Below are 71,211 nucleotides of genomic sequence, written 5' to 3'. Positions count from 1 at the left end.
AAGAGTAGCTTTTCAAACAACGGTGCTGGAGCAAATAGTCATCCTCTTAGAAAAATTAACTTCAAGTGGAAAATGAACTTAGATGTAAAAAGTAAAACTATGAAACTTTTAGAGAAAACGTGAGAGAAAATCTTCAGGATACAGGGCTAGACAAAGTTCTTAGACTTGATACCAAGAGCATGTTCAATAAAAAGAAAAACTGATAAACTTGACTTCAAAATTTAAAATTTTGCCCGTGAAGGACCCCTGCTATTAAGAGGATGAAAAAGCCAGCTACAAAGTGGGAGAAAATATTTACAAACCATATCTCTTATAAAAGATTACGATCTAGAATATATAAAGAACCCCTAAAACTCAACAGTAAAAAAAAAGCAAACAATCTCATTAAAATATGAGCAAAAGACATTGCACTGAAGAAGACATACAGATGTCAAATAAAAAAGATGCTCAACATCATTAGCCATTAGGGAAATGCAAATTAAAATCACAGTGAGATCCCACTCTGCATTTACCAGAGTGGTAAAAATAAAAAGCAGAGCCAACACCAAATGCTGATGAAGTTGCAGAGAAACTGGGACAGTCATACGTTGCTGGTGGGAACACAGAATAGTACCACCACTCTGCAAACAGTCTGGCAGTTTCTTTAAAAAACTAAACACGTAACTAACATATGACCCAGCACTGGCACTCCTGGAAATGTATCCCCGTGCAATAAAGACTTAGGTTCACACAAAAACCTGTATGCAAATGTTTATTTGTAATAGCCTCAAACTGCAGCTAACTTGGATGTCCTTCAATTAGAGAAGAGTCAAACCAGCCATGGTATGTCCACACCACGGAATCTACTCAGCAATAAGAAGGAACAAGCTACCGATACACACAACTTGGACGGATCTCCAGAGATTCATCTTTTTTGCTAAGTGACGTATCTCGCCTCTTTGCCATTTTCCTGGGCTCACGGGATTTCTGTGGTTCTTCATTCCTTATACATCATGTGTCTCTGATCAAAGGCTAATTTAAGGCCCTGGCCTTAGTGGGCTCTAAGAGCAGTCTGAGTAAAATTCCTACTGTTTAGTCCTCAGTCAAAAATGGAGATTTAGAGCAATGAGCAATGTTTACAATGAAACGTTCTCATGTCTTTCCAGTGCAGCAGTTCTGACACTTTTTGGTCTCAGGACCCTTTTAGATTCCTAAAAGTTACGGAGGACCCCAAAGACCTCTTGTTTATGTGGGTTCTATCTACCCATATTTACCACATTGAAACAAAAACCAAGGAATTTTAAAAATATTTTACTAATTCATTTAAAAATAGCAGTAATAAATCCTTTACGTGTTAACATAAATATTTTTATCAGAAAGAGTTCCATTTTCTGAAACAACATAACATTTAGTGAAAAGAGTAGCATAGCTTTCCACTTTGCGAATCTCCTTCAGCACCTTGCTTTCTAGTTGGCAGATCTTGTCAACAGCTGATTCTCACGTCTGCTTCGATCTGTTCTCATCTGTTGGTTGGGTTGAAATCTATAAGGAAGCCCAACCTCCCACAGCTCTGCAGTTGGAAAAGGGAGAACCAGGAGGACCCCCTGAAAGCGAGGGCTCCCCCAGGGATCTGTGGACCACGCTTTGAGAACCACCGATCTAGTGGATTTCCTCAGATCTCATTTAAGTGCTTCTTTCCTCGAAGTTGCAGAACATGTGAAAAGCCTGACTTTTTGTCCAAGTCTTTAGAGGACTTTGTCCTTTTAGACAACCTCGGGAATAGTAAACGGAAAATAGGGTATGAAGGAAAACGGCACCTCCAGAAGGCTTTTTGTGGGGAGAGGGTGTGATGTCTGTTTTTTTCTTAAAAAGAATACTCTGGAGACGAGGTCTGAGTGAGCCCACGAGGCCCCAGCATTTGGCCGAACTGAACAATGCGAGGAAACCAGCCTGAGCCCCCGAGGATGCACAGGTGACCCAGTCCTGGGAAAATGGGGCGTTTTAAGCAGCTATGTAAAAGCAGCGTCCATCTTCGCTTTCCTTGTAACGAGATTAGTCTTGCTTTTCCCCTCCTCTTTATTTCACTGTCTGCAGGCCACCTCTTGGCTCTCATGGTAATGTGATTAGCTGGCCTGTGGCCCACACCGAGGCCACTGTCACAAAGATCTCTGCTTACTTGAGTGCACCTCTCTCCTGAATGCAACATCTTGTGTTTATAGTCACAGGGGTATTGTTAACTCTGGGATTCCAATAGAATGGGATATTTACGACCTCCTCTTACCTCCCCCACCCCCATAAAAGTTGATTCAGGGAGACATTTAGGGAAGAAATAGACAGAAGACAGATGTGTTTCCTTCCCCAGATGCTGAGGAGCTTCAATTGTTCTGCATATGTAATGACCTTTTATGGCTCCTTGCAAATGCCTCTTTTGACTTTTAAAAAGGTGCCAAAGTCAAATATAGGTACTTACTGAAAACATTTTAGTAATCTCACCGGACGCTCCAGCTGGCTAGAAACCCTCTATCAGAGGATATATAACAAGCATACATGCCTTTCCCATTTTAAGAATATAACCGTGATTTCTTTGCGTTTGTATTTAAGACTGGTAACATACATATAAAAGGCTATAGTGTCTTATTTGGGCACCAAATATCTTTCATAAACATTTAATGGTTCAATAAATCCTTTAAAAGCAGTTTATATAATTACAACAAGAAGGAGATGAAATTAATGGAGAATGTGGACCCTCACTTTTTTTTTTTTTACAAATATGTTATTATCATGTTTCTGATTTTGTATGGTGTTTTACAATTTACAAAACCTTTTGATGTACAATCAGCTCATGCGATCTTTACAACAACACTGTTTTGAAGAAACTTCTTTTCTTTTCATGTAAATCATTAAATCCGATCATCCCTGAAGGGGAAGTGTGGTTTTAGTGATTCTGATAATTTAGGTTAAACTGAGCGGAAAATGTCCAGGATTGGGAGAATTTCTGTCCTCGGTGCTGCATTTTTATCAGCTTTTTGCTGTGCTCCTCTCACTTGAAAGATGGTCTGCTCATAGTTGAAGGCACTTGGTTTGGTCCCAGCAAACAGGGTGTCAATGTGCACTTCTGACTTGGTTTCAGAGGGATGTGTATCAGAGTATTGGGTGCTCCACAGACCTGCTCCTCCTGTCATTTCTCCCTCAGAGCCTGGAGCTGAGATACAAATCCATGATTGATTTAAAAAAGTGGCAAGAGAGAGCAGAGTCCATGGATTTCCCAAAGCACAGAAATCATTCTGTCTAGAAGACGCGGTTCAAATATCTTATCATCAAAGTCCTCGATATCCCCCAGTCCAAAAATGCTCTTTTTTGGGTTCTTCTTTCAGTTTTGTGTGCTCAGTGGTAGGCTGGTCAATGTGCAACAACCAGCTCTTTGGGGGGGAAATGAGCCCTGATTTGTAGAGTTTGTGATTCCTGTGGTAGAAACACTCCCACCCTGGCTGACTTCGAAGCACCACCAAGATGCACCCCATGGGCTCTTGCCCAGGTACCCCAGCTCTAGCACACCTCTGTGCACCCTTCTGCGTTTCTGCCCAAATGACGAGTCAGATGCCTACATGTTTGTCCCTCCAGCGAGATTTATAACCACGGTGAAGGCAAAGAGAGTGTCCTACGGGTTTTTACGTCATCTACAGTGCCTGGCACAGTGTCCCACAATAAAAACTCCCTATAAATTGTCCCTGAATTGCATCATTACTGTTTTTATTGTTGCTCTTCTTATTGTTGGTTAATATTTATTGAATTTAAATGTACTCTTCTAAGAGCTTCATTTGTCTTACCTCATTTGCTGCTAATGAAAACAAGAATGTGTTAGAGACTATGGAAAACAGTATGTTGGTTCCTCAAAAAATTAGAAATAGATGAACACTTCTTAACTGTACACTTGGAAATTGTTAAGTGATAAATTTTATGTTATGTGGGGTTTCTCTTTTACCACGATTAAAAATTTTAAAAATAGAATTACTCTATGACCCAGCAATTCTACTTCTGGGTATATCCCCCAGACGAATGAAAAACAGAGACTTGAACAGATATTTGTACACCCGTGTTCATAACAGCACTAGTCATAATAGCTAAAAACTGGAAGTAATTCAATTGTCCATTGACAGATGAACAAATAAACAAAATGTGGTGCATATACAATGGAATATTTATTATTCAGCCTTAAAAAGAGAATTCGGACATGTGGTACCTCATGGATGGACCGTGAGGACATGATGCTGAGTGAAATAAGCCAGTCGCAAAAGAACAAATTCTGTATGATTCCACCTAGATAGGTGTCTGAATGAGTCAGAAATAGAATGGTGGCTGCCAGGGGCTGGAAGGAGGAGGGAATGGGGACTTAGTGTTCACTAGATAAGGGGTTTCAGTTTTGCGAGATGAGAAGAGTTCTGGAGCTGGATGGTGGTGATGATTGCACAATAGTGAGAATGTACGTAATGTCACTGAACTGTACAGCTGAAAATGATTAGGATTTAGGATGGTAAATTTTATGTTATTTGTATTTTCCCACAATTTTTAAACATAAAAAATGTTTTAAAAATGTATTAGAATAAATATATTTGTTGAAAGCGCTGTTACCAGAAATATACTTGTTCAGGGCACCTGGGTGGCTCAGTCGGTTAAGCGTCTGCCTTCGGCTCAGGTCAGGATCCCAGGGTCCTGGGATGGAGCCCCGAGGGTCTGGCTCCCCGCTAAGCATGGAATCTGCTTCTCCCTCTCCCTCTGCCCCCCCACCACTTGTGCTTTCTCTCTCTAGCTCACTCTCTTTCAAATAAATAAATAAAATCTTAAAAAACAGAGAAAACTCTCCATATCTGAACTTATTTATCCATAAACTGGGAATCATTCATTTTCTTATAGTTTTTTTGTAAGGTTCAAATGTATGAGGCTGTGTTTTAAAAGTACAAAGCATGATATATGCCCACGTGTGTAGAGTGTTAGAACCCAATAGTATATATTGCAGACACATTGATATGAAGTATTAGATTCCTTTGGACCTTAGATCAGTGATCTCATGATAGGCATCTTACCATACTGATCCAAATATAAAAACACTTATGATTATCATTAGCATGAAAAATGTTTATTAAATATTTATTAAATTTCCATTTTTGTTGTGTGTTGGTCCTTGTAGCCTGGGTGATATTTGTCTTCGAAAATAGCAAAGAGTTACGTGACCAGGAATCCTACTCTGACTTAGGTACACCTATTGCTAATGTCTTAGGAAATGCTCTCTCAATTCCAGGTTCTGTAGGTGATAGCTCACTTCACATCCCAAATTTCTGAATTCTGAAAAGCCACAGAAATCTCCAGTTTCCATTAAAGTTTTGTCCTGTGCTTTTATTAATCAAGGCTGTTGTTAGTATAGTGCATAATTTTATCCTCAAAGGTGAAATCTGGCCAAAATATAGATGGGAATAATTCAGTAAGAGTTTTATTCCAACTACTTTAGCCCTTTGTCTATAATTATCTGGGCCATATATTCAGAGGATGGTTTTCTACTTTGGGTTACATATTATTGAGTCAGGGACTTCTTGTTAAATGAACGGTGTTTTGGGGTTCATAGCAAGTCCTCCCAAGGCGCTGCTAGTAGACCGTTCCACTCAGTTCCACAGCTCAGAAAGGAGTTCCAGCTTCATCCCTTCCTCCTCCTTCCCCCCCAGCCCCAGAAGGGAACTTGGACTTCTGGTGTTTAAAGACAAACATACCAACTGCGCTCCAGTAATAGACACCTGCATAAAGACATAAAAGAGTCCTTGGTTCAAATAGTTAGTTTTACATTCTTGGCCAGTTGTAGAACCGCACCCCACCCCCCGCCCCCCGGGCTGGGGCTGGGGCTGGGGCTGGGGGAAATGGAGAAAGACTTGAGGTGATAGCACGGTTCAGATGAAGCATGCGCACACAGCCTGTCTTACTGGGCTTACAACCTCTCCAGCAACAGGAGGGAAGTGACTGCTATGTTAGCATACCCCTAAAACAGATGTGGAGATGGAGGTACAGAGGGGGCAGACCCCAGATGGGTCGATACAGAGAGCCCCTGGGAGACGGGGGCACCCTGCAAAACCAGGCACTCCCTATCCCCTGCTTCCTGCATCCTGGTCATTAACAATATGACGCGAGTGGAGAGCTAGATTTACTAGAAAAAAGGGGGACATTGAAACCTCATCAATTAAGCCCAACAAGGAATGCTTCCTCCTCCAAAAACTAAAATGCTTTTGTCGTCAAAAGACCTTTTCATTAAAGCAGTTATGTCAATACGCCATCTGGGCACAAAGAAAAGAGTTCATTTGAATGTACGTAAATGCTATTGGTGTTACAGCTATTCGAACTGTAGGTGACAGTTGTGTTTCAGCCAATGCTGCCTGCATTCCTACTTCTCCAGGTGCCTCTTGGAAACCGGATCATTGTAGCTCAACGTGGCCATTTCCCTAATGAAAAAGGAATTTATGAGGCTGCCTACTTTTGTCAGGCTTCTTACTCAAGAAGAGTTGATCTTACTTTTGTCCTGTTCAACCTATTACTAAATATCGGTTCTGAATAGAAGGTGCTTCTAGAACAGAATTACTTATAGTATGAGTTTTTAAATTTATTTTTCCTGTAGTGCCTTTCAAAGAGCAGATTTTAGCATTCAAAACTCTAGGATGGCTTCCAAATTAGTAATTTGTGTATTTGAACTCTTTCTCCCGAGAAGTTCACAGGTGAGCGTTCTTCCGAGAAGAGAACAGTTTCAAAGTCTAGGATACTTCCTTACTGGAATGACAGTAGCAAGGGAGGCTGGGAGCGGGTCTAGAACAGTCCGGGATGGGAGGAGGGCAAGGACACAGCCTCCCCTGGGATCTGCAGGATCCCGGTTCATTTCAATAAAAATGTGGGAGTGGAAGACTGAGAAATGTTTTTGTCTTGCTATCTTTTTAAACGAATGGACCCTTTTCGAAAGACAAGGAGACCTGTCATCATTGACAATTAGATATTGTGAAAAGTAAAACAAAAAAATTCCACACTTGACCAACAATCGCACGAATGCAGTTATTCACGCAGGGTAAAAAAAAGCATTTTTAGTCATCTGATAAAGCATTATAAATGTATGTCATCCATACATATCCTTGGACATGTCCTCTGACACTGGAATTTGAGTTTTATGATCTGCCTGTGTAATTGAAGAGTTTGGTTAAGTTTCTAAGGGAGAGAAAATTAAACACCTTAACAGCCAACACCTTGTTTCTCAAGACATAACCCGAGGCAGATTTTTATGGCTGCACTAGGCTTTTAGTCCCTGGCTGGCACTCTCTTCCTAATTCTCAAACTGCTCCTAGCACTTCCTCTTTATGGCGGGGGGGTGGGGGCTGGGCTTCCGGCCACAAGTGCAGACCTGCCGGGCCCAGCTCCCCGCACACTGGCAGCCAGGGCCAGCCCCGGAGGGGGCACAGGGCCTCCAGGTGGCGGGCTGGTGCTGAAGGGGATGAGCCCAGGCCTAGCTGCTGGCCAAATTATAAACTGAAGGAAGTGAGAATTGGAAATACAATCACCATGTCTGAAAAAATAACTAGTCTTTCTTGGTGCCTGACACTCAATGGTGGGCCCGGACGGCTGCTACCAGCTCGCAAGAATCTCCCACACCAGTGATTAAACATAACCATTATTGGTAATTAAATTATGTAAAGACAAAGGTAAGAATACTCAAAGATGATCACGTCCTAATTTGCTTTTACTACATTTTACTATTATCTCTGTCCTGTAGGTATTTTTTGTTTGTTTTGTTTTTGTTTTTTTTTAAGGATTTTATTTATTTACTTAAGAGAGAGTGAGAAAGAGCATAGAGGGAGAGAGCGAGAGGGAGAAGCTCTCTGCTGAGCAGAGAGCCTGACATGGGGCTCGATCCCAGGATCCCCGGATCATGACCTGAGCTGAAAGCAGACGCCAAATGACTGAGCCACCCAGGCGCCCCAAGATGCTGTATATTTTCTTATGTGTTCGTTGTGTGTCACACATCTTCTACATCAGTAACATTTCTAATAAAGCTATATATATATATATATGTATATATTTATATGAAACATATCTCACACACACACACACACACACACACACACACTACCCCTAAGAGCTGGTTACTAAATATCTACTTAGCACACCAGTGCAAACCTTGGTGCAGTGTAACTCCAGACTTCTAGGACAGTGAGTGGCTTGAGAAACTTTTCTGACGTCAGCCCACTTTGACAAGCTAAAAACCATGGCCTACCTACTTCAAACAGTTTCCATAGGGCATAAAAACAGACCTCCTCCAGTCCATTCGGCAGAATTATGCGCATTTTTTATTTAGCAATAGGGGCGCGGATGGATTACATTTGAACACAAGTGCGTTTACATGTTTACACGTAATTACTGGGGAAGTAGAGGCAGATGCTTATATACACCACTGCACACAGCAGGGCTAATCAAACAACCCACAACAAACGAAATTGACAATAAAGAAGCGAAAACAACGGTGAGTTCTAATTTAAAAGCCAGAGAAGCCAGCAATTGTAAAGAATGACCAACTCAAGCCGGCGCTGATAACAAAGTGCTCCTCCCCCAAACTGCAGGAATCCCAACCATGCGGCCTAGGCCACAGAGCTTAGCCCTGGCTCGGGCAGCCAGAGCTCTGGGAAGGAACCAAAGTGGAACTGTCAGGTTATTCCACTCCTGGGCTAATTTTGGTTCAAGAATAATAAACTGTACTGACTCCTAATGACTCACTGCTTAGGTCACAAACCATTAGGCATTAGTCATCTATAAAAATGTAAGTGTCTGGGGGCACCTGGGTGGCTCCGTCGGTTGGGCGTCTGCCTTCGGCTCACGTCATGATCCCAGGGTCCTGGGATCGAGCCCCGCATGGGGCTCCCTGCTCGGCGGGGAGCCCGCTTCTTCCTCTGCTTGTGCTCTCTCTGACAAATAAATAAAGAAAATCTTTAAAAAAAAAAAATAAGTGTCTGGAAGTGCCTGTCATTTGCACGTGAGAAAGTTCTCCTCTGTTCCTGGCTCAGCACGTGGGCTGTGCATCAAGGGAAGCCCAGGCATCCCACGTCCTAGGGAGCTCTATGGCATCCCAGACGTTTCACACACGGATGCTCTGTCCCCCAGACGTGACTCAGACTTTGGAGTCTTTGTGCTAAATAAGATCCTTGCTGGTAGTTACTGGCAGTGAGGGAGGCATCTTCGTGCAAGCATCATCTCCTTCAGGTCATCAGAGAGTCAGTCGGGGCTGGGGCCGAGTCAGTCACAGATCGCCTGCGGTCGGCCCAGGGCTTCCCTCCTCTGTAGGTGGATGGAAGGGCTTCCCTCGCTCTGGTCACTCCAAAGGCCCAGGTCGGTGCCAGGCAGTCAGGCAGACAGGCCCCTATCATCCAAATGAGGGCGGAGCGGCCGGTTATCGCTGCTGGGGAAATCCTGGGTCTGCTTCATGGTGTGCTTTAAAGAGCTTATCTTTCTGTTTATTTGTTCTCCTGATGGAAACAGCGTTGGCCCAGTGACAGACGGCACCCGGAACTGACCCGGCAGCCCGACCTCCTCCGCCTCGGTCCAGGCTTGATTTGGGGGTTAAAGGTGATACTTTTTGAGAAAGGTAGTAAAACATTAATGGTGGGTAAAGTTCCTTCTCTTTTGCCCCTTAAGTTCACTGGGCGATCCTGTTTGCTCTATAAAGTGAACTGTATTTGCCAAGGGTAATTGGAACTCTGCGGCTCGAATGACCTTGATTTCCTCCTGCTGCTGGGCTGTTGTGCGGGGTGAGCGCTACAAGGTGTTATCACTCTCAATCAAGTCCCCCTGGCAGGACAGATGCTGCAGGTTTTGTGAGAACCACTGGCCTCGAGGCCGGAGTACCCAAAATGTTAGCAAGGCACGGACTTCCCTGGGCCTACCCCTCACCTGCAAACTCGCTGACGGTGTGCATCACGCACAGAGGCGCCCAGTGACATTGAAAGCTGGGGAGTCTGACTCACTTTCATCCTTGAAGGCTCTGATTTTGTTCCCATCTCTTGCCCCCAGACTCTTGGGTGACCTTGGACCGTGCTTTGGATTCGACATCTAGAAATGTGATGTATTTCTTTGTTCGTTGTCTTCCCACTGGAATCAAAGCTCTATGAGAGCAGGACCTTGGCCTGTTTGTTCATTGCTGCCTTTCCAGGGCTTGGAGCAGAGCAGGTACTCAGTGCCTGTTTGTCAAATGACCAGATGGATCTCATCACCTGTCCTACACTTGTTGCCCATTGCCTTTGAGGCACTTGCCATCTCCCCGGGCAGACGTGGGTGTTACGCAGCAGTCGTGAAATAATGAGACAACAGCGTAAGACCAACAGAGCCAGGAGCTAACACATGGGCAAGGTGGGCACGCCTCGGCAGGAAGTCATCAGGCTCGGACACCCTCCTGGGCCAAGGGCTGAGGTCAGGCCGGCGCCTCTGTGTCTGCTGGGCAAAGATCAGGTTGGTGCGGGGTAGGGGCTGGGTGAACATGAACGAGCAGAAAATACATTCTGGGTTGCCCTAAGGACATGGAGAAAACTGCTAGTTTTAAAAATTGAACTCAATTCTGTCTTAGTTGACTTCAAGAGCATGGTCAAAGTCATTTCTAGCAGATCATACCCTATCTGGTTTGGGGCTGTTCCTTAGTGCCTGGAAACATCTATACCATGCTGGGGCTCTTACAGTTCCATTGTTTGTGGTCCTGAGACTTCGCTTTCCTAAACACAGCCCAGAAGTTCTCCTCTTCCCAACGCTGGGCAGGCTGCTGAGAAGTTGCCCATCCGCGGAAGCACATAGACAAGGTGAGACAAACTTATCAGTCATCACATTTAAAAAAAAAAAAAAAAATGTCTCTCAGGACTCCTGCGTGGCTGTCGGTGAAGCGTCCAACTCTTGGTTTCAGTTCAGGCCATGATCTCAGGGTGGTGAGATCGAGCCCTGCGTGCGGCTCTGCACTCAGCACGGAGTCTGCTTGGGATTCGCTCTCTCCCTCTCCCTCCGCCCCTCCCCCTGCTCTCTCTCTCTCTGAAATAAACAAATAAAATATTTAAAAATAAATAAACAAAATTTTAAAATGTCTCTCACAGTGAGTATCCAAGATGGGAGCGTCTCCTGAGCCCAGGCAGGAGGCCGTTTGCTTACACGGGGCCTGAGGTTCGAATGCAGAAAAGCACGCGCACATCAGCAGTCACAGCTGACGCCTGGGCCAAACTCCCCGTCACCGCGCAGGCTGTTCACCGAGCCCCGGAGGCGCGGGGAGACCTGCAGCAGCCAGCGGCCGGGCTCAGACAGCAGCTGTTCCGCAGCCGGCCCTCCGGAAGCCTGTCCCCGACGCCCCGTGTCAGGCTCCGCGCGGTCTCAGACGGCCGGGTGTGCAGCCGCTGTTTGCGGTGTGATAAAAGGCCCCCCGCGAAATGACCGAGGCTCCCAGGAGAGGCCACAGGAATCCATGAAGCAGACAAACTGATATTCCACGCCTTGCACCATCTCTGATGAGTTAGGTTTATCCTCGGCCCAGAGAGGTGGCTGCACAGCATTTGGCAGCAATCGGGCCAAGTTCTTATTTTCCAAAATATAAAAATCAAAACCACATCCTTGAGGCAAATAACAAATCTCTCAGGATCATGATTACCCAATTTGGCTGTTTACTTTAATCAAATCACAAACTAATGATCGAATTTGGATTGGATTATGTGCCTATAAAGATAACCAAGGATCCAGTAAGTGACTGTCAGTCAAAGCCTTTTCAGACAATAGCTAGCATTACAACATGCCAATTACATTTTTATCAGGTAGTTAAGATAATTACCTGTGGTAAATGTGTTAGCGGGACAAGTATAGATTGCTGTAAACATTTGCTGACCACTTTAAAATGCTGCCCGACCGTACGGGAGGAATCAAGAGTACAATAGTATGCAGATGTATTTACACCAGCTGATGTCATATAAAATCCAATAAAGTTTTTCCGCCCGAAGCCTGTGTGTCCTTTTGCCACCACAAGATGGCTCTGTACCGTTTCTTCTCGGAAGCAACATGGGCTCCAGAGCCAATTCCCGTTTGTGAAGCATCGCAAGCCCTTGGGTGGGCTATCATCAAAACTGGACAGGCATCTTGAACCAGTGACTTCAGCCCCCTTCCTGGGCCAGGGAAGCCTCCTCATCCCTCCCTCTCTCTCAAGTCTCTGATGCCCTGGGCTTTCTTCCAAATGCTGGATCCATGTCATCAGCCTCCCAATGAGGGTGCACTGCCTGACATTCTCCCCCACATGCAATGCTGGTAAGCTGTATACAATTTTTAATATGCGACTTATTCCTTTGGCTCTTTGTGTTAAGATGATTCTTTTCCCAACCTCCCAAACTTAATGTGATTCAATTCTTGCTTTGTCAGGAATGTTAGCCGCATCCCCATTCCTTCATCTCCTATTCCTAGATGGTGCCAACCTCTGCTGGTCCTTTTTTAAGGAAGTCTGGGCATTTATTTCATTATCTCCAAAGCATCTTCTTTTTCTCTCAGCCTATGAGCCTCCAAAATGGTTTTACCGCATTTGATTGTTCTGAGTGTTTACCACGTATGAACTCATTAGGCTTCTTGACTCTGCTGAATCAGTTACCAGCCAAATTTCTGCTTTGCAGCATCCAAAATTTTCTTGCTACAATCTTGTCTCTTCTTCTTTTGTCCTTCTGGGATAATATGCTTTTTGGGAAAATGTCCATTCAGTGTTTTTATTAGGGTGTCAGAAGCAAGCCATCAATGCTCATACTTCATCCACCATCTTTATTAAGAAGCCCAAAGTGAGCCCTCTGCATGTAGGTGCTCATGTTCTTATGTACTTATCACAATAACTTTGTACTGTCAATGTCCCCATTTTTCAGATGAGGAGACTGAGGCACAGAAGAGTCGAATAACTTGCTCAAGTCCACACAGCTAGGAAGTGGAGAGGGAGCTAGAACTAATTCCAGGCAGCCTGACTTCAGCATTATGTCTGGAAGAAATAGAAGAACCAACTGACAGGGTGTTTAAGAATTGGTCAGAGCCCAGGTACACTGTGGGCGTGCTCCTGCGTGTACAGGCATGCGTGCTCGTGCACACACACTGTACCCCACTGGGTGCACCGCACTGGTGAGAGAAGGATCCGGCCAGTATGTGATAGCTGAACACATGACACTTGACACTGGACACGTGGGGTGATGGCAGTTGGCTTGTCACCTATAGTCACTGCGTGGGGGAGGAAGACACAGCATGCCATGAAGGGCCGCAGAGCGGTGCCCCCTGGTTCCCATGGCAGGATATGATTGGTTTGTTTAATTCATGGGCTGGCAAGTAGGTGAAGTTAGGTTGAGGGCTGGGTGGAGTGCAGCGGGGCCGGCTGACAAGGGATCTAGTCGGGTGGGGTGTCCTTCTTGCTGGAGAACATACCTGGTCAGAGTAGGGGAACTTACAGTTAGGTCTTTGGGGACCTGTGAGGCTCGGAGATGTCAAAGCAGCACATGAAATTTTAGGTATTACAACACACACACACACACACACACACACACACACACACAATCCTTGCTGTGCACAGTTTCCCCTTGCCTCTTCCCATCAGAAGCTGAGAGTTATTCCCAGTGAAGAGGGTAAAACAGGAGGTCTCTGGATTGGTGGGGATCTAGCACAGTGGAGTTGGGGAGACGGAGAGAAAATGTATCTAACAAACAGGGAGATTCCCAGTCTCGTCCTCCGCAAAGCTTCTGGGATTCTAGCAGCCAGAAGCATACCATCCGCAGAAATCTGGCACGCGTAACCAGCTTGAGAGAAAAGCCCTCACAACACCGGGGTTCCCAGTGACATGGTGCAGCTCTCAGTCAGCACCCATGGGCATAGGGAAGCAACTGGTCTTGAATGAAATTTGAGGGGGCAGCCAAGGGTCGCCACGCAGCTGAAGAAACTCTGTAATGTAAGACAAGGCTCAACAGAAAGGGAAGAAAGCAGAGTAGAGACACCGGAATCCAGGCAGGGAGGTGAAGATTTCAAAACCACCATCATTAATATCCTCAAATAGAGAAGAGAAGATACCAGATGCATGAAACAGGAACAGGATGCCGTTTTTTTGTTTTTGTTTTGTTTTGTTTTGTTTTTAACAAACCCAGAGAACAAATTTAAAAAATTTTAAAACTTGATAGCAGAAGATATAAAAACATACAGATAGTGTAGAATATTAAGAAAACTCAATAGATAGTTTAGAAAATAAAGGTAGGGAAATATTCCAGAAAATAGAGCAAAAAGCAGAAGAAATGAAAAATAGGAATGAAAAGGTGAGCAATGAGGGCATTGGAGGGCATCATTTAAGAAGCAGTTAGGGAGAGGGACGCCTGGGTGGCTCAGCTGGTTAAGTGTCTGCCTTCAGCTCAGGTCATGATCTCAGGGTCCTGGGATCTAGTCCCACATCATGCTCCCTGCTCAGCGGAGAGCCTGCTTCTCCCTGTCCCACTCCCCCGCTTGTGCTCTCTCTCTGTCTCTCTGTCAAATAAATAAAGTAAAAAAAAAAAAAAACCTTAAAAAAAAAAGCAGTTAAGGAGAATCTTCCGACTACAGGACACAGGTTTCCAGAACATCTGAGCCCACTCTGCCTGGTCCAGCGGTCAAGTAGACCACAACAAGATGCAGTACTGCATCTTGGGAAATCTCAGGACAGCAAGGAGGAGAGGATGCTGAAAGCTTCCGGAGGCCTCGAGGAAAAAGCAAAATCAATTCATAGAGGAGATCTCTATATAGATCTAGATGACATATAATATATAAAGGATCAGGAATCAAAATGTCTTCAGACTTTCTAGCACAACGCTAGAGGTGAGAAGGAAATGAAGCCATGTCTTCAAAATCCTGAGGAAAAAACATTTCAAACTTGGAATTCTATACTCAGCCAAACAATATAGTGGGAGGGTAGACAAAATATCTTTTTTTAAAGATTTTATTCATTTATTTGACAGAGAGAGGGAACACAAGCAGGGGGAGTGGGAGAGGGAGAAGCAGGCTTCTCGTGGAGCAGGGAGCCCGATGCGGGGCTCAATCCCAGGACCCGGGAATCATGACCTGAGCCAAAGGCAGATGCTTAACGACTGAGCCACCCAGGTACCCCAGACAAAAGATCTTTTTAAATACTTCCCGAGTACTCTTTCCCAGGAAGCCACAGAGTGATCCACCAGGATGACAAGTAAACCAAGAAGGAAGAAAACTTGGCTCCGGGGGACAAAGAGGGGTGAAGGGAGCCCCATGGATGATGAAGAGAAGGGACCCAGGATGATGGCCCTGTAGCAGGTCCTGGGAGCAGCCAGTGTAGACAGGAGCAGGTTGCAAGTAGTCTGGGAGAAATTTCTCCAAGGAGGTAAACCTGACCGAATACCCGAGGTGCTTGAGCACATTGAGAGGACATTTTGATAACTGGGGAGGGGGGAGTTTAAGTTGAATTAGATGTAAGTACGTAAGACACAAAAGACGAGGTACACCAAAAAAACCAGACAGTCTTTAAATTCTGGATAAAATTAAAAGATCTGCAAGAAGGAAAGAGAAATCACAGTTTACCACCTGGGTCCGCCGTTAATCACACTGATACAGTCATGTTAGGATAAATCCCGAAGACTGGTCTAACTAAAGCTCCCACTCAAGCCCAGCAGTATGACGCGGTGGCTGAGCTGAGAGCCAGACTGCCTACACCTAATCCGTAACCGCCGCTTATTAGCCGTGTGGTTGGGCCACTTGCTTAACCACTCTGACTCAGTTTCCTTACGGGTAAAAAGGATCATAGCAGAACCTAGGGTTTGGGGGAGTATTAAATGAATTATACATGTGAAATGGGTAGAATGATGCCTGGCATGTAATAAGTTCTATATAAGAATAACCTAGTGTTTTATAACCGTTTAGGAGTGTGGAAGAAGTACGTGTGCACGTGTGCGTGTATGTATTCATCTCCATATTGTTTGGGAAGATCAATAGAAAAGGATACAACACTGTAAAAATGTGATTAGGGGATGGAAGTGAACATACCAAAAAAAAAAAAAAAAAAAAAAAGCTAAGATGAACAAAGAATGGTTGCTTCTGAAGAAGAAGAAATTGGACGGGCCCTGGGGCGAAGGTGGGAAAGGCAGAGGTATGTTGTTTTTCGTAATAAGTCTTGTCAAATGATTTGACTCTCAGTTCCCCAGAAGCAGACCCCGAGACAAGGATTTGTGGGCAGGATTTAGCAAGGAAGCACTCCCGGGGGAGATAGGAGCAGAGGGCCGGACTCAGGCTGACCCTGCTGCAGGCAAGGTTGCTGGGCGGCCTCTCCCACACCCGTGGCTGGGGGCCAGGCGCTCCCACAGGCCCGCAGGTGCAGGAGGCTCCCGCAGCCCCCCCCCCGGGCATGCCGCCTCTGGAGAGGGTCGTGGGTGCTGGCCCCCAGAAGGCTGGTGTCAGGCCTCAGAAATGTAAAAGGACCTGGGTGGTGGCCTTTAGATAGCTAAAGGTCCTAAAAATAGAGTTCAAAACTCTCCAGTTTGTATCTCCAGCCAGACTCTTCCAGACCTCACTGGGTTGGTCAATAAACCCAACTTGTTCAACTACAGGGACTCTTAGAGGTCTGTGGCTGGAGGGTGCTGAGATAGCCTTCCAGGGGATTTTTTTTTTCCAGGTACCTAAGTACCTCAGTGTGTACATTTAAGCATGGGGTAGAGTTCTTCCTTGAACCCCTGAAATCCCTCCACGTACACCCCACACCTGCCTTGTCAGTCTCAATGCTATGCTGCTCAAGAAATATAACATTATTTACTGTCATCCCCCACAAAGCAATTTATTTTATTTATTTTTTTATTCAAATTCAATTACTTAACATATAATGTATTATTTGTTTGTATTATTTGTTATAGGTCTGTGATTCATCAGTCTTATATAATACCCAGTGCTCATTACATCACATACCCTCTCCAATGCCCATCACCACGTTACCCCATCCCCCATCCCCCTCCCCTCCAGCAACCCTCAGTTTGTTTCCTATGATTAAGGATCTCTTATGGTTTGTCTCCCTCTCTGGTTTCGTCTTGTTTCATTTTTTCTTCTCTTCCCCTATGATCCTCTGTCTTGTTTTTTAAATTCCACCTATCAGTGAGATCATATATGAAAACTGTCTTTCTCTGGTGGACTTATTTTGCTTAGCATAACACTCTCTAGTTCCATCCATGTCATTGCAAATGGCAAGATTTCATTCTTTTTGATGGCTGAGTAATATTCCATTATATATATATATACACACCACATCTTCTTTATCCATTCATCTGTCGATGGACATCTGGGCTCTTTCCATAGTTTGGCTATTGTGGACATTGCTGCTATAAACATCGGGGTGCAGGTGCCCCTTCAGATCCCTACATTTGTATCTTCCCCCCAAAGCAATTTAGATAGAAACAATAGTGTTTAAGTAAATTTTAGTACAATTATAATATTCAAACAACATTTTTTGGCAAATACAACCAGCAACAAAAGATCACCAAAGATTCTTAATTGCTCAAAATAACTTTGAAAGAAAAAAACCAGTCCTTCAGTTTTCTCCAGAGGACACTGCCCTACCTTTCTTCCAGATTTACATACTTTCATTGATTGCTAAATGGAAGCTTAATAAAAAGTTTGTATGTGATGACATGATTGAAATTCACAGAAAGTCTTTTTTTTTTTTTAAAGATTTTATTTATTTATTTGACAGAGAGAGAGGGAACAGAAGCAGGGGGAGTGGGAGAGGGAGAAGCAGGCTTCCCGCCGAGCAGGGAGCCCGATGCGGGGCTCGATCCCAGGACCCTGGGATCCTGACCTGAGCCAAAGGCAGACGCTTAACGACTGAGCCACCCAGGCGCCCCAGTCTTTTTTTTTTTTTCAGCAATCCTGCTGTAAACAAGGGGGCATTTCACACTCATGCTTTTATATTTTTTTACCACCAAAATGGCACTGGCCCAGGCATCCTGGTGGTCAGTGGGAAGGCTCTGTGGAACACACCCCAGCATCATGTGGGGCTGGCACAGCATCTCACACAGAGACCCCCAATAAATATCTGAAGGAACCAACCTGAAGCCATTACGTGCAGGTTCCCTCCCTTTATCACAGGTACCATAAACACATGTCGCTCTGTGGTAATCACACCATAATAAATGGTAAATCGCTGTGGGAGGTGAATAAGCAAGCCACTGGTTTATGGACAAGATTTATTGTCACAAATGATCACACAGGAGAACACGCTCCCTTCGAAATTGACAGTACTTCCCCTCCTGGGCTGTCCACCCTTTGGGATGTTGGAGGACACCACTGAGCTGGAGACAACCCATTCAAAATCATTACTAACTCTAGGATTTAAAATGATGACAACAACCACAACAAATCAACCGAAAGATCTAAAATTCCAAACCAAGTTGCTGGCTCCCTTTCGTTTTAGCTGCCCTAAGCATTACTTATGAAAAATCTTTTTCTACTCACCTACTGGAGCAGGAATTCTTTTTTTTTTTTTTTTCTTAGAGAGTGTGTGCACACAGGGGGAAGGTGGAGCAGAGAGAGTGGGAGGGAGAGAATCTTAAGCAGGCTTTACGCCCAGCACAGAGACCATCACTGGGGCTTGATCTCACAACGCTGAGATCATGCCATGAGCCAAAACCAAGAGTCCGATGCTTAACCGACTGAACCACCCAGGCGGCCCTGGAGCAGGAATTCTTAACATGGGGTCCAAATCCATGAGATTGTTGGACAGTTTTTTTGCTTAGATGTGTATTTTCTGGGGAGAGGACCCTGGAGATGACCTCCCAGTTGTAGCGGTAGGCAGAAGGGTGACAAAGGGAGAGCTTTTGGTGTGCAGTGGAATATTTTTTTTGTACATTTGGTAGAGGAAATACCTCCATTGGGGAAGGAATGACAAAAGGCTGGGAAAACAGAAAAGTCAAACAGAAAAAAAAAAAAGAAAAGTCAAACAGAACCATTTCACTGGCTCTAGCTGCAAACAGATGAAGGCATTTCTCCTTTTATACAGGGGCAGGGGCCTAGATAAGAGGGGCAGCAGCTGCTCTTACACCTGCTCAAATCCCTGGTTTGGGAAGATTAACATTTAAGACCAGCAATTTTCTCTTCTCCCTAGGTAAGTGAACATTAATAGAGATCCATTTGAGATTCTGGGCCAAGTTTGTACCATCACAGACACTGGAATATTGGTTTTCCAGGATGCATCCTGCACATTCTCAAACACAGCCCCAAATGTTCCAAGGAGTACAGAGACCCTCCCCTTCCCACCCCAATGTGCACAACCTTCCACCTGAAGAGAGATGGCTCCCATCTCCAAAGCTGGCCCAGAGACCAGGGAGAAGGGATGGAGTGAGATCAACCCCATGCTTTTATCATTGACTTTTGTCTTGCACTGCTGGTCAGATCAACATAGCAGCTGGGAATCCCTTGAACATGAACTTTGGAATAAGACAAGCCCAATAGTTTGAAAGGTCCAAGAGAGAAAGAACCTGCCTCCACTTTAAAACCCTACTCTTCAGAGGCTGGAGGCCATGAGGCCCCCAGTAATCTGGGCTGGAGAACCCAGGCTTCCTCATCCTCTGTAGGAGGGCTGCTTTGGAGAAGACACCTTGTCGTATCATTGTTCTGGTGATGTCTTGTGTCTGCAGAATTTGGGGCTTTATGATTGAGGGCACTTCTAGGTAAAGCATCTGCATCCAGTTGGCCAACTTCATTTACCCATCTGTCTTCCATTTCTCTTCTTTCTTTAATTAATCCAATCACGCAGCAGCTATTCAGAAAGGGCTGTATAACAGGCCCCTCCTTGGCATTTTTAGCAACTGGATTATAGAACTTCCCTTTGCCAAGGTCTGACCAGGAAGAAGGACTTAGTGATGTAAAGAGAAAATAGGCCAACAGAGCTGCATGTGACTCATATGGCCAGGGTGAAGAGGCAGTGGCGTTTGTGGAAGGTCGGATAGGCTGGACGTCACCGTTCACATACCCCAGTGAATCTAAGGAAAGTGACAGTCATGACCCCACAGTGGAGGAAATAAAAACACAGGATCTTGAGTTCAGAAACAAGAGAGAGCCTGGAGCGCTGGCCTCAGACAGAGCACCGTACCCACAGCTGTGCCCAACTATCTCGGCTGTTCCCCATCTCCGTAATGGGGCTGCTCTAGCCCCTGGAGCCTCGCTTTCCGGGGAGATTTAATCGATCTTTTTTGAGTAAATGAATGTCACAAAGAATATTTTAAAAGTTGCCACCTGCTCTGTGCCGAGGTAAGAAGTACAAATGATTCTCCAGCCTCAAGAAGGGTGCAGGTGTCACTCTTAAATGTAGGTGATAAATAAACATCTCCACTATTAGTAAAAGGGCTATTTGACAGGACCGTATGGAATCCACAGGTGTGGGGACAAGAAGAGGTCACATAGTGTGGGGACCGCAGGGATGAATGGGCAGGCATGTGGCCATTAGGCTGCCCGCTGATGAAGAACCCCGGGGACATGGAGCTTCCACATTGGTGAGTTCGAATAACAATGTCTGCCCCACCAACGTAGCGGAAGGATGAAAGAGATGGTGTATTTAGAGTTTTGTAGAGTTTTTGACCATTTCTATGGGTCAAAAATTGACCTCAGTGATTGAGAAGGAAAGGTGGGAATGGTATTTCAAAGTCAATTCATAGGATACAGGGACCCCATGAAGCATGTGAGAGAAAGAAAGGTAGAAAGTAAAAACATCATCAGCATGCTAGAAAGTGATAGTTACATCTTTTGTTCAAGGCAAAAATTCATGTTTTATATAAAATGCTATCTGGACCAATAAATGTTTGACAAAGTGAAATGTCATAAAAACGTCCACTGTTATTTCCACTACTTCTTGGTGGTAGTAGGAAATGTACTGATCTAACCAAGAAATAGTTATTGGCACCTACCATGTGCCAGGCCTTGTGCTAGATGCTGGGGTTACAATGGTGAACAGGATCCATGGAGCCTGCCCTACAGAGCTGGCATGCTGCCAGGGAAGGTGAATTGAAGAATTTCAGTGAGGCGCATCCAGTGCCATGAGTGGGGACATGCCAAGTACTGTGGGGTCTGGAGCAAGGCCACTTGGCCAGCTGGAGCAGGTCTGGCAAACTCTTGGGAGGAATTGACCCTAAGCTGCCACCCGATGGATGAGTTGACATTTGCTAGTTTTGAAGGACAGGAGGGAGCAAGAAGGAGTGATACAAACCAAGGGAAGAGTATCCAGGGAGGTCTGAAGGGAAGTGAGAGCTGGGCAAGTGTGAGGAATGAAGGAAGCATGGCGTGGACAGAGCGGAACTGGTGAGGAACAAGGCCGGAGATAATACCAGCTTCTCTGAGGCCTTGCAAGGGTATTACTAAGGAGTTGGGACTTTGTCCTAAAGGCTATGGGGCACTGCTGCGATCCCTGGCATTTGGGAAGGACCCCTTGGCGGTCATGTGGAGAAAGGATTGGAGAGAGTGAGCCTGGATGCAGGATGCACCTGGAGAGCAGGTGATGTGATGGGCTGGACCGTGATGCTGGCGGTGGGGGTGAAGGGAAAGGGATGGATTCTGCCCCTCATGGAAACCAAAAATCCATTCAGAAATGGGGCAAGAACTCCCTAAAGGTGCCTGCTCACCTCTGCCAGTGGCGGTGTCTGGTGGCTCAGTGAAAAAAGCTAGCAGAGGAAATTATCAAACACAAAAATCTTGTACGGGCTATGGATGGAAACTGCGCATTCAAGCACCTGCCCCTGTGGGTAATCAGAGGGTAATTAGGCCTTGCTCGCTAGATGGAATCTGGCCACTCCAGACTAAAATGGATTTGAAGTGGGAGGGAATGACGATGTCCAGGCCTGTGGCGGTACCCTGGTGGGGCAGTAACAGCTGCAGGAGATGTGATGGACAGACCGAAGCTAGAGAAGGGCTAATTTGAGAAGCCAGGATGGAACTGCACGGTGAGTAGACAACCAAGAAGGAGAATGGTACTGGGTCTAAGCACGGTGTGCACTGGATGATTCCAGGGGAAGTCATGGGGGACATTCAAAGAACAGGTGCTGAGAGAGGGCAAGAAATCTGCTGACACAGCACAGCTGGGAGCAAGAACAAAGATACAGGTGACAGCCTGGGGGACGTCCTTTAACTGGGCAATTAGACAATCAGTGACTCCTCAAGGCTCCTTGAGAGATGGGCAGTATAGTGAGAATGTGGCCGAGGGGTGGAATCTCTCTTGCTCAATCTGAAGGCAAAGTGGAGGGAACTTTGCCTAACCATTGTCTTCCAGCTCACTTTGGGCTGACCTTGGCCAATGTAATTGTGCTCAGCCATTCATTCATTTTTTTTGGTTTGAGCCAATATTTGAGAACCTAGTGTCAGTAACAGTTTACAGATGTATAGCACTTCATGATGTTCACGCAGATCACAGTAATGATGGCGACAAGAGCTAACATTCACCGAGCAGTCCTTTGAGCCATGCGCATTGCTACATGCTTTACATGTGTCTTCTCATTGAGTCCTCACAACCTATGAGGTAGGTACTATTGTCCTAAACTGACTGATAAAGAAACTGAGGTCAGAGAGGTTAACGAGCTTACCAAATTCTTACATGATGCCCACAACAACTCTGTGAGGGAGGTAGGGCAGGGTGTCCTCTGTTTTATAGATGAGGCAAAGCAGGTTGGGAAGAGTTGCCCAAAGTCATCCTCAAGCAGTGGTGATTGGGGCCCAATCCCAAGCTCTTTCTATCACATGCCTATAAAAGAGGAAAGAGCATGTGGTTCTGCTTCTTTAAGTTAAAGGTGTGTTGTGGGGATGATGTGCTGGTTCCTTGCCTGATTCCCAAGGGCAAAGGCTCTAGCTAACCACCTTGTTTGTGCTGGACCAACCCAAGAGAAGTAAACATTGGAGATAAGAGTAAAATCAGGATGAAAGGAACCACATGTTGAAGGTCTTCCAGAGCTGTATGCATTGGAGCTATTTTGTCCACTTATCACCATAACTGCACTGATTCTTGTCACACTGTGCATCTGACTCGGTTAGGAAGAGACTTGTATAATGGCTGGATGCTGTGTCAGGGTCCCCTCTCTTGTCAGAACCCTCCTTGTTCAGATGCTCTCCCCTTAGTGTGAGTTCAGGATCACCAGGTCTAGGGTTACTTTGTGTAATGAAAGATACTGACTCTATGTATTGCTTATACTGCATAACAAATTACCCCCAGACTTAATGGATTAAACCAACATATGTTTATTATCTTACAATTTCTGTGGGTCAGGAATCTAGGCATAGCTTTACTAGGTTGGCTGCTTCAGGGTCTCTACCTGGCTGTGATAAAGGAGTCAGTCAGGGTTAGGATCTCATCTGAAGGTTCAACTGGAGAAGGATCCACTTCTAAGCCCATACGGTTGTTGGTAGGATTCAGTTCCTATTCAGTCCTGCTGGAGTGAGGGCCTCAGCTTCTAGTTGGCTGTTGGCCAGAGGCCACCCTCAACTGTTTGCTGTGGGCTTCTCCAATACGGCAGCTTGTTTCATCAAAGTGTACAAGCCAAGAAGAGGAAGGGAGTCTGCTAGGAAGATGGGGAAATCCCAATATTTTGTAACCTTATCATAGCCCATCATCTCTGTCTTATTCTGTGAGTTAGAAGCAACTCACAAGGTCCAGTCCACACCCAAGGAGAGAGGTTATTACACAAGGACATGAATACCAGGAAGTAGTGATTACTGGGGGTTATCACAGAAGCCTGCCAACCACAACTCTAGCTTGAGAGTGAAAGACATAAGGCAGCAGCAAATGGAGAAAAAAATAAAGGCTACTAATTTTTGATTACTTATGTCCTGAGCCTTGTGCTGAGCACCACACAAGAATTAATTGTCTCGTGTAATGCTCACAACAACCCTGTGGCATATATACTATTATTCCCATTGTACAGATAACACAAAGTTCAGAGGGATTAAGTAACTATCTCAAGGTCAAATAGTAAATGGTAGAGCCAAGATTCAAAGATAGATCTGCCAAACTACAAAGCCCATCCAACACCTGTGCATTCAAATGTCTCCTACTTGCCTCCTTCTCTCTGGTCCCATGGTCACCCCCTTGAGCCTGGACCTCCCACTCTGTTGACAATAATGTACCTTACTGTGCCTCTCTAACTTTAGGATCACCCTTCTAATCCTATTCTCTACATTCTTTTTCTTCAGTACCATATTTGTTAGTGTTAGAAGGTTTAAGTCTTGCTGAATAAGTGGGGGAGAACTGGGGAGATCTGGAGCAATTTTGGGGAGGATCACTCTGAGCAGAATTCTCTCCAAATGGCTGGGGAGTGGCCTAATTTGAACACTGCTTTTCTGATGGGATCACAGCCCACAATGGCACCTGGAAGGATCAGGGCCTTCCTCGGGTGAAACAGAAGATGGGGAGGTGAAATCAAATGCAGGAGGTGAAAGAAGGGAAGAAGCCATGGGTTCAGTCAGCTGGGTGGATGGTGGCCACACTCATTGGGACCAGAAAACCCTGGAGGAGAGGGAAAGAGGAGGGAAGTTTTAAATGTGCTGAGTTTAAGCGTCTGTGGGTGTTAGGGGATTTTAAGGATCTACCGTTCATTTTGTGGTGTCTGATAATAGAATGAAGATATGATTATAGAATTAGAATCAGCAGTTAGAGCTAATTCTCAAAATGAGATGATGTAGGAGACTGCTTTAAAATACTCTTTAAAGGAGGGGCGCCTGGGTGGCTCAGTCAGTTAAGCATCGGCTCAGGTCATGATCCCGGGGTCCAGGGGTCTAGCCCCGCATTGGGCTCCCTGCTCAGTGGGGAGCCTGCTTCTCCTTCTCCCTCTGCTCCCCCTGCTTGTGCTCTCTCTCTGTCAAATAAATAAATAAAATCTTTAAAAAAATACTCTTTAAAGGAGTATTTTGCTGGACTTTAAAATAGTCCAGCAAAAAAAAAAAAAAAAAAAAAAAGCAGGGGAAAGTTGGGGATGGAGGCATTTAGAATGAAAACAAATTGATGGTTGTTGCAGTGGAGTGATGGATCCATGGGGTTTCTCTGTACTATTCACTCTATTTTTAAGTAGTCTTAAAATTTTGAAGATGATGATGATGGTGATGATAAGAGCAAGAAGAGGCAAAGAGGAAGAAGGGCACAGACTATTCCTCTCAGTAACTTGGCTGGGAAGGGAAGAAGTGAAACCATGCAATGGATAGCAGAAGCACAGAGACATAAAGGAGTTTTTTGTTTTTGTTTGTTTTTTGTTTGTTTTTTGTTTTTGTTTTAAAGATGAGACACTAGAGCACATTTATTGGCTGAGGGAAAGCACAAGAGAAGAGAGTACAACTTAGCCATTGACACAAAACTGCTTCGTAAGAAGCTATCCACAATATAATGACTCCCAATCATTTATGGTCAAGATGTGTAGATAGGTGGACAGTCAGCTGATGGTAGACTGATCGACACTGGGATCGGCTCAGCTTTGTTCTTCACGTCTCTCTTCTCCCTAGCACAGGCTAAAGCAGAAATGTCCTCCTGGGGGCAATGCCAGAAGCCTAAGAGAGCAACACACAAATTCTCTTGAGGCCTAGGCTTGGAAGCAGCACACTGTCACTTTTAACTTACAAGCCAAAGCAAGTCACACAGCTGAGCTTAGCATCAAGGAGAGAGAAAATATCTCCAGCTCCCTTCATGGGGGGAACAAAGTCCCATGGCAAAGTGGATAAAAAGCTGAGGCTAGTAAATGCAATTTTCTAGCTAGAAGAGGCATATCAGAATTCTGTGTTAACCTTTTGGCTTGACTTACAAGATGCATAGTCTTATCCTTTCCAGGCTGAAGCTGTTTGGGTTTGGGGAAAAGAGCTTGAACCTCAGGTGGGCCCAAGATTCTCTTTCAGGAGTCATTAGCCATGGGGAGTTAAGGGGCCAGACTGTAAAATCGGGGCTGAGCCAAAGCCCTTGGAAAACCGCAGTCACAAGGGCAGAAACTCAGAGTCTCATAGAAGAAGCTGATCTAGAGAGAAGAGTGGAGAAACAGACAAGGATGACCAGAGACCTGCGACTGTGGGGGCATGAAGCCTGGGGGAAAAGGGGGAAGGGAAAAATGCGTGCACACGCAGGCACACATGCATTCATATGCATACACACATACATACATGCACACACCCAGGCATACACCTACACAGGAAACAAGGAGTTTCCTGGAGTCGTCTAAGAGATGCCCGGAGAGAGGCTACGGAGGGCAGCAGACCCAAGTAGCGACAGTCAGACTGAGAAGCGGACTGTCTGCAGATGACTGTGATCCTATGAGGTCTTTCTGCAATCAGTGCAGAGAGGTTCCCTTGAATGCTTACCCTAAATCTCTTTTCAAGTAGATTAGTTTGAGTGTTCCTTGCACAGAAAGATTCCTTGATGAAGACATTCATGTAAAACTTTTAAGGTTTCACACAATACTTCATAGTGTGCTCATTTAACTAACAAATAATGTGTGCAAGTCACCTTGCTATTGAGGATTCAAAATATGATCCAGTCTCTGCCCTTATGGAGATTAAATCAAGATCGGGGAAACAGGAAATTATAGCCTGAATAGTTAAAGATAACCCAGACATTCGAAAACTTTCTACTCAGTGCCACAGAAGGAAAGGGCTACAGAAGTTCAAAGGCAGAAAAGGTGGGTGAGGGCTGCAGTAATCAGGTAAGGCTTATCTAGAGGAAATAGGACCTGATCTGTCCAGAGCAGGAAGGAGCCTGGTGGGGGGCTGAGCTCAGGGCCCCCATTTCCCACCTGAATGCTGTTACCTGAGCTGCAAGGCGTAATAGCCAAGAGGACTGAAAATGCTTTGCAATTACCAGTCTTGCACACTTAAACCTATAAAATCTCAGATGTTTTAGGGAGGTATGCTGGCAGCTGCATGACAGGCTGTTTTAGGTGTCTAGGTCCCAAGTCCAGAAAAACTATACAGAGCGTGAGAAGGGGAATGGATAGGACAGGCATAAAAGTCAGCTAGGCCAGTGATGGGCAGAGGAAGGAGGAGGATCAGGGACTCTGATTTCACTGGAGGCCCCAGGTGTCATCATTTTCAAATGTGACTCTTATGTGCGCAGCCAGGGTTGAGAACCACTGTTCTAAGATTTCATGAGTAGGAGACAGAATTCTACCACTGTTGACAGGGCAAGAGAGGGAAGGAGGTATAGCCAGATGGAGGAGGTAAGATTGATTGCTTGGTGTTAAAATAAAAGTAAAAAAATCCACTTGTCATTTAGAAATGTGGGCATTGGAAAAATGCACTGGGGAATAAACTGCAGAAAGGAAGAGGTGGAGCAATGGATTTGTTCCCAGGAAAGAAAGAGACAGAAGGAAAAAGGCATGGCCTGGATCCTATTAGCTGCTTTATATGAAGTGTTGCTGGGAAAACTGAAACTTGGTGGTCAATGGGCCTAGCACAGTGCCCTGTAATAAATAGAACTATTGGTTCACATAATCTCATTCATTCCAAAAACGATTATAACAGGTGGGTATTATTTAATAGTCCACTTGAAAGGTGACAAAAGAGATTCAAAGAACCTTATCTAAACTCCTACAGTTAATAAACTTGGAACCCAAAGTTAGGTGTAGTGGGAGGTTCTCCCACCACAGTACATCATAGCAGAGGGCTGAGAAGGAGAATGTGGGTACTGAGCTAAGAAGGTGGGAAGAACTAAAGAGAACTAAAGAGATGGGAAAAGTCAAGAAGGCAGGAGGAGAGCTGTGGGCACACTGTATGGGGTCAGGAGGCTAAGGGAGTATCTCGAAGAGTACCATGTCCAGGGTGCAGGGGGCGTGAGCCAAAACCAACACAAAGGAAACCATTTAAGACTCTCCGAGTTGTGGGAGGGAGGGATGTGTGTGGACTTGTCCCATGGAGCGGGGCTAGTGCAGCAATCAAGAAAAGCAACAGGTGGACCCACGTCCCAGACACCCTCTCACAGTCCTCATGACCCCCTGAGACAGGCATTATTATCATCATCTTCACTGTAAAGATGAGGGGACTGAGCTCAGGAGGGAGTACTATGTGAGGATCCCAGATCAGCGCTGGCCAGTAAGCCCTGGCTTATTTTCGAAACTGCACTTCTCTGCAGGGACCTGTTCGTCACCCTCTGACAAAGACCTGTTTCATGATTTGGAATGATGCAAGATGTGAAAAAAAAAAACGCACCTGGCAGAACATCAGACAATCCATCCCGTCATTGTTACTCTCATTCAAGGACAGCCGTTAAACATGTGATCCTCGTAAACCAAGACACCTATATTCATTCAAGTCTCTCAACAGCGCTTCTCAAATTTTAATGGGCATCGCACCACCTGGAGATCGCTCTGATTCAAGTAGGTCTGTGGTTCTGATTTCTAATGGTGCTGCCGGTCCGCAAACCACACCTGGAGAAGCAAAGACCTTAGGGCAGTGGTTCCCAAACTTTCCTGCACACCGGCATCCCTGGGCGCGTTTCCAGAACTTCTGATTCCTGTTTCCTACCTCCAGAAATTGTGGTTTAACTGGTCCGGGGTATGCTCTGGGTTTGGAATTTGTAAAAGAACTCCACATGATTCTAACCTGCAGACAAGTTTAGGGAGCACGTAGAAAGCATACGACCAAACATATCCATAAAGAAGACAAATCAATAATGTGAAGACAAATTAGTTTAAATTATGCACGGCTAGTGCTTTGCAGAAGGTGGTGGCGGATGGGAGACAGGTCACAAGCCAGCTGTGCCTCCTGCTCTGTAGTGCGGCTTAGGTAAGGGTGACTATCGCCCGGGAACAGGAAGCCATGGCCCCCAGAGCCGCGCGCGGGAGGGGCGCCGGCCCGCGAGCGGCTTCCCGGAGCATGCGCGAATGCGGCGCCGGCGCGGGGCGGGGCCTGTTGTCCGCGCGCGCCGGCGCTCCCGTCCCGCCTCGCTGGGGTCGCGGTCCCGGAAGTGCGGCGGGGTCGCGCGTAGGGTCCTCCCAGTTCGCTGCACGTGCCTCTGGGCACGTGGCTGAGCCACGGCCCCGGGCGCCCTGGAGCCGCCGGCCTCGGTCGCGGAGGCCGTGTCAACCCTGACCATCGCCGATGCCTTCGCCGCGGCCGGCGAGAACCCCGCCCCAACGCCCTCCGCGCTCAATAGGAGGTTCATCTGCTCCTTCCCTGACTGCAGCGCCAATTACAACAAGGCCTGGAAGCTAGACGCGCACCTGTGCAAGCATACTGGGGAGGTAACCGGGCGCCGGCCAGGCCGCGGAGGGGCGTGGCGTCCAGGCCCAGGGACTCATGATGCAGTGGCCCGCCAGGTGGGCTCTACCCATGAGGCCCGGGGCAGCACGTGGGTGCACATGCCTATGCAAGACATGTTCAGCTTTGGCACCCTGGATCCCGGAGGCGAACCAGCTCTGCCTTAGGTTTGGGAGGAGCTGAGGAGAGGTAGACACGTTCTGAGACCGAGACATCCTTGTCATGGGCTGGGGGCTTACCAAACCGCCGCTTCCCCTTTGATCTTGAGTCTTGGCCAGTCATCACCTCCCGATAATCTGTAAATAGGTGCAGAGGAAGGATTCATTTACTCTCATACTTTCTACATCCCCTGCGCTTACCCCCAGCAGACACCTGACTTAATCCCCGGCCTCCTGGAACTGGAATGGAGGGTGATTTCTAAGTACTGGAGGTTTGGCAAGCAGCATGCGTTCATTCCTCCATAATTAAGTACCTTTCTAGCCCTGAAGAAAGAGTAGTGAACAAAACAGAGAAGGCATCTGCTGTCACCGACCTTATGCTTTATAAGGAATGATGCAGTAAATTGAGAGCTCCTGGAGGATGGTCAGGAAAGGTCTCTCTTGACCCGAATGAGAAGGAAAAGATCCAATCATGCAGACATAAGGGAAAAACAATCTGGCAGAAAAGGAACCTGCGATTCGGTGTGATTGAGTTGGGGACTATGCAAAAGGAGGTCTGAGAAGCAGGTCTGGTGGGATCATTTGTAGGCCAGGGTAGAAATAGGGTTTGGAGTTTGGGTTTTATTTTGAGGGCAATAGGAAGCCTTTGGAGATGACCCCTGGGGAAAGGGAAGCTCATGGAGGCCAAGGAATCTGCCCAATTTCCCAATGTGACAGAGCCCGGCTTCACACTGTCTCATCAGAAGGCCCTTAATTTCTTTCCTTTCCTTTCCCTTGACCTTTCCCCTTCCCTTTCCTTCTTTTAAAGATTGGTTTATTTTAGAGAGAGAGAGAGAGAGAGAGAAGATGGTGGGGAGGGGAAGAGGGAGAGAGAGAATCTCAGGCAGACTCCAGTGCCGAGCTGGATCTCACAACCCTGAGATCACGACCTGAGCTGAAATCAAGAGTCAGATGCTCAACTGACTGAGCCACCCAGGCACCCCTGAAGGCCCTTAATTTCTTAAACCAGGGACCTGCAGCCCCTGCCTTTGCTCCTAGCACCTATGTAACTTAGGGGCCATTCCTTCATGTGTCCTCATGGCCCCCATCCTCCTTATCCTCTCCAGCATTGGAAGGTTGATCATTTCCTCCAACTCTTTTTCTCTTCTTCACTGACTGTTTTCATTGCTCCTTTGTGCCCTTGACTTTACCCATGCCACCCAGCTGTCTTGGCAGTCTTACCCAGTGACTGTCTTCACTCAAAACACCCATTAAGTTCTGCCACCCTGTCCTTTCTCTTGCCCATTCTGTCCCTCAAATTGTGGGTTCTGAAACTTGTATGTCCAAGTAAGGAAGCATGTGGTCACTTTTGTGTCCCTCCCTGAGAACCCCTGGGGCAGCATGAGCCTCCTGTCCCTTCTGTGGGTCACCCCCAGAGCCATGGTCCAGGGGAAGGATAGATTGTGTTCTTGGGGCACGGGGGAAGTAGCTCTGCGACCCCTCCCTCAGCTCTGCCCTCTAGACAATAAACTGCCCTCAACAACAACAAAAACAAAAAAAGTAAGACTTAGGAATACCGTGCAAAGTTCTGTGGATCTTCCCCCAGTCATACAACTCTTTTGTCTTCCTGTCTACTTGCTTTGCTACTAGTACTAACATTTGAGGCCTTGGTACCTCCCTCTTGGACTGTTCGGGGGTTATGTTTTTCATAGTTAAATAAACAAAACTGGTAATTTGGGGGATGTTTTTGACTTTTCCTGTAGGTTCAGAATGGAGACGCTTCCTCCCTGGGTCCTAAGTGTTGGTTGCAGTTAGGCTAGGAGCTGATTGCTTTGCTCTGGCACCTGTGAACATCTTCCTGGCGGTGTGCCAGGCATTCTGTTAGCACAGATACTGTGCTTGTCTGGGATGAGACGGAACCTCCACGTTCCTCTGCCTAGGCTTCGAATGGATAAAAACACGCTGTGGTGGAGATGCGTGCATATAGGCCATGCTGTACCTGTGCATAGGACGTGCAGACAAGTCATCTTCGGGCGGGGGGGGGGGGATGCGTTGCAGCCTGTTGTCAGGTTAGGAGCAGGTTAGCAGTGCTGTCTCTTACTGTGAAGGCTGCCTGCTTATTCCATACGCTATTCCTAGAACAAAACCTGCCGCACCGCCTTTGTGAGAAAGCTACAGCATTTGTAAAACATTGTCTAGCCTCGGTGCTCAGCACTTACTGAGTGGAAACCATCTCTGGAGGCAGTGTCCACATTTTAGGTCTTTAAATAATGCCGGCGCTACGAACTAGGGCAGGATTGACATGTTTTTCTTCTTTCCTTCCTGCTAGAGACCGTTTGTTTGTGACCATGAAGGGTGTGGCAAAGCCTTTGTCAGGGACTACCATCTGAGCCGCCACATCCTGATTCACACTGGGGAAAAGCTGTTTGTGTAAGTAGAGAACAGTTTTGAGGCCTTCGAAGTGGTTGTGTTTGGCATACCGACCTGGTAAGAAAATGGATGGTTCACTTCCGAGACCAAGAGTGTGCAGCTTCTCTCATTTGCATCTCCTGGTCCAAGGGGAGACTGGGTTTGAATGTGTGGAAGAGAGGAGGGGGTTTTGTGCGCCCTTCATGTGGGATAACTTCAGGAATGAGTTTATCTGAAGTTCTCTTGAGTTTGCATCCTCTCTTCTCCCTTTAAAGTATATACTAACTGGGAAACCCACCCCAAAAAGACACTTCGTTCAGACCAGATGGGATAATGGTTCCCTGGCAGAGTCTTGGCTCCACAGGTACAGGGTCTTTATGAACCAATAAATAAGCTGCCGGGATAAGAGACAGAAGCATGAAGAAGTAGAGCTTTTAATAGCTTTATCTTGTATTTCTTCACATTAAGCCCCTGCACCTCTCCCACACCAGGCTTTATTTTATTCTTCTTGGAGTTGCTGGTTATTTCTGAAAGGATGGAGGTACTGCTTGTCTTTTAAATCAACTACTTCTTTAAAGCAGAGGATCTCAGATTTAGGGAGCATAAGAATCACCCGGAGAGCTTGTTAAAAACACAGGGTGCTGGATCCCACCCTGGAGTTACTGATTCGGTAGGTAGGGGATGGGGCCTGAGAATCTGCGTTTCTAGCAAGTTCCCAGGTGATGATGCTGTGGTCTGGCATCCACACTTGGAGAACCACTGAACAAAATGTTCCATGGAAACAATTAGTTTTCATTGAAAAAAAATAATAATTTATTAGCTATCCAGAGCTACATATAGGAGACCATGTCAAGAACTAGCTGTGTGGCAGGTTTTGCAGATGTTAAGAATTTGATATCATAATTGTGTTCTGTGAGACAGTTCCTCACGCAGTAAGGTTTTCTAATGATCTGAGTTGATTTCTTTTAGTTTTAAGATGATGGTGAAGGTGAAGTGTCTCATGTCTCACTAAGGTCCAAACAGTCTGAGGAGGTGAGTTGTCGGTTGTTGGTACGGGATCACCTTCGCTGTCATTTTCCACGTGGAGAGCCACCTCTCTGTGTGACCAGTGTGCTAGCCAGCAGGAACGGGACAAACTACCGAGGGGGCAGATGTCCTTATCTCAGCCCCCAGTCACGCACGCAGTGTATCATCAAAATAGATGACCCCAAGTGAAGCTTAATGGATTTTAAAATGTAGTTCAACTAGCCCAGCAAAGAGTAACTGAGCGTCACTGGAAAATAGAGCTGGGCTATGGTCTTTGACATGGAAGTTTCACTTTGGCGAATTTATTCTACAGATACACTCGTGCCTGTATTAAATGCATGTATGAGGTTACGTGCAACACTGTGAGTAGTCACAGAGCATTGGAATCAACCCACCTGCTCGTCACGAGGGACTGAAGAGCATATCAACACAGTAGAGTACTCTACAGCTGGGAAAACGTATGCAGATGTTGTCTGGGAAACTGAGAATCTCCAAGGCATATTCACTGAAAGACCAAGGTTCAGAAGAGTGTGTGCACAGGGCTGCCTTTTTGTGTGTAAAGAGGAGAGAGAGGTGGACAGGAAGAATCTGCATTTATATTTACCTCTGTCTGTTTAAAACTCTAAAGGTTACTTAATAAAACCAAAAACGTTGCCTGGGAGTGGTGAGGAGTCATGCAACCGTGTCCCTTTTTATGCTTTTTGGTTTCTGAGCTAAGTTACTGTATACTATTTAAAAGACGAAATCTTCAAGGAAAACAGGCTGGGTACAGATGCACAGGGTGAATGGGAGAGCTGAGGGTTCTTCCCTCTGGAACGAGGCAGCTCTGTGGTAATCCCTGTCGGCTCTCTCTCTCGCCGGGCCTGTCTTCAGCTCCAGGTCCCCCGCTGGACAGTGTTACTGGGCTGTCTCTCTGGCTCCTTAAATTCCCTGTGGCCCGAATCCCTCCCAGTCCAGTCTGAGCTCTGCTTCCTTTGGTCTTTTTCTCCCTCCTTCTTGTCGGGTGGCATCCCTGTCTACCCGACGACCCACAGCAGAGACAAGGCCGCTCCCCTGGGCGCCTCACCCTCTCAGTCGTCCTCTACAGCAGGCAGCTCATCAGGTTCTGTTACTCTTCCCTCAGACCTTGTCCCTCCTGCAGCTGCCACGGTCTTACTCCGGGCTCTTACTCCCACTTGAATGGTGTTTTCTCTGCCTCCAGACTGCTTCCTTTCTTAAAGCTGGGCAGGGGATTTCAGCGTAGCTTTCATAACGAAGTCCAGGATCTTAGTATGTTGTGTAAATGACCTTGGTGACCTGGCCTTTTTATGATCTTTCCCCATTTGCTTGACTCTCCGACATGAAACTGTGGTCCAGCGGTGCTTAACTGACCAGCAGCACCGCCTGCAACTCTGCTTGCATCTTGTGGGTCCCTGTGCTTGCTGTCTGCTTCCTGTCACGACATTGCCAGGCCCTGTACTCTTGCCCCACACTTGTGTTGGGTTAGATGCCTGGGTCAGGATTCAAGTCCAGAGGGACAGAAAAACTAGTGGCTTAAACAAGACAGTCTCTGTTTTTCTTGCTTAACTGAAATGCAGAAGTGCAGAGGTGGACATTTGAGGGGTATTCCACAGTCAGGAGGTCCTGGGCTCCTTGTAACTTGTCTCTGCCGTCTTCATCTTGGGGCTTTGACATCATGCTCCAAGAGGACTGCTGGAGCTCCAGCTGTCACACAGGCGTTCCAGCCACCAGGGTGGATGAAGGAGCAAAAGAGGTGTGCCCCCTTCTCAGACACTTTGTGGTTGTTTAACAGGATGGGCCCGAAACAGCCATATGGCCACCCCTAATTGCAAGGAAGGCTGGAAAAAGCTCTATTTCTGTTGACCACATACCCAGCTAAAACTGGGTTCTGTTCTGAGTTCTACTCCTGAAGTCAAAGACAACACCTGTTGGAATTCCTAGTAGTCTCCGCCACAGCGCCCCTCCCGTGTGCTTCCGGGGGCATAGCTCCCATGGCCCCTGCGCACTGTCAGCCTGGGTGTCCCCGCCTGTCCCTGTGGATAGCACAGTGCCCGACAGGCCTATTATCCAGTGTTTATCCGTGAATGATAGCTGAGATTAGGGCTCTCAAGGAAGTCCTGCTTCATCCACCAGGTTTAGGAGAACTCATCACAAGAAGAGCACACATTAAAAAAGTGCAACTGCACAAAGAATTTAGATAATTCAAGGGCAAGATATAGAAACGCTCATTAAGGGGGACTAAAATGGCTTGATGATATGCCAGAGGGCATAATGGTTTGTGGTTTTGCTCTAAATATCTGTTTTTACCTCTGATGGTAAGCTGAAACTAGTGTTTTTGAGGTTTTTTTGGAAATGCAGCTTATTGTGACATTTCAAGCAAAATTAAGGTTATCAGATTCTAAATTGAGAACAGTTTAACTTAAACACGATTTAAGCCTAAGCAGGGTTTGGGCTTTTGGAACTAGTGTTTTCCACTTTCCCTCTGCCCAGTTTATTAAGCAGGTCTGATGCACTGTGCTTCATTTCAGGGCCTGACATGAAAATGCATCTCATTACATGGTAATCATATCAGAGTTGAGAGGCTGACACTGACTTCGCACTTTGGAATTTGTTAAAGACTATTTTATACTGTACTTTGGAAAGTACTTTTATAAAGTTGGAGGATAGATGCATCTTAAAAATCCTCTTCCTTTGGCTTGTTAACATTTTGATTTATACAATTTCTTACAGTTGTACAGCTAGTGGTTGTGATCAGAAATTCAACACAAAATCAAACTTGAAGAAACATTTTGAACGCAAGCATGAAAATCAGCAAAAACAATATGTAGTAAGTATGAATGATTTTCTATGCTTAAATTCTCTAAATATTTTTATGCTTATTGTCTATGTTTCTAAAATGCTCATCAACCAGATTTTGTCTGCCAAATACCTGAATTTAGCCCAACTACTAGCTGTCATAATAGCGACTTATTTTGAAAGCAAACATTTTTGTGCTAATGTAGTTTATTATTGGTAGACTGCCCCAAAATGAAACACTTTGCTGTTTCAGATGTGTTCATCTTTAAAGCCTCCTGGCCTAGAATTTGACAGTAACTCGATGGGAGCAAGTAGCAAGTACAGAGTCTCCACAATATGTTTATCTTGAGGGAATTCTCTTGTGAACGGTTCTTTGATTTTTCTCCAGACTAATGAACCTTTATTAAACAGTGCACTTTTGAAGGTTGTAAGAAGGCCTTTAAGAAACACCAGCAGCTGAGAATCCATCAGTGCCAGCACACCAATGAGCCGCTGTTCAAGTAGGTGCTTCACGTGGCTGAGATCTCTTACAGTTCAGGTGGGAATAAGATTGAAACGCAAAGGTTGGGTGCAAGTGTTCAGAAACCATATCTTTTTTTTTTTTAATATTTTATTTATTTATTTATTTGACAGGGAGAGAGAGAGAGACAGCGAGAGAGGGAACATAAGCAGGAGGAGTGGGAAAGGGAGAAGCAGGCTTCCCGCTGAGCAGGAGCCCGACGTGGGGCTGGATCCCAGGACCCTGGGATCATGACCTGAGCCAAAGGCAGACGCTTAATGACTGAGCCACCAGGCGCCCCCAGAAACCATATCTTAATCAACACTTTTCTATACTGTGAATGCCCATTTATATAGTGGGTCATTCAAATGTTTGCTTTTGCTTTTCTAACAGAAATAGTTAATGTATTTCTGAAGGATTTGTGAGATTAGTACAATTGTGGTTAAGCTTGAAAGGAAAGCTAAGAAACGACTTTATTCAGTGAGAGCTCATTTATTTTTATTAAAGATTTTGTCAGAGAGAGAGAGAGAGAGTGCACACAAGCAGGGAGAGCGGCAGGTAGAGGGAGAAGCAGGCTTCCTGCTGAGCAGAGAGCCCGATGCGGGGCTCGATCCCAGGACCGCCAGGATCATGACCTGAGCCAAAGGCAGACGTTCAACCGACTGAGCCACCCAGGCGCCCCAAAGAGCCCGTTTAATTGTGTGAACTGTCATTATGCAGACACGAAGTATTCCTTTCCTACAGAGCAGAAGTCATGGGGCTTAGTGTGCATTAGAGCAGCCTATCCTGAGGGACAGGAACGGTGACTGGACACATGAGGGTGGACTTGCCGAGAGGGTCAGGGAGCCCCAGCCGCCTGCTCGGAGGGGCGTCTTGAAGGGCACTGGCTGGCCGCTCTGCGTGCCGCCGTCCTGCCCGGTGCCTTCCTGGCCCCCCAGAGCTGCGCCTTGCCTGGGGTCACTGCAGGGCCTGTGTGTGTCCTCGCTGGCAGGACTGCCACCTCTTGTGCCGCTGGGGCCTTTCACTCGGAAGCGGCCCGTGCCCCTGCATGGCTCACCAGAGCCGACCCGTCTGCCGCTGCTCTCCTTCCACACCGTCCCCAGGCAGCAGCGTTAAACCCAGTAGAGACCATTCAGAATACCTCAGGGGTTTACCTCCGCCATCTTTTTTTTTTAAGATTTTATTTATTTATTTATTTGAGAGAGAGAGAGAGAGAGAAACAGCATGAGAGGGGATAGGGTCAGAGGGAGAAGCAGGCTCCCTGCCGAGCTGGGAGCCCGATACCTCCGCCATCTTGTCGTAGCCAGGATACAGTCCATTTTCAGAAGGATAAAGATGAAAGTTTTAATTTGATCACAGCACAAAAAAAAAAAGTCGTTATGACTCTTTTCTCAGTTTGTTTTGTCTCAAGGCTGGTCAAGTAACTTGAATTTCACTTGTGATTCGGTGTCAATTTTAAATCTCCTCTTTATGATTGGTTTGGTGTGGGGAGAGACTTTGGTAGCGGAAAAGGACAGAGTAATATTCACCCTCAGCAGATGCTCCACAAAAATGGATTGGCTCATGCGTGACGTGTTGTTAACCCAGGTGTGCCCATGAAGGATGTGGGAAACACTTCGCCTCACCCAGCAGGCTGAAGCGACACAGCAAGGTCCACAAGGGTATGTCTGGTGCTCCCTGGGGGCCCCCCCGCTTCGAGTAGACCCCAGTAGTGTGTGCGTGTGTGTCTAGTTCTTTGACTGTAAGATGCTTTCTCTTCTACGCCGTGGTCACGCGGAGAAACTCGACGCCATCTAGGCAGGGGCAGCATGCTGCTGGTTCAGGTTTTAGACCCGACCAGGCACTGCACATCCTTGTCTGTTCTTCCACTCCTGTCTTCGCTGTTCAAAGCGAGTGTTTCACCATCTGCCACAAGGACCTGGTGGCACTCTATGCTTCTGAGAGTGTTAGTGCTCCAGCCTCGGTTGGCTTTTCACCACCGTTTACCTCTTTACTACCTGCGTCTTCCTTCTCCTTACTGGCATTCACAGGGCTTGGATAATAGTTTGAGGTTTTGGAGTAATCAGATTGTAACTTTTTCGAAAAGACTTGATTAAATTACTTAAATCTATTCTCTGTTTCCGTGAGGGATTTTTTATTCTGTATTCCAGTTTTCTAAGTATATAATGTATGTTTTTGTTTTTGTTTTATTTTAACAAGAGACTAGTAGCTGAAGAGTAGGAGGTAGCCTTGTTCCTTTTAGTGTCTCTCTCCTATTTAGTTGGTGAAACACAGGTTGGCTGTTACAGTGACAGATTCTTCCAGTCCTGGCACCTCGCACGATGTCCATTTTTGTCTGCAGCATTTCCCCTGGGTTCTTATTTTCTCCCTTAATTGCAGCCTGAGTCTTTCCTGGTTTGTGGAACTTACCAGATAGTAAGACTAGAGGCCAGGGGTAGGCACACAACCCCTGAGACTTAGTGTTGGTGGTTGGCCAAGCACAGAGGACCACAGAGCTCTTTCACTGAGGAAAACAAGAGGCAGGCATAAAGCAGGGAGGGCAAAGGGGCTGCGAGGCACCGAGGCGGGGAAGCACGGCAGCTGGGAGCCCGTGGGCGGTATACACAACGTACCGGGACCAGCGTGCCTGTCAAGTCTGCTGACGTAAAACCCTATGTGGAATACCTTGCTACGCGATTATTTGGTTTCCCTGTAAAACAAACTTAGTTTTTATTCCCACCTCTAAAGACTAACAGAATATTATTGGGAGACTGGAGAAAAATTATATAGGCTTACAAGTTTCCTTTCTATTACAATTGGTGTTTACACTGAATATTCACAAAAGGCAATGCACCAGTGTATTTTTTTTCTAAACAGGCTATATGTGTCAAAAGGAATGTTCCTTTGTGGCAAAAACATGGACAGAGCTTCTAAAACATGTGAGAGAAACCCATAAAGGTAAAGCAGACATGTATGGCACAGTGTAAATATTTGTCGTTTAGAGTGAAATGTTAAACATGTACCTTAAAATAATAACCTTTCTGTGTGATGTTTTGTGACGTGTTGGGTACCTCAGTTGTTTGCCAAATGAGCAGACAGAGCTGTGGTCCCAGGTTCGGGAGGAGCTATGCCAGGAGGTGCTGTGCACGATTAGTTTGTTTTTTTTTTTTTAAGATGTTATTTATTTGAGAGACAGCGACTGCATGAGTAGGGGAGGGGAGGGGCAGAAGGAGAGGAAGAAGCAGGCTTCCTACTCAGCGGGGAACCCCATGAGGGACTCCATCCCAGGACCCTGGGATCATGACCTGAGCCAAAGGCAGATGCTTAACCAGTGACTGAGCCACCCAGGCGCCCCTAAATTAGTAGTTTTAAAGGCTCTGGCAAGTCAAGAACCACGGGTGTTCTGTGGGACAGTTTGGGAAACAGTGCTTTATGTATTGGAGGACAAGGAAGGAAACTGCTCTTTTTAATCTCCCCTTGCCCACAGCCACCATGCTGAGAACCCCTGCTCCCTGGTAAGGGAACAGAGTGACTTTCTGTAATATAAGAACGTGGGAGAATTGAGACAAACTTCCAAGCAATAAAAACTGGAGTTAGTTTTCTGATTTATCATAATCATGACATTTTCGGCATCAGATACATTACTTATATATTCAAATTCATTTTTTTCTGTATGGTGATACCTGGGGAAATTGGTTAAGTTTGTCTGTCTACTCCACCAGAGGACACAAAATGTGAAGTATGCCAGAAAACATTTAAGCGCAAGGATCACCTTAAGCAGCATATGAAAACTCACGCCCCAGAAAGGGACGTATGCCGGTGTCCAAGGGAAGGCTGTGGGAGAACCTACACAACTGTCTTTAATCTCCAGAGCCACATTCTCTCTTTTCACGAGGAAATGCGCCCATTTACCTGTGAACATCCTGGCTGTGGCAAAACATTTGCAATGAAAGTAAGTACTCATGCTCACAAATGCAGTCCTTTAGGTCTGTGGCTTCCCAGCTGGGTTCTTGGGAGCCCTGGACTCCAAGATGGTGCCCCAGGGCCTACAGATGGGGAAAGCCGGGTGCTCTGGCCCTTCCACTCTGGCTTCAGCAGGAGCGGTTCTTAACTCAAGTCTGCAAAACCACCAGATGTGCCTATGCCCGTGGTTCTCAGAGCGTGGTCCTGGACCAGGAGCCTCAGCATCACCTGAGAACTTGCTAGAAACGCATACCCACAGGCGCCCCCTCACTGAATCAGCAACTCCAGAGATGGGGCCCAGTAATTTGTGTTTTAACAAACCCTCTCGGTGATCGCGTCTGACTTTGAGAAGCAGTGCCTGTGGTCCCACATGCTTGTTAATTCTAAGAGTATGCTGGTACTTGGGTGTCCTTTTAGACTGTCATCTTCTAGGGGTTGAGAGAAGTGGGCAACAAGGACGTGAGGGACCACAGCACTTGGGAATCTAGTCTGGATCTTGGTGTGATTTGAATAGGTAAGAACGGGACGGGCCTGTGCGGTTCTGCAGACTCTCTGTCTGGCAGGTGCTCTTACAAGTGCGAACCGTGAGTTATAACTGAGACTGAAGAGCCACTGAGGCAGGCGCAGCGTGCGTCCAGACCATTAGAAAACTACCGGGGGCTGATGGTGGTCAGCATTATCGAGGACAGCAAGACCTTGTCACATTTTCCACTGGGGTTTGGGAATGCTGCTGACATAGGTTCAGTTAAAAGAACCTTCTTCAGCTTGGAGTAGCTCACTCAGAACTGGTTTCCCCTGCTCTTACTTATGAAACTAAGAAGCCGCCGGAGGTTGAGACTGTGTAAGTTCCTAACCTGGGTCCTTGGGAAAGGTAGTGATTAGGTCTAGGATTTGAGGAAGAATTCTGCTGTGGTGGGAGAATCTTTGTAAGCAGAGGTCATATCCTTCAATGGTATGTAACAGAAAGAAGGTTGAATTTATTTAAATAACTCATGGAGTTTTCATATTAAGAGATACCAAAATGGCAGTGTTTTAAAGATTTAACTCTTCTTCTTTTTCCTTCATTGTAGCAAAGTCTCACTAGGCATGCTGTTGTGCATGACCCTGACAAGAAGAAGCTCAAAGTAAGTTGAGTTAGGCAGGCTGTTAATTTTAAACATCAGTTACCTCAGCCAGATGCAATCTAGAATGTTTTCAGCTCCTTAGTACCATGTGAGCCCGCACTGCTATGGAAGGGACGGCGTGGCCTTCACTTTCTTCTAAAGGAGTGTTGTGTGCCCGGTGGGGGTACAGCTATTAGAAGATCAGTTCACACAGCTTGATTCTGAATTCCCATTATCTTGTTTTCTTATTTCCAAAGGTAAAACCATCTCGTGAAAAACGGAGTTTGGCCTCTCGTCTCAGTGGCTATATTCCTCCTAAAAGGAAGCAAGGACAAGGCTTATCTGCGCCTGAAAACGGAGAGACACCGAACTGTACCGAAGACAAGGTGCTCTCGACTGTTGCGCTCCTTGCCCTCAACTGACCCTCCCACTGCTTTGTTTAAATGAGACCACAGCATTCAGCTCAATTATTTCTGCTCAGAGCACACTTTTCTTTATTAAAATCACTGATGCACAACATCTGATTCTTGATTGTTTCTGTTTTCTTTGTTCAGAGTGTCTTCTTTCTGGGTTCCTTGAGTTTCTCTATACGCATTCTCTTCCTTTTTGCTCAAATGACGAAGAACACACATTACAGCTTTTCCTCCCCGAACAGGCTGTGGCCGGGATGAGAAGGTAGCTATTCCAGGCATAGTCTGGAGTATTTGATTACAGATCTCCTCCTAGAAAGGGAAAACAGCCAAAGATGAATTTAAAACCAATGTATTTGATGCTTTCTAGTGTTAATGCTCTAAAACACATAAAAATCAGCATTCCTGACTTGCTGTTATTTAAGTGACTACGTAAATCAAATTGTACTTCTCTGGTTAAGCTGATTGAAACCTATACAACAACCAGGCAGTTTTACAAACGCCATGTAACTAACTAATGCACTAAAGGTTGATAGTTTTAAATTCCCACTCTGGCATGACATTGAGGGACTATGTTTGGCTCCAGCTACCATCTCAGAAAAAAGAGGTACAAAGCAGTGGGTTTGGGCATTGGCAGAGGACCTCTTTATCCCCCAAACTGCAGTTCCCCAAACATTACTAACACAGAGTCACTGGGGTGATTAGAAAAATACAGACACCCAGTTCTAGAGATTCTGGGCTGAAACCTAGGCCTCACAATTCTAACCTGGAATGAGGGTGAAAACCACCAGACTAAGGCTGCCTTTTAGCTGTTAAGGTCTTGGACTCTGAGAGCAAAATAGATATTCTGTAAACTTATCCTGGGAGTGTAAACTGGTACTTTCCAGAAAGACAATTTGACTTTATATGTAATACTTCTCAGGGGCATTATTAAACAGGAGACAGACTTTTAAAAATGAATGTTTTGTGGTTTTTTTTTTAAAGATTTTATTTATTTCACAGAGAGAGACACAGCAAGAGAGGGAACACAAGCAGGGGGGAGTGGGAGAGGGAGGAGCACGCTCCCCGCTGAGCAGGGAGCCCGATGTGGGGCTTGATCCCAGGACCCTGGGATCATGACCTGAGCTGAAGGCAGTCGCTTAACAACTGAGCCACCCAGGCTCCCCAAAAATGAATGTTTTTAAATGATAGATATTATTATGCAATTTGTAAAAAATAAAAGTATATAGCCCTGAAATTATGAAGTGCAATGTTTTCAGGTGACAAAATACTTATTATGCTTCAATGGAAAAAGTGATGTACATATAGTATGCTTACATTTTGAAAAACAGAATTGGAAAGCTACTGCCATCGCTGGGTAGAATTAGCAGTTACTTGTCTCTGCCTTTGCTAATTATCCAGATTTTCTACAATTGTATCTTTAGATCAGAAAACAACCACGACCAGTTCCTCATACCTGCTTGTACTCACCATCTTATGTTCTGGGTCCTCTGTGTTCTTCCCTTTCTTTATGGTAATTTGAACTTTGTATTTTTTCTCAATCCACTGCTGAATCTGTTTATTCTTTGTGTCCAAATCATGTTGTCCAATAGTTGAAGAAAAAGTGAGTTCCTTTGTCAGGGTAGGTCCTAGTTTGAAACAGTGAGACTTGGTGCTAGGACTGTTTACTGGTCTCTTCACAACACCTGAGCTGTGTCACACACTTCCTGAGAGATCAGGTTGGCACAGGGGCCCAACGCTCCTCTCTTAGTTTCAAATGTTTTTTTAAACAAGGGAGATGGACAAACTTAAAGGTACCAATTTTTTACGTGCCAAGTAAGAGTATTTAGGTCTCAGACTTTAAAAGCAAAATAGATATTCTGTAATGTATGAAATGCTTCCATTATTATTATCCTCATTTGATGAAGAAAAAATGGTCCTTTCAAAGGAACGAGTCTAGCTTTATGATAAACTTGACTATCCTTATTTTTCCTTCTGATTAGAGCAGCATCTGGGAAGTACTCTTTTCATCTGACTCCTTTTGTGATGGCCTCCTAGTGACAGTGGGGTCATCCAGACTGCATCAGACAGGAGGGAGCTCCCTATGTCCTGTATTCCGAAAATGGAAACCCTGACTATTCAAAATTATTTTACAGGGAAGGAACAGACTATTTAGTAAAAGCGTTGGGACAATTCAGAGTTTTCATATGGGGGAAAAATTAGGTCTCAACCCATAAAACAATCTACCCAGGAGGACTGACTAAATGTGAAAAAAAATACAACTTTAAAATAGAAGAAAAGAAAGTGTATGTTTGTGACCTCAGGATAGAAGAAGGATTTTGTTAAGGAAAAAATTGGTAATTTCCTCTATCAAAACACTACTGGGTAATTAAAAAAGGACAAAAAAAAAAATTCTGAGACAAGGTTTTTGCATCACACAGAACAGAGAACTCTATAAATCGGGGGTGGGGGGAGGACCATGAAAGTAGAAAAACAGGGACTATAAATAGGCAAGTCACAGAGGAGGTAACTTAAATGGTGAAAGGAAGTACAAATAAATAGTAAGACAGGCTTTCTCACCCATCAGCATGGCAAAAATTAGATGAGAATACCAAGTGTGGGTGGGGATGTAGGAAGAGAAGCTTCATACATACACTGCTGATGATCTGCCCCACAGACTCCAGAGACACTGACAGGCTCACTGTTCTTCATAACGAAAGACTGCAAACGAGCCCAATGTCCATGCAAAGGCCCTAAAGCCATGGTATATGGTATATTCTTAGGATTCTATTTAGTAATGATGATAAATTAGCTACAGCTGTTCTATAAACATGGCTCCTGAAAACAGCGTGACATAATTTTTGTGTGTAAAAAATCGTGCTATATACTGTTTATATGTAACCGAAGTTTAACGACACAGACGGACCTACACCCCGAGTCCATGATGGTGGGGAGGGAGCACAGACAACCTCAACAACTCTGTAATGTTTTATTTTGTTTAAGAACCTGAAGCACAACAATGTTAATGTTTGTTCATTCTGGATGGTGGATAGTAGGTGTTTATATTTTTCTGTATGCTTTCTAATTCCCAAAATAAAAGTAATTTTTCTTTTTAAAAAAGTCCTTTTATCAATAGCTCCTTGCTTCCTTCAAGCCCTGCAGCTGGTCCTAGGTCTCTCTCAGAACAAAATAATGCCTTCAACACCTTAGCCCTTCAACTATCACAACAGGAACGTGTCTTCTCCAAGCTTCTCTGGGCTGTTCAACTATTTTTCTGTGATACAGTTTGAAGTCTGTATCGTCCTAGTTGGCCTCTGAAAACTTTTTGTTTTCTAGTCAACATCCTTGTTGAATGTGCTGTTACAAAAGTGAGCCACAGATAGTGTGTGATTTTCTTAAGACATACCACCTCACTGTGGCAGCTTTGGGACCAGTCTCCTGGTCCCTGTCCCAGGCTGTTTAACAGAAAACAATCTTTTGTAACGATCAGCACTTAGTGGGAATCACGAAAAATCTTCACTTACTATCCAATTCATGGTTCCATGAAGGCATCAATGACAAGGGCATTGTAAGGTGATTGGCAAAATGTGCAAATGAGCATTACTTACCAATACTGTAACAAAACACTGGGGTGTGAGAGATGCTCTATGAATCACCTCGGAGATTAGAAAGCGCTTCCAAGCAATTAGCCAAGCACCTCCACTTTAGAGATGTGGGGTAAGGGGGGGGAGGGTGGCCCAGCCCTGGAACAGGGACTCCAATCCGCCTCCTCCAAGTCTCATTTCATTCCCGCCGCCAGGGCTCTGCCACCCCCAGATCAGAGACAGAGCTAAGGACCAAGGGGAAAAGAGGTTCCATCACTTTGGGGTGTTTACCTTATTTTCCCCTCCTTTTACACAGGCTTAAAGGAAGAGAATGCTGACCACAGGGCATCAAGGGAAAAAGAAGAGGAATGGAAATAAGGGAGAGCTGAAGAAAGATGTGGGCAGTGGTGGTGAGACCGTGAACTTCCCTGTTTTTTTACATGCCCGTGGTCATGGGCACCTTGGTAGATGCCGCTCTCAACTGCTGGTCTGCGGTCCCGAGGACTCAGTTTGCAGACAGCATGACACCTACCAGGTTTGGGGCGGGCCTTTTCCAATTCCCGAAGTCTCAGTTGCTCCTTGTGAATCTGTGCCCCCGTCAGGAGCTGGTACTGTGGAGGCTCCACGCCGCTGTCCCGTTTAACGAGCCTCAGGTCCCGCTCATTCATGAGCCTGATCACGTCTGCTCGGTGCATGTTTCCCAAATCATTGCCTGCCTCATCCAGCACGTGAATGACTCGCTCGTGAATTTTTCTGCCAATGTTGCTAAAAGCTGGCTCACTCTTTTTCTTCTTCTTTCCTTCATCCTGGGTGTCTGCAACAGTACTGAAAGCTTTTGCATGAATCAGGTAGGACAGTCTTGGGACAGAAGCTCCAAGGGACAGCTGCGCTGGTATGGTCTTGTGCAGGATGTATTTACCAAGACACCTGCTAATGCAATTATTTTCAGTCTTTATGGTTTGTAATGTGAGCCTCTTTAGAAGAAGAGCAGCCATCCTAAAAAGCAGGGAGAAGGTTCGTTACGATTCAATCAGTTCATCCCCGAGCTTTGATGCTGTGCTGCATGGAGGGCGTGTGTGAGACTGCAGGCCTTGGTCATCTGTGAACGTTGTGGATCCGTGCTTCTGGAGAATTTACACCAATGACGTGGACTGTCAGGTGACTGTGGTCACGCTAAGTCGCGGAGGTACTGTCCCCAGCACAAGTTATTGTCAGAACAAACCATATTAGCACAGTGCTGTCGTTTCCCATCGTTTCTTACCCCAATACTATCTCATTTGACTATTTCCCAAGGATCTCGTAGTGCCAACTCCAAAAGCAAGGATCATCCTAAAGGTTTACTTAGGAGAATGCAGTATATAAAATCCTTGGTGATTCATAAATACCAATTCATAAGCTTTTAATACAATCAACTGCTAACAATGTATCAATACATCTGCTGGTATACAGAAGACAAGAGCACTATTCTGGGAAGGGGGACTCCCCACGAAGGAAGGTGATCCCTGGGAGCACTAACTGAGACTCTCAGAAAGGAAATACGCTGATGTGAATCAGAGTGCCGACCTCAGAAACTCTACGACGACTCACAAGGTACGGCATGACGAGCAAACGCTAAGGACACATTAGGCACACATTGTGATCCTGGTTTACTTCATGGGAATAACCGCTGCTCTTATAAATGGCATTCTGATTTTGTACTGGCTTCTCTCCCCCCGATAAGTGTCCTTCTCCTTCCACGCACACATTGGGCCAAGCCTAGAAGTGCAGGCTGGAGGAGGGATGGGAGAACCCACTCATGTCATCTGGGGTGAGCAACACAAGAACTCAGGGAGGTGGGCCTGTCCACGACCAAAGAGGAAGGGATGGGGGCCTTCAGCAGTGCTTCTCAAAGAATGGTCCCTGGGTCACCTGCAGGAGAGTCACCTGGAGTGTTTGCTAAAACTAGAAATGCCCTCTGGTCCCTAGCTTTGATGCCACCAGGTTGTACAACCCCTGGACCTAGCCCCATCATCACCCTGCCTTAGGCCTCTAGTGACCAGTGAGAGAGAAAAAAACAAAACAGACACAGTAAACTGAACGGGAAGCAATGGGACGCACATACTCTCACTTCTGTCCTCACGTAGCTGGGCAATACCCACATCTGTTGCTCCAGCCTCTTCCCTGAATCCCTAACTTGTAGGGCTGACTGCCAGGCCACGCTGTCCACTCAGACAGCTAATGTCGCCCAGAGCGAACGTGTCCCCCGCCAGCTCTCCGTCTTCCCCCTACGCTGCCTCCTCCCTCAGTCTCCGCCAGGTCATAGAGCACACGCCCTCCCGGCAGCTCAGGCCCAAAGCAGCAAAGTTATCCTCCACTCTCCTTTTTCTCTTAGCAATTTAGCAGTGCATCCTGCTGTTCAGCGTCTAAAAACAGCCAGGATCCAACCACTCCTCACCTCCGTTGCTATCACCCTGCTCCAAAAATATCACCCTCTCTCACCTGGTTTACAGTCAGCCTCCTGACGGCCCTCCTGCTTCTGCCCTTACCCCCTATAATTTATCACCTACATGGCACAGTGATCCTTTTAAAATATACATGGCAGATGACATCCCTCCTCTGCTCAGAACCCTCCACTGGTTTTCATCTTGCTCGGGGGGAAAAGCCAAGCCTGTGAAGGGGCCCACAGTGGCCCCTGCCCACCTCTGCCCACCTCTGCCCACTCTGCCCACTGCACCTACCCCGCCTCTTCCAGCTCTGTTCCAACCTCACTGGCCTCCAGGCTGTTCCTCGCAAACACCAAACAGTATTCCTCTGGATCCTCCTACCCAGGAGTTCCCTTCCCTCATCAGCTGTGTGGTTCATTTACCTCAAGCCTTGGCTCAAGTGTTACTGCTCAGCGAGGCCTCCCCATCCACTCTGTAGAATACTGTACAACGCATCACTTTCAAATCCATTAGCCTGCCTTTGAAAAAATCCACTGCCAGACATATTATATAGTTATTTGCACACATGTCCATAATCTTTCTCACTAGAATGCAAGCTTCACGAGAAAATGTAATTGTCCATTTTGTTCACTGCTGTGTTCCTAACACTAGAGCCCAGAGCCCAGCTCGGCACGGACATGCTGAGTGAACATTTGAGCCAAAGGGAACAGCCGGAGGGAAGGCGGCGTCTGCTGGCGTCTGAGCCCTGGGTCCTCAGATGCGTCATTCCCTAGCAATACACACAGACGCTGGTTACGCACGCTCTTCACACTCCGGCTGGCCCTTCAAACGCCCACTGACCTCAGTGAGATCTATGGCCAGATGTTCCGCCCACAGCGAAGGAGATGAGCTCACAGTTGCGACCTGGTTGGTACTCTAGCTGCAGATGTGGCAAAGGCTCTAGAATCGGAGCAGACTGGATTTTAAATAGCTGAGATACTGTTTAACAAAAGAAGTCAGGTATTTGTTGGTGGACAAAGCCCCCAGACCAAAAAAGCAAGAAAGCCTGAGGAGACCAGAGAAGACTTTTTTCCATCTATCATCAGAAAAATAGCCACAGCACCAAATTTCACTATGAGTTAGGATGGCACTGACAATAATGGATGAAAGCTGACTGCGTCCTGGGTAGTGAATCCTCAACACATTAAAACAGAAAATATTATTTCAAAATGTAGCTTTTTTTTTTTCAAAACGTAGGATTTTTAAAAACAAGTAAGCATATGAATAGACTAGGCATAGGAAAAAGATGAAAAGAAATTTGTGAAAACCCTGGTTGTTTGTAGTCGAGGACACAAGTGATTTTTTCCCCTATCCTTCCTAATTATCATTTTTTCCTCAATCTTTTACATGGAAAAAGTATTTTTTATACTAGTAAATAAAATACATTTATTTACAAAATAAAGACTATTTCAGAAAAATTATGTAGAATTTTTTCTTAAAGCTTTAAAAACACTTTCCAGGAAAAGGTAAAGAGTAGAAAAATACTGTAACTATATTTTTAAATTCTGTACTGTTATTTAAATTTTAAGAAGTTTTTTGGGGCACCTGGGTGGCTCAGTTGGTTAAGCGTCTGCCTTTGGCTCAGGTCATGATCTCAGGGGCCTGGGATCGAGCCCTGCAGAGGGCTCCCTGCTTGGTGGGGAGTCTGCTTCTCCCTCTCCCTCTGCTGCTCCCCCTGCTTGTGCTCTCTCTCTCTCAAATAAATAAATAAATAATCTTAAAAAAAATAAAAATAAATTTTCAAAAGTTTTAAATTTTCTTGACTTATACAGCAATTAAGCTCCAATACTAGCTAAATTTTGGCTTTATGTCAGCAAAACTGAACATATACATATTTCTTCAAAATAAGCTTTTCATAGATAAAATATAAATACAATGTTAAGAAAAAAGCTGTGAAATTACTAAATTTGAATTGCAAATACCAACTTAAATTCTAATAATTAAAAAGCTTTTTTAAAAAAGATTTTATTTGGGGCGCCTGGGTGGCTCAGTTGTTAAGCGCCTGCCTTCGGCTCAGGTCAGGATCCCAGAGTCCTGGGATCGAGCCCCGCATCGGGCTCCCTGCTTGGCGGGAAGCCTGCTTCTCCCTCTCCCACTCCCCCTGCTTGTGTTCCTGCCCTTGCTCTCTCTCTCTCTCTCTCTCTCTGTCAAATAAATAAATAAAATCTTTTTTTTTAAGATTTTATTTATTTATTTGAGAGAGAAAGAGAGCATGCGAGTGAAAGCGGGGGGGGGGGGGCATGGGGAGAGGGGCAGAGGGAGAAGCAGATTCCCCGCTGAGCAGGGAGTCAGATGCAGGGCTCAATCCCAGGACCCTGGGATCATGACCTGAGCCGAAGGCAGAGGCTCAACCAACTGAGCCACCCAGGTGCCTCTAAAAAGCTTTTTATTAGGAAAAGTTTCAAACATGTACAGGAAGAATAGTATAATAAAGCCCTAAGCACCCATCACGCAGCTTCTTAATAGCACGTAGCCAAACCTGCCTCCTCTCTGCTTCAACTACTCTCCTACGCCCCCAGCCACCCATGAACTATTTCAAGGTAAATCCTATCTTGCCAGCAAATACCTCAGTAAGTCATCTCTAAGAGGTGAGGCCTCTTTTGTCTTTTTAATGACCACAATAACATTACCCTAACTAACAATCATTCCTTTATATTATCAAATATCCAGTTTTCTGATTTCCCCCATATTACTACAATTTTGCTTGTTTACATTTCATTCACAGGTTGGGAGCATGGACAGACTCCCACTGGCCAAATGTGAGGTAATTTCAACATTAAAGAACAATGGCTGAAAGTTGTTTTAACACATGGAATATGCAAAAATCTATAAAAAAGAAAGATCATTTGCCAGAACTGCATGTGACTATTGCCCAGACTCCTTACTGTGAAAATTGGTAAAGAAAAAGGACTAAGCATTCATCGTACCTTTTTAGGAAGAACTGTAATCAGCAATCATCCCCAGGTGGTGAAGAAAAGCTCTTCGTTAGAGGAGAATGCCAGCTAATAAATGGAGAAGAAAAGTAATTTAGAAATCACCATTTTGCCACCTTCAATCAAATCACAGATCCAGGCAAGGGGATGCAAAAACCACTAGGTAAAAAGCTAACGAGGAAACAAGGTATTCATATGGTGCCAAAGGGTGACTCAAAGATGACTTGCAAATTGAAATGGGAAAAACACACTTTGGCTGTCACCCTCCTTAACCTAAGGTCCGACTCAGTATTCCAGCGATGGGACAACCCGACATCCTAGTGCCTACCTCCTCCTGTGCCATGGCCTGGGTGTGGTGCCTTCTGTGAAACAGTCCTGCCAAAAAAGGTTTAACCAGAACCTGGTCCGGCCTCTAGGGAATTCAAGGGCCAGACTCGGGAACAGATCAGGCACCACCACAAGGGAACAATCTGACAAATACAGACTGTGAGACAAGCCAAGTGGCTTGGTGTCAAAAAAAAAAAAAAAAAAAAAAAAGTGTTAGGAGGAATGAAAAGAGAAGGGGTTTATTCTTGAATAAAAAGACAGAGGAGACATAATTATAAAATGCAATGTGTTTGAAAAAAGCAACTACAGAGATGTTGAGACACAAGGGGACAGGCTGAATAATGACAAGATTCCTGATGGAGCGGGTGCTTTCTGAGAAATACTGTGAATTGTCTCAGGTGGGAAAATGCCATTCTTGGGAGGGGACTCTGAAGTATTCAGGGTAGAGGACCATGACATCTGCCACTTGCTCAGACAGGGTTTGGCAGAAAATACATGTGCAGCATGGCAACATCTGCGGAATCTACGTTATGGTTACATGGATGTTTGGTTATTGAGCCTTACAACTCTTCTGTATGTTTAATTTTGTTCATAATTAAAAAGTTAAAAGAGAAGCCAGCTGCCCACAGGAAGGAAAAAGTTCCCTACTCGTGCCAATACGACTGTTCCAATCTGTGTAAATTATAGACATCAGTAGAATTTAATAAATTGGCATTCTGGCTTTATAGATCTTCAAAAAATGTTAGTTTTCATTAGTTTCAAGGCTATATCTAAATGAAGCCTATGTCTAGGGAACTTTACAGATTTCAAAGTCCGAATTGTTTGGTAATGCAAATCACCTTTATTCTCCATCTAGTTTTCATCAGAGCAGCCTAAAAGTGTCTCACCATCATGAATGAAGATGGTTTCAATTCGAAGTAGAACTTGTGCAATGTCTGGCTAACTAGTAGTTAAAAGTGAACACGTTTTGGAGTAGCGGTTCTCAGAAACTGGAGGCCTATCAGCATCATCTTTTTCAAACACAAGATGTTTCCCTGTTCCTCTCTTGTTAAGGACCACTGGGTCAAGACCCCCTCAAAAAAGAAGACATAAGAAAATACATGATAAAACATTATAACATTAGTGGGTTCAAGTGCTTTAAGCTAGGCTGTCTGGGAGTACAAGAGCAAAGGTTAAGAAAAGGTTAAGAAAGCTTTCCAGGTGGGTGCAAAATAGAAAGCCTTGCTCTCTCATGAAATTTCTCCAATTAAATGTCTTTGATATCTCTGTCAAACAAATAGTAGGCCGAATGAACCAGCAGTCTAAATCGAAATAGGTTCTCATGTTATGACAATATGCCTTATGACTAAAGTGCCTTTAGTCACTTACTTCCACAGCTGTCCCTTCTGAGACATCCAGAACTATTTAAAAAGCCAATTATCTTAAAATCATTTACTTAAAGTACACAATCGTATAGAAAGAGATAGCCATGTCTGGTTTCACGGTAACTCAGACCTGATTGAGATCATCCTGTGCTGCAGCTATCTGCATCTGTTGGGAGTTTTAAATTCCGCAACTGACTCCACATTGTAGGGAGAAAACATATAATTTCTCTTTTGTTGTTCCTTATTTACATGAGATTGGATCACTGAAAAATTCCACATCCTGCAAGCACCGGAGGATGAACTGACAAGCGCCCTCAAAGCCCCCTCACTCTTCTGTCTTAGCAATTCCCACTCATTTCAGTCGTCACTCCTCTGCTTGGACCTCTTCAACACCATCACTAACTGGCCTGGGACCATGTAAGAAAAATGACAATTGCATTATTCCAAATGCACACAACACAGAATAATTTTAATGTCTGATCCACATATTTCATAAGAAATTGAAAGGATTTTAAACAGTAAGCCATAAAGTGGGAAATTATTAAATAAATATATGGTTACTTCCATACGCTGTGTATTTCGGGAGAGCTTAGGGTTGTGTTCTTTATACTTTCACATTAAGTCTGCAGTTGTTTAAAATGAACAATATTCTTTGAGGACTATTTCTCCCCACTTTTATTATGGAAATGTTTAAATATACAGAAAAATTGAAATATACAGAAAATGATACAGTGAACACCCCAATACCCCTTCATCTAGATTCTACATGTTGCTATCTTTGTATTATTTATCCATCTATTTATTCCCCTTTCTATCCATTTCACTTATGTTTTGATGCATTTCAAAGCAGGTGCAGACACTGGCATCCTCGAGTCCTTCATCCTCAAATTCTGCAGCATGCATTCCATTAACTAGGGTTCAACATTTGTTAACGATTCTTTCCATTTTGAGGCAAATTTTACATATAATGAAATGTACAGGGGCACCAGCGTGGTTCAGTGGGTTAAGTGCCTGCCTTTGGTTCAGGTCATGATCCCAGTGTCTTGGAATCAAGTCCCATGTCAGGCTCCCTGCTCATCGGGAAGTCTGCCTCTCCCTCTCCCGCTGCCCCTCCCCCCCCGCTTGTGTTCTGTCTCTTGCTTTCTTTCTCTCTCAAATAAAGAAAATCTAAAAAAAAAAAAAGTACAAATCTTAAACATATCTTTTAATTAGTTTTGACAAGTACAAACACCTCTGTAACCAAAACTCCTGTCAACATGTAGAATATTACCATCACCCCAGAAAGTTCCCTCATGCCTCTTCCAAGTTAGTCTCCAACCCCACCCAGAGGCAACAACTGTTCTGGTGTTTTTCCATCATAGTCTGTTCTCAGATTTCATATAAATGTAATCAAGCAGTATGTACTCTTTGTTGTAAGGCATCTCAGCATGTTTTTGAGATTCATCTGTGTTGTTGCATGTGTCATTAGTTTGTTCCTTTCTATTTCTGAGAACTGTCCCAGTATATGAATATACTACAAATTTTAAATCCAGTTTTCTGCTGATGAACATTTAGAATGTTCCTAGTTTGGGGTTGTTATGAATCAAGTTGCTATGAACATTTTTGTACGAGAAAAAAAAAGTGATCAAATGATTACTGCCCCAAAAGACAGCTGCATTCCCCTTATGATACATTATTTTGCATTACCAAGTACCTGTTCAGGAGGTACTGATAATGTATTTGTAATGAAAGTTCTAGGAATATGATTTAAATATGTGGTTATGAGGGATTAAACTGCTTGCATGCTCACCGCTCTTCTTTCCTATATAGCTGATATTCACAAGCTCATACTTACTGATATTTGTTATTTCCAGGGAGGCTGGATCAAAGCTACATAGATTCTAGTGGACTAAATATTTGTGAAATTAATTTTGCCAATTCCTATGACTTTAAGAATCCTCTCTCACACCTTTCAAAGGAGTTTCACAAAGTCCTTGCTTCTGCCTGCAGACCTGCCAACAGTCCATCTGCTCTGTCCAGTGGGCTCTGCGGCCTTAATACCAGAGGACTGAACGATGGTCACTGAGCCTTCATGGTGCTCTCCCTTGGCTCTGGTTTTGCTCTTCCATAAGGGGCACATAAGGGGTACAAAGTACTCTCCATACTCAGGTTGGCTTTTTAAGAGCTATAACACCAATTTACAACACTGGAAAAAGCCAACATGTATCTTTGGCCAATTACTTAACCATATTTCTTTACCTATAAAATTTTTAACTTATATTTTAGTTATTTTATTGAAATAGCTTACTGACCATCCAGGAAATGTTTTTTTTAAAGCTTTTAAATCCAGAGCTACAGAGTCAGTATTAACGTTGGACTTATTCCTGTACATGAATCTTCCACATGGTCACTTGCTCTTCCAGAACTTCCTATCTCAGTGCCCGGCATCACAGTTCATCCAGAGCACCGTCTTTTGCGTCTCTGCTCTCCCTCACCCTCCTAGCTAACCCAACACCAAGTCTCATAAATTTTACTTCCTAATTCCACTCGAATCCAACCGCTTCTCTCCATACCCATTGCCACCACCCTGGTTTAAGATATCTTCCATCTCGTGTGTATTCCCACCCGTCTCCTAACTAGGATTTACCAACTGGAACACTGCAATCCGTTGTCTCTGCGCTACTGTCACCACACAGCCCCGCCCTCCCCACCATAAAACTGCCCCAGATTACAGGCCAACATCTTTCATGAAGCCTAGAGGGTCGTGCCACCTCTCCAGCCTCGTTCTATACCAAACTTCCTATTTGCCTAAACCACACTGGCCGTCCAGATTCTTGAAATGCTCTTCCCTTAGGTTTAGGAAACGCCAGATTGTTGCTTAGTGCTCCTTTTCTCCGGGGATTCTGATCACCTTCCAAACTAAGCCCATCAGCCCCCACTCCTCCTGCTCCCTCATCTGTTTGCTGAGCTCAGCGTTAATGCTCAACATTAAATGCTCGCATAGTAGTTTATCTTCCCCTTTTAGCACTCATCACAATTACAATTTTGTGATTATCTTATCGCTGTTCTCTCCTTCACTAGACGGTAAGTTCTCTGAAGCTGGGAACGAATCTGATTTATCTGTCCCGTCCCTGGCACAGTAAGCAGTCGTTGACTTTTCAAACGCCCCTCCACTCTCTGTACTTTAATCTTAGGCTGAAGCTTTTCACTACACGAATGTGCAATTGCGAATTTCAGTATGAAAGTTTATTTACTTCTTTCGAGAGTCTTATGCCACGGAGCCTATTAAACGATAAGCAGGGAAAAACAGAAATCCCGCAATCACTTAGCAACCTTGCCCGCTACTCCTCCCCCCGCGGAGACTGCGGGGAACCGGACGGTCACTTGTGTCAGCCGCGGCCACGCCCACACCGGGAAAGGGTCCCCCAGCACTCCTCGGCCAGCGACGGGGCGTGGGGACGTACGGCGAGCGTGCACGCGTGCCTCTACGTGCGCCGCGATGGCGGGGCGGGACGTCCAGGCGACCGGAGGGCCGGCGCCGGGTCTAGGTCCTGCGGTTCCCGGATGCAGGGGCAGCGTTCCGGGCCCAAAGACGGCTCTACAGACCGGCCGAATCCCCGAACCCGCGGCAGGGTCTGTGGCGCCTCTCCGCGCTCCGTCCGGCGGCAGGGGCGGCACTGACCTTCCAGGGACACAGCCGAGGTGAAGCCGCTTCCTCCGTAGGCCTCTGCCTAAGCCCACGTCCTCCCGCCTCAGGCCCCCCCTCACTGGCACGGCGCCCCTCGCCTTTAGCTTTACCTTTGCCGGGCCGGCGATTGGTAAGGTCTGGCGGAAGAAGCCAGGGAACGGCCCCCGCGGCAGCCCCCTTCGCCCTCCGTAGTGGGCGGAGCCCGCGTCTTTAAAGGAAAGGTGACGCAGGGAGGAGCGCCGTTCAGCTGGAAGGCGGAAGTCCTCCGACAGAAAGTGCGAAGGGCGGTTCCTGCGGGCTCTCTCTTTTAATTTAATGTTGAATAAAAGGTTTCATAAATGTTCTTATAGTTCCTGTGACTTAAGGAACACTGCCTCCGGTTTGCAGGTGAGCAAACAGACCCGAGAAGTGAAAGACTGCCCTAGATTCCCAAGCGGGGGGTCGCCGGAGACAGATTCGGAGATGGGTTCGGGCGTGTAAGATTCAAGTAATGTTGTAACTGGGAGAGCTTCGAACAGGCCGTCAGTTTCACGAAAGCGAAAACGGGCCCGTGGTAGTGCAGTGGTTTGTCAAGAGTCAGTAGGGCGGTTGCAAACCTCGGGTGCTCCGGGCTGTCACCTGCCCGTGCGGGGGCACACCCCTGCCTCGAGGCCGCTGTGCGCTCCGTCGTCGCACTACTGGTGTCAGTCACCTGACCTCTCACCTCGTCTTCAATAGGAAATTCCTCAGCGACCCAGTGGGGATCAGCAATCGTGACGTAGTGAAGCCAGCTAATTAGAGAATTTACCGTATGGGAGGAAACTGCATCTACAGGATATAGTCCCGCCGAACACATTGCTTTATTCTCCTTAAATAGCTCCTTGAATCAGTTTTTACGTGCTTTATTACAGATGTAAACACTAGTTCGGCCTTAAGAGCTCCTAGAGAGCAAAGGCCCGAGTTTCTATTTCCTCATCAAATCCCAGTGTCTGGCTCATTAGGTGCTGACTATTTTATTGAAATAGTGAAGTGGTAAACCCAGAAAACAACCCATCTGTGGCTCAAAGTCTAAGATTAGTATTTGTGTGTGGGCCATTTCCCAGTTAAACAAGAATTAGGCCACCCAAATTATTCCTTAATACCAAGATAGAAGTTTGTTTAGATACGGGGGTAGAGTGACTAGCTGATGCCTTGGGAATGGTAGGTGCTCAACAATTACAAATGCGCACGTTTCCAGTATTTACCTATGTGCCTGCCAGACACCGTTCTAAGTGCTTTATTTCTATCAAGTCATTTAATCCTCAGGACAAGCTTCTTACCCTATTTCACAGATGAGGGAACTGAAGCATAAAGAAGTTGGGTAATTTGGGGCGCCTCGGTGGCTCAGTCGTTAAGCGTCTGCCTCCGGCTGGGGTTATGACCCCAGGGTCCTGGGATCGAGCCCCACATCAGGCTCCCTGCTCAGCGGGAAGCCTGCTTCTCCCTCTCCCACTCCGCCTGCTTGTGTTCCCTCTCCTGCTGTGTCTCTCTGTCAAATAAATAAATAAAATCTTAAAAAAAAAGAACTTTGGTAATTTGCCCAAGGTCACACAACTAGTAGCAGAATCCAGAATAAAATGCAGGCAGCATGGAGCCAGAGTTGGTGCTCTTAATGCTAAATGTTTTTTACACTGCTACACTAAAGTAGTGAAGCAGTGGAGTTACAAGTCTGTGAGGATAGCTGGTGAAATGTGTAAAATTGAAGAGGTTTAATACCCAAACTAAGGGCTTGAAATTCGGTAAGATTGTAATTTGAATGAATTCACTCAAAGTAATTGTTGGTAGATGGAGCTAGCACCCGTTTGGTCACCCCTCTTTGAAGGCATATGTGTCCCAAGTAGATGATTTGGGAAGTTTTCTAGACTGCCATCATTAGGTATCTCAAGAAAGAGGTGCTTTACTGTTCCTGGAAGGAGATGAGCAGAGAAAGGTGCACATTGAAGACATGCCCTCAGAAGACTTTTTTTTTTTTTTTTAATCTCTTATCTTGAACTCTGCTTTGACCTCCAGCTGAAATGGGACGCGGCAGCTTTTAAAGAGTCATTGAGAGTCTTGGATTTAGCTCCATTGTGGTGGGTTTTGAAGACCCTTGAATAAAGATAGTAAGGCAGGCCACTGGCTATTTTGGGTCCCCTTCCTGTATTTGTGGCCTCAACTTCTTGGTTTAGGGGAAGTATTATACTATGCCACAAATCCTCTGTAAACTGAATACATTCATAGAATAGGATGCTCGGAAATTTACAGAGCTTTCCCAATGGCTATTGTTTCTACCGATAATTTACAAAAAACAAAACAAAAAAACCCCCAAAATATAAAAGTGTGACTCAATAAGACTGAAATCCAGGTGACTCTCAAACTTCTACATCTTCCTCCACAGAGTAAATTCCATGTTAATTTTCATGGTTGGTCCCAAATCACGGTTTCTCACACAATGCATATATTGGTGTTTTGCTCTGATGAAGGATTAAAGGAAATATTCTGTCCCCCTGCCTTGCCTGTTAGCTTCCAAAGTCCCCTCTCCCCACAGCATGGGGGGAACCTTTGGACCAGGGAGGCCCATGAGACAGTCTCAGCCTGAGGTCACTGAGATGCAATATATCTGTTCCACAAAGTCATTATTCTATGGGTGATTTCTTTAAAAAGTTATTAACACTAGGCTGTATCTTCATGATGCCACGGTCACTACAGCAATTACTTTAAGAGGCTAATCTGACGCTAATCAAGCCCTGTGTTTATTTTTTTATTTTTTTTAAAGATTTTATTTATTTGACAGAGACACAGAGAGAGAGAAGCAGGCTTCCCATGGAGCAGGGAGCCCGATGCGGGGCTTGATCCCAGGACCCTGGGATCATGACCTGAGCCAAAGGCAGATGCTTAACGACTGAGCCACCTAAGCGTCCCCCTGTGTTTATTTTGAAGTTACATTGATGAGTCAAAGCCTGTGTGGCTTCACATCTTCAGCATATTCTTCAACAACTAGTTGTTAATGGATTATAGCTAGTTTATATACCCTCACCAACTTTAGATCGTAAGCTCTTATCAGGACAGTTCTGCTAAAATAGGGGAATTGCAGTCTATTATGTGTGAGATCCTATGTGGTACCAACCAAATCTAGCTGACGGCGGTTGTCAAGTGGCAACAACTTGCTCACTACAGTGCCTTCTAAACAGCTGAGAGGGTCCACGCTCCCCTTAGTCTACGTTTACAAGCTTGTCAGAAGGGACATGGGAAGCAAGGTGTGCGAGGGGCTATGGCGGAGTGTAAGGTAACTCGTCAAAAACATCCTGAAGATACCCTCAGCCCAGTACCATGTGTCCATTATCATAACACATGAAAGCTGGAAGCCTTCTTATGGAATCTCTACTGTTTACCCTCAGGCAGAACTATGATTAATCTATTCCAAATATGTAAGCCTCCACACACTTTAAAAAGAGAGAAGAAAAGAAAACTTGAGGCAGGGAGATTTAGCCTTCCCTAAGAAGCTTATTTCAATGTTTTGAAAGACTGAGGGACTCTCTTCCTTTGACCTAAATCCATCATGTGGCTGCTCTTGCTGATTCCCCAGAAGAGCTGGACGACATCTGGTGACCACATCTGTGTTAAAACCCTTCGTGTCCTCTCAAACTATTATTAGATTCAGGATACATTTGCCATGTGCAAAATTTCCCATAACATTGGACTCCAGACTAATCATTCCTCTTGGCAAAAAATGATGGCACCAATTATTAAAACGTGATGGTGGTTGTGAATGAGCAAAATAAATTCATCCAAAATGAATGACATATTGTAATACACTTTTTTTTGAAAAGCTTTCTTGTCTGCTAAATAAAAGAGTAGTTGTATACGGAAGGTCCATTTATCTTCTGTGAAAAGTCTTGTGCAACTGAACGAAGCACAAAATAGGTCCAAAAGTCTCCATTAGAAAAACAACAGAGCCATGTGTTTCCATTTCAAAGGTACTACATTTGGGGGGTGATTCAGTTAACTTTAGTCATTTTGAAACGTTTAAAATAATTTCCATCACCGTTGCAGCGCATCCTGCAGAAATCTAAAGAGCTAGTATAGGAAACCTTAAAGCATGTAGAATGTGTACTAGTGTGTAAATCAGAGCGAAACAGAACCAAGTTATTAGCATTTCACATTTTAAATAAAACCTAATAATGTTTTTAAACACATGAGATCTGCTAGTTACAAGGCTCTTCATGGAAGGCAGGACTGACTGCCAATATAAGGTTCGCGATAAAACAAATTTGTACTCTGTTGAGAAGCTCCTCCAGTGCAGAGTTCGCATAAATCTTTCGCCTTTTACACGTTTACTGTATCGGGAAGACTTCCCACTGTATGGCTCAGTCATTGTTTGGCTGCTTCCGGCCCCCTCCCCGAAAGTTGCTCGGTTCTGCGGCAGAGATTTTCAAGGCTGTTTTGTTGGCAGCTTAGGACACATCTGTGACCTTACCAAAGTGGAAGTGAAAGCTCTTGGTTTTTCTTTTCTTTTTTTTTTTTTTGGAACAGTAAATCTATTAATTTTACAGTCAGTTGAGCAGCAATAGATTAATTTGTGTAAAGTCTGTGTTTGCAAAGAAAACCTGAACTGCAGTGGCTTGAATGCTTGAAACTGCAGCGTGGTGGCTGAAGGGTAGACACTCTTAAAACTGGCTGGGGAAGGTTGCAGGCAGTCCACTGTCACCTGCCTCTCCGCACAGGTGCTGACCCCTTGGTCAATCGGGGGCCTCCTGGCGGGGTAGCAGGAAGGCTGGGTCTTTTGTGTGCTACAGAGAACGCTTTTCCAAGGGCTGGGCCCGTTTTCTCCAGCAGCCACAGGAAGCAGAAGAAAGAAGAGGTTAAGGGCCACCACGAGGGTCAGAATGGGTTAAATTTAGTTAACATCAGAGGTTATAGCTTTTAACAAGAGCTTCAAGAAAACTTATTCGAAGATGCAATTTGTTTCTTCTGCGTCAACTGTTATTTTTTTTCCCCCTATTGATAGTGACAGCTTAACAAAGTTTTTATATGCTGGAGGTTTTCATCCTTTAGAGAATAAAGGATTGTGTCCCCAAAAAGAGATGCAGGTGGAGTACTTTATAAAGCTTCCATGATTTTCGAATTGGAAGCTTTAAAATAGGCTCCCTGCTTGGCTAAGTCAAAAATAATCTGTGAGGGATGTGGGAAAAAAAAAATCTCCATTAGAAATGGAGGAATGCTTCAGCAGTCAGATGCAGGGGCTCAAATTTCTAGAAGCTTCTTTGTGTGTATTTTACTTTCAACCATCCTAACATAGTGTTCCCAGTTGTTTTTCAAAATTACCAAAGAGGCCTCCTCTTAAGTTTCCATACATGTGTTTTCTTTAAATTTAGAGCCTAGTACTGGGCATAACTAGTTGTGTATTGTTTCTCTATTCAAGCAAAAAACATGGCTGTAGATTTCTGCATATGTCCTTCACGCTCTGATCATTCTAGTATCCATATTTTCTGTTCAAGGACCCAACTCTTGGTCTTTGGAAAGAGTCATGTCAGCTCTAGCCTTTCAATTGGAAACTCACACCTCTCAATAGGTATGATTTACCTAGAACTGATGTTGAGTGTCTTGCTGATCATATGAAGGCCTCAGCTGCATTTCTATGATAAATAAGTGGCTTGACTTTTTTTGAATGAGTTTTATACATTCACGTGGTTGAGGTTTTAGAATGCTGAACTTGGGTTTCCAGAGCCATGGTTTCTATCTGACAGTCAGAAGTGTGAGTGTAATCTACACATCTAAGTGCTATACGATAATATGCATTTGACAACATGTTTGCTTCAGGTACAGTGAGGACTCATTTAATTATTATTTGGGAAATAAGATGTTTTTCCTAAGAGAATCTTCCAGATGCCTATACATACCTCTCAAATGAACACGAAATGTCTTACCATTTTGGACAGAAGTATTTTATATAATGTATTACAAAGTATTGCATTCTGAAACATGGCATAATGAATTTTTTTTTAAGAACAAGGGCATCATTATGACTATAGGTTATTATAAGGTGCTATGTAATATAGTCGTACTTGTATCAAATGCCACTGTACTGCATGTACCAAAATGCATTGGTTTTTGAATCTGTAATTTCCATTTGTCATAGGTTTTCTTACTCTTCTCTTACCATAATACTGCCAACTTCCCCTTCTTGTTGCTATAATTGCTTACCTAGCTTTATAGTTCTCCCCACTTTCTAACATTCTGCTCAAAGTCAAGTTCAGTCAGTCTCGCCTGGCCTAATGCAGGGGTTGCTTAGGGGACTTCTACTCTCCATCTGTCCTTATTCCAGATCAGCCCTCACACCGCAGCCAGGGTAACCTTGTTTTAGTAAAGCTCCACCCGCACCATTTCCTTGTGACGATTTTCCTCGTCCCACCTGCTGAATTGGGTTGTGAGATTCCGCTCTAGCATTTACCGCCCTCTACAATGCATCTATAACCTACTGGAGTTGACAAGTTAGTCAGTTTACTTGCTCTGCCCAGGCTCCTTCCTCAGGCCCTGAAAGGGGAGCCTTACAGAACTAAAGTCCTGTCCTCGTTTCTTCTTCCTGTTCACAGCTGATTGGGCCAGAGGAGAAGCCTGCCCTACAGAAATCCAGTCCACAAACTATGACAACTTGCCCATTCTGACTGGGACATTTGCTGGATGTTAAATGTGTCAGAGATACTAACTGGATATTCATCCTGCTCTTTCCCAGGTTTTAGCTGGGCACATAGTTGCACAGAGTAAGGACGGTATGTGCAGCCTCCCCAACAGATAGGTGTGGCCAGTGGAATATATGTATACCTACTCCTATGTGACTTATCCCCTGTAGGTCCTGAGGAGTCCTCATTTATGCCTATTATCCCAGAATAATTATCAATAAATAGCATCCTCTTTCACTCTTACATGGCATATCACATGGCCACACTAAATAAGCAGCTGTGATATGTGCAACTTCCAGAAAATTCTCTTAGAAGGAGTGTGTGCTCTTCTCCCCTTCTTGCTTTCTGCTGGCTGAAAGGTGGACGTGATGGCTGGAGCTCTGATGGCATCCTGGAGCGTGAGGGGCTCATGGAATGGAAACCGTGCATGGCAGAGCAGTGAGATAGAAGGAACCTGGGCCCTTACACACCAGCACATGGTGCTTCTGGATTTACTGACTGTGTGAGAGAAACAAGCTTTTATATTGCAGCTGAACCTACTCCTGCAACACGTCACTCAGACAAAAAGTCTTATAAAGTTGTTTATTTCAAGAGTCAGGCAAATGCCACAGGCACGCTGGGGTTCTTCATGCAGCCAAGTTTGTCTGCAGGGAGAGGCAGGAGAATAAAACAGACCTGCGGGAAGAACCATGCAGAAAAATAGGAGATCGTGGGGTTCCGTGAAAAATGGGGTAGAAGCTTTCCTGTCTAACTTTCTAATTCCAGTCTCCATGGAGTCCACTGGTCTGCATTTCCTACCTGTAGATACCTCTTAGGTGGATTTTCTCACAATGACTTTCTATTCAGTGCAATCAGACATCATTATAGCTTTAACTTTCTCTTCACCCACCTCTACCGAGCAGCTAAATGACTACTTGCTGTTCCCTAACCATATTTTGTGCTGTTCTGCCTCTGTGCCTGTTCATGCCCTGCCTTCTGCCTGGAACAGAGCCATCTTTCCACCCCTAGCCCAAATGCCCCCTCTTCCATGAAGCCTTCCCTTACTTAGCCCAACTGGGTGAATTTCTCCCTTCTTCGGGCCCCTGACATTTTACGTATGCTTATTCCGTGGCATTTCTTTTCCTCTGCCTCGCAATATAGTGGCTTGAATCCTTGGCATTTCCCGCCCTCTACATTGCCAGCTCCTTAGAGGCAGGGACTGCACCCTTGCCAAGCTAGTTCTAGCACCAGCCTAAGGCCTGCATACGTTTAGTGTACATTAAGTATTTGCTGAACAGTTGTGGGCTGTAAAATGCACAACTAAGCCTTTTCTAATGGTCTCTGAAATAAGAGAAAGCGGACTCTCTTGGATAAAATGTATGAGCTTTGGTGCAAGACTTTGTGCCTTGTAGAGGCTTCTCTTCCCTTTTTCTCTGGCTTTGAGTTGAGAGCATTTAATAAGAGACCACTAGGTATTTTATTATGATTTTAGGAGGAATCTTTCTCAATCACTATGGGAAGCTCTGCTGAGGTAGGCATCTTTTGTTGAAGCAAACTTTTGCGCTAAGTAGTATGCTTACTACTATCGTGATTTACAATTACTGAATTAGATGCGCAGAGAGTCTAAAAAATTTATGAAAAATATCACAGAGAAAGTCTGTATCATAAAGGAGTAACAACGAGGTCTTTGATTTCCTTGTATTAATTATTACATTATGGACTCTATAATTGCAACCTACATCCCATATAATCATCATCATCATTTTCAAAAAGATGATCAAATGATCACGCATGTGTAACATTGGGTTGACCTTGCTACCTCTAAGGCAGAAAGGTCACAGCACAGTAGAAAATCCAGTCTAACCATTTCTTTAATGTTCTGTACATAATTGATGGATGTTATGACTGACTCGGTCAAAGGTTTTGGTATTAATGCCCACAGTAAAAAAAACCTGACACCATAAAATGGATCCATGTGTAATTATAACTGCAATTTTATTATAGTCTAGAAGGATGCATCGTAAATGTGAGGGATGCAACAGAATAATGTGGGATAATGAAGAAAAAAGTATGTGTGCCTCACATTTATGATACATCACTTATAGTCTATAATTGATAGCCTTTGATGTTCATAATACCCCTTTCACACTCAACCCTCATGTCATGACACATTGGTATATGTAAGTTTATATTAATAATAGCGTAAGTCGCAGAAATTGGCACTGATTTCACTCATTTAATATTATTTTTTTACCAATTAGAATGGATTTGAAATTATTCTTTTTATAATTGGCCTCTAGCTCACCTGCTTTCGTGAATGGGGGAGAGAGCGGCTGAGTTAGAGTTGGTATAATGGCACCTTCATCTTAGCCAAAGTCTGGGCAGGCCAGGCCCTCCTCGCTTCCTTGACACCCAGTGTGGCCAAGGGGCTTGCACACGAGCTTCAGGCAAAACTGATGGCAAGGATGAAAGGATAAACCCGACTGAGAAACACATTCACGCTGGTAATGCAACAAAGCCAGAGAAGGAAACACAAGACAGCAAAGAATTAATTCTACATGTGTAAGGACATCTGGAGAGCCACGTGGCCAAGCGCTGGTTGCCCATAACGCTCAGTAGCAGGAGCACAAACCAGGAGCCAGTGAGTCAGACCCCGCTAGTTTAGCCACTATGTGCCTTCAGTCAAGTTACCCTGCAGAGCTGTTCCATCGTCTGTCAAGTGGGGATAGGAAAAGTATTTTCCACGTGGACTTGTTAACATTTAAAAAATACACACGCAAACCCGCTCAGTTCCTGGCACTTAGCAGTGCTTGATGAATGTTAGCTATTAAAGTAATACACAGAAGACAGACTTATGAAAAGTAAGCGTGTCATTCCCAGAAAAGACACAGACAAGCCTTCTGGGAATAGCAGTAGATTAGATTGTATTGGCTGAATTTTAATGATCCCAAACCAATCTTTTTCTATCACCTTTTTATTTTTTTATTCATAATGTGATTTAAAACTGGGTTATAAAAGGAATCTTCCTCATTTTCTTTCATTTGAATTCATTTTTCCTAATACCTTGAGCATGCTGTAGCATGGCTTCGTTGTCCTAGGCTTCTCTGATTGAGTGAATCTTGATGACAAGTAGCTTATGGCTTTTTATACATTTTTAGTTGCCACCATTTCAAGGCAACAGAGTCATTGACTTCAAAGTCTTTGACTTTTTTTATCACAAAAAAGCATAAAAAATTTTCAGTGTTGACAATGGACGAATATAAAGGTTTTTTAAATTGAAGGAGAAATACAAATCAAAACCACAATGAGATCCCACCTCTCACCCACTGCTATGGCTAGAATTAAAAAGAAAACAATACCAAGTGTTGACAAGGATATGGAGAAATTGGTACCCTTTATAAATCGCTGATGGAGCAACTACTGTGGAACACAGTGTAGGAGTTTCTTTAAAAGTTAAACATAGACTTACCATATGACCCCAAAATTCCATGGGTTAGGTACTAACCAAGAGAAATTAAAACATGTCCACACAAAGACTTGTATGTGAATGTTCATAGCAGCATTATTCACAATAGCCCAAATGTGGAAATAACCCAAATACCCATCAACTAAAGCATGGTACTGATCCATGCTACAACATGGATGAACTCAGAAACATTCCGGTTGGTGCAAGAAGCCAGACACAAAAGAACACTTACCGTTTTTCCATTTACATGAATTATCCTCAAAGAGCAAATATATAGAAACCAAAATCAATTAATGGTTGCTTAGGGCAGGGGGTGAGAATGGGGAATAATTATCAAAGGAAAAGCGTTTGTTTTTTTTTTTTTTTTAGGGTGATGGAAACGGTCCAAAATTAGATTGTGGTGATGGTTGCACAACTCTGTCCTTTGAATAAAACTCATTGAATTATACATTTAAAATAGAGTGATTTTATGGTATGTAAGTATTATGGTATGTATCAATACTATATATCAATAAAGTTATTTTTAAAAAACCAAAGAGGTGTGGCTGGGTGTTTCAATTAGTTAAACATCTGACTCTTGATATCAGCTCAGGTGTTGATCTTAGGGCCGGGAGTTCAAGCCCTGCATTGGGCTCCACACAGGTCGTGGAGCCTACTGAAAGAAAGAGAGAGAGAGAAAGAAAGGAAGAAGGGAGGGAGGAAGGGAGGAAGGAAGGAAAGAAGGAGGGAGGGAGGGAGGGAGGAAGGAAGGAAGGTAGGAAGAAAGAAAAAGAAAGAAGAAAAAAAGAAAGAAAGAAGAAAGAAAAAGAAAAAGAAAGAAAGAGAAAAACTGTTTTAATAATAAAGTAATTAAAACACTTTTAGGAAAATCTGATATAATAAGATGGTCATTTTACCAAAGTTCTATTCTCAATATTGCATTTATTTTGTCTCAGTGAATGCTTATTGGGATTTTAAATATGAACAGCATTTCTATTTTCTAAAATTATTACTGTGCAAAAATACAGTTTGTGTTTATTTCAGCTTATGTGGTAATGGGTAGAAATGTATTTTCCCCAGTGTGTCAGCATCTCATGGGATTGAGGGTGTTCAGATTTTATACTTTGCCTTAGTAATTAAAAAATACAATTATAGCAGAATTTTTATGAAGCTTATGTTTAAAAGCTGTCATAACTTTAAAGTATCATTTTGGTTACTGCTGATGGAATATTATATAAAAGGAAAACTGAAACACAGCTACATTTCACATTAGATTGTATATGAATCACACTTTCAGTGACAGATATGTTGTAAATTCAGGCCGTGCGCAAATGGACTTTCTTTTATAAATTAACCTGTATGAGCAGCAAAGCTTATTAGTCCATTATTGCAGACAGTAAAGCTTATTATTCCATTATCCCAATAAGAATAGAGATTTCTTATTTTTACCGATTGTCTAAAACATTCTCATGAGAGGAGGCCAGGTTAGAGCTGACCCTTCATATTCAAAGTAATTGAGTGTCTAAGGTGTTCCGGAGAAAGAAGCTGGATCTGGAACATAGTCCTATAGATTCCAGAATTTCCATTCTGTCCCTAGACGCTTTCTGTGAAAGTCTTGCCTCGCTGGTTTAAGGGTTTCTGTCACAAAATAATGTTACTTATTGGATCATTTTCATGCCCTGAAGATACTGTACTGAACAGGAGTCGGGCTCCCGAGGAAAGGACCCCAATGGGGCGGTGAATGCTGTCCTTAATTCCACGACAGCTGACCCCTGGGTTTCCTGAGGGGGGCAGCACACACAACCGCTAGGAAAGCTGCAATGAGAAATCCGTGCAGCAGCCGAGGTGACAAGGGGAAGGATGTGCTGGGGAGCACTAACGGCGAGAAAAAGTCCCCAGGGCTAAGTGACTACCCGGAGAGGGGGCTGAATCAACCCTGGGGAAGTCCCTTCCCAGAGCCAGGTACCTGCGGTTCGTGCCACGTCTGGCTCGGACCTCGGGCATGCCCTTGGCGGCAGCACTGGACACTCCGGCTTGCTTTCCCCGGCTGCCTAATTTTCAGCCTCGGTGCCTTGGAAATGACACCGGAACAGCCGCAAACCCGGATGACCCAGCCAAGTGCACCTGTCGAGGCGGGTGAGAGGGGCGGTGGTGAAGGGATGGGGTCCTCAGTCCGCAGGACTGCCCGGCGTTTCCCATACTGCTCCTCTGGTTGGTCCACACCCGCTTCCCCCCGGGGGACCTGTGAGCTCTTCCTGCCTCCAAGACAAGGGCTGGGTCTGAGATGCTCTGCAAATTCTTCCTTAATATTCCTTTTCAAGAATGCTTCCTCTCTGGTCTTGGGGATGGAAGGATTCTATCTTGTTTTGGAGAAAGAGAATTCTGGGTCAGAAAACTGAGCCTCAACACCCAGGAGTCCTAGCCTGAATTATGGCTTCCCACAGCGCCCACTTGGCCCCAGCCTAAAGGCTAAATGCCTTCAGCGCATGTGTCAGTGATCATGATATAATATGTAATAACATGCACACACGTACACGTATATATAGCTTACCATGTGAGTCAGGCACTCGACATATATTGACTCATTTAGTTCTCATAAAAAAATCCCATGATTAAGTACTGCTATTCTTCTGATATACCTTTCATAGATAAGGAAACTGAGGCAAGAGAGGTCAGGTAACTTGTTCAAGGTCACACAGCAATGGATGGCAGAGCTGGGATTAGAATGTAGGAGGTCTGTCTCCAGAGTTCATACTCCTAGCTACTGTACCAGAAGTGATAGCTAAAATAATAATATTGCAGTATGTGATTTATGTAATAATAATTTAATAGTAATTTATTATTGCTGTTAAACTGAATATGTGACTAGGTCTTGCTTAAAGTGATTTATAATCCCAGAACTTCCTTTCCTTCTCAAAAACACTGCTAGGAAGGCCATACTGAAAATCATGAGGTAATCTTTATATTACTATTTACTTTATGCTAAAAATTCTCTGTGTTCAGTGGGGAGGACGGAGCTTCATAGTGAGACTCAGGGGACCTGGATATATTTCCTAACTCCTTATTTTACTGGCTGTGGTTCCTAGAGCAACTAATTTTGATTCTCTGGACCCCTGCTTCTTCCCCTGTAACGTGGGATAATGGTGTCACAGACTTGCAGGGACCAAATAAGACATATTAAAATATTTTTGAAACTATCAAGCAATATACAAATGTCAGATATTATTCATCTCCTGATCCAGGTTCCCTTGAAATACTTCTCTCTGAGTATTTTCTGATTCTGGGCATAAACTTGAGAGGAGATACTACGTAAACCAGTGCTACTCAGAGTAGGGTCTGTGGACCAGCCGCAGCATCTGGAGGCTTGTGAGAAATGGGATTTCAGGGGCCCCTTCAAAGATCTACTGATTCAGAAACTGTGGGACTGGGGACCAACAACCTCGTTTTGACGAAACAAGTTCTCCACGTGATTTTGATGTGTACTAAAGTGTGAGAAGCACCAATGCAGAGAGTTTTTCATTCATTCATTCATTCATTTGCTCATTTGTTCATTCTTTCATTCATTCAATACTTCCGGAATATCTCTAGAAAGGGCCAGTCCCTATGTTGGGAGGATAAATAAGACACAATTACTATCCTTAAAGAGAGTATATTTTTCTTAATGAACTCCTTCTCATTCTTCAAGATTCTGTTCAGTGCCCCCTCAAGGGCCCAGCAGGGGCCCCAAATAGGGGCTGTTTCCACTAAACCCTCCTGGGAAAAGAAACACAAGAGAATGGCGAAGCGCTCATCACCAGAGTTTGCTGTATACACTTACAGTTGAGCAGACCACACAGTAATGGGTAGAACTCCTCAGTCCATAGCACAAACTCAGTCATGCTCACCAATCCTTCATTATCCTGTAAAGGGCGAAGGCTAGGGACCCCTGCTGAGGACTGGTAAGAGTCCATACGTAAAACTGATGACCGGACTCTGGTGACTGCTGTCAGAATCTAGGGCACAGAGTCAGGAAAACGAGGTAAACAACATTCTTTCTAGACTATTGCTTCAAGAGAGCTCAGTTTTGACAGTGGGCTCTGTGCGCCACCGACCTTGCTGCTGTCCCCTGGGAACACGGACAAACTCAAAACATAGGGTACGAGCACGGCTTTCTTAGACAGGGCAACCCTGAGCAATTCTCATGGATGGGCATATTTCCCAAACAGAGGCCACCCGGCAAAGTGAAAAAGAGCCTAGGTTTTGCTGGTAGGTGAAACTGGGCTTAAACCCCAGCCTCGCCATTTGTCAGCTGTTACGTTGGGCACAGAGTTGTTTGTACTCCTCTGCCAAATGGGGATAAATAATTTTGATACGTAGCTGGAACGTCGCATATATATTAGATACAACAACTTTATTGCTGTTATGGTTTTATGATAAAATACTACACAAAGTGCTGGAGGATGGGCAGGTTTCGGGGTTTCCACAAGCCGGTGATGTTGGAACCACTAGGACAGAACCATCCACATTGGGTCCACCCAAGAAGAAAGCCTTCAGCAGGACGGCAGCCCAGGTGGCCATGGCTGGGGCTGGGAGGGGGTGCAGCCACGTGTGGTGGTCCCTGACGTGGCCTTGCCACAAGGGCCATGGATCCTCTCCCCATCTTCCTGCTGTCTTCCCACCCATAACTTGTTTCCACCTTCTCTCTACGCTTCTACACACAGGGAGAATTTCAGGTCAGCATTGGGGGGGAAGATGATTTTTTGATGGGTTAATCACGGAAACTCTTCCCATGGCATTCTTAAGCCACTGCTGACTTCCTAAATGTAGGGCGGAGGCCAGAGCCCTCTGCGAAGTCCCACATTCCTTCCAGAAGTTGTCATCTGAGAGCCATGCCGTGGCGTGCTGCTGGAAACCTTCTGCAATTATATTTGAGCTTCTCCCAGTCCTGCTCTTTTGTTCGGAGGTGGGAAGTGGGAGGGCGCTGGGGAAGGGGAAGGGTGGAATGTGGGGGGAGCAGTGCAGCGGAGGGTGGGGATGGGGCCTGGCTGAGAAGACAGAATTATGTTTCCAGAAGCACTGAGGCTCATTTGAAATGTTGATTCCTCCCTGGAGGTCACAGCCCAGCCTTTGTTGTGCTTTCAGAGGGGCTATTTATACATTTTGGTCTCTGTGTCAACGTTTGCCTCCTATATTGGTGACACTCCAGCTTTGCCAAAGTGGTGTTTAAAAAAGAAAGTAGTAATTATTAA

At 44.9% G+C, this 71,211-nt stretch overlaps 2 protein-coding genes across 3 annotated transcripts; one reads left to right on the top strand and one right to left on the bottom strand.

The window, feature by feature from the left end:
- Positions 1-28,868: 28,868 nt before the first annotated feature.
- Positions 28,869-41,678, top strand: GTF3A (general transcription factor IIIA). The gene is made up of 10 exons (XM_032402445.1): positions 28,869-28,968; positions 29,017-29,228; positions 31,711-31,811; positions 35,547-35,643; positions 36,024-36,112; positions 37,699-37,772; positions 38,968-39,048; positions 39,813-40,042; positions 41,124-41,177; positions 41,414-41,678. Exons 1-10 carry the CDS (start codon positions 28,869-28,871, stop codon positions 41,576-41,578), a joined length of 1,203 nt encoding a protein of 400 aa, XP_032258336.1. The 3' UTR covers positions 41,579-41,678.
- Positions 41,633-56,695, bottom strand: MTIF3 (mitochondrial translational initiation factor 3). Of its 2 annotated transcripts, none has more exons than XM_032403295.1 (5): positions 55,993-56,695; positions 50,519-50,593; positions 45,662-46,125; positions 43,037-43,194; positions 41,633-41,878 (listed from the first exon to the last, which is right to left on the bottom strand). In XM_032403295.1, the coding sequence occupies exons 3-5, from the start codon at positions 46,122-46,124 to the stop codon at positions 41,660-41,662; spliced, it is 840 nt and encodes a 279-aa protein (XP_032259186.1). In that variant the 5' UTR covers position 46,125; positions 50,519-50,593; positions 55,993-56,695; the 3' UTR covers positions 41,633-41,659. The 2 variants fall into 2 exon arrangements, with proteins under 2 accessions (XP_032259186.1, XP_032259187.1); XM_032403296.1 differs by lacking the exon at positions 55,993-56,695 and adding an exon at positions 55,877-55,971.
- Between the last annotated feature and the right edge of the window lie 14,516 nt (positions 56,696-71,211).

Source organism: Phoca vitulina, unplaced genomic scaffold (genome assembly GCF_004348235.1).
Source record: "Phoca vitulina isolate PV1807 unplaced genomic scaffold, GSC_HSeal_1.0 scaffold5, whole genome shotgun sequence".
NCBI lineage: Eukaryota > Metazoa > Chordata > Mammalia > Carnivora > Phocidae > Phoca > Phoca vitulina.
The sequence above is the reverse complement of the archived record's forward strand: the minus strand, read 5'-3'. Positions and strand labels throughout refer to the sequence as shown.

What these genes read in the sequence shown, in the direction of transcription:
- GTF3A (XM_032402445.1), top strand. Translation starts at nt 28,869, where the DNA reads ATGCGGCGCCGGCGCGGGGCGGGGCCTGTTGTCCGCGCGCGCCGGCGC. An exon ending in TGTGAGAGAAACCCATAAAG is followed by an intron (nt 39,049 to 39,812) that starts GTAAAGCAGACA and finishes CTACTCCACCAG; the next exon opens with AGGACACAAAATGTGAAGTA. An exon ending in CTGACAAGAAGAAGCTCAAA is followed by an intron (nt 41,178 to 41,413) that starts GTAAGTTGAGTT and finishes TTATTTCCAAAG; the next exon opens with GTAAAACCATCTCGTGAAAA.
- MTIF3 (XM_032403295.1), bottom strand. Translation starts at nt 46,124, where the DNA reads ATGGCTGCTCTTCTTCTAAAGAGGCTCACATTACAAACCATAAAGACT. An exon ending in AAAGGCCCGCCCCAAACCTG is followed by an intron (nt 43,195 to 45,661) that starts GTAGGTGTCATG and finishes GTTTCAAACTAG; the next exon opens with GACCTACCCTGACAAAGGAA. An exon ending in AGGACCCAGAACATAAGATG is followed by an intron (nt 41,879 to 43,036) that starts GTGAGTACAAGC and finishes TTCCCTTTCTAG; the next exon opens with GAGGAGATCTGTAATCAAAT.